General features: G+C 55.3%; 2 protein-coding genes and 1 long non-coding RNA gene across 3 annotated transcripts in view; 1 reads left to right on the top strand and 2 right to left on the bottom strand.

The window, feature by feature from the left end:
- The window catches only part of LOC150013821 (uncharacterized), a 2,217-nt gene extending 1,327 nt beyond the window's left edge, over positions 1-890 (bottom strand). Inside the window, exon 1 of the long non-coding RNA XR_016510590.1 lies at positions 746-890. This is a non-coding gene — a long non-coding RNA (uncharacterized LOC150013821). The remainder of the gene's footprint in view (positions 1-745) is intronic.
- Positions 1-11,080, top strand: part of PTGES (prostaglandin E synthase) — an 11,591-nt gene extending 511 nt beyond the window's left edge. Inside the window, exons 2-3 of the mRNA XM_090274877.1 lie at positions 2,510-2,592; positions 10,487-11,080. Coding sequence (XP_090131003.1) covers positions 2,510-2,592; positions 10,487-10,736 — 333 coding nt within the window. The 3' untranslated portion in view covers positions 10,737-11,080. The remainder of the gene's footprint in view (positions 1-2,509; positions 2,593-10,486) is intronic.
- A 9,983-nt stretch (positions 11,081-21,063) lies between these two features.
- PRRX2 (paired related homeobox 2) lies at positions 21,064-63,025 on the bottom strand. Its single transcript, XM_090276030.1, has 4 exons — positions 62,740-63,025; positions 23,085-23,272; positions 22,310-22,488; positions 21,064-21,261 (listed from the first exon to the last, which is right to left on the bottom strand). The coding sequence occupies exons 1-4, from the start codon at positions 62,993-62,995 to the stop codon at positions 21,126-21,128; spliced, it is 759 nt and encodes a 252-aa protein (XP_090132156.1). The 5' UTR covers positions 62,996-63,025; the 3' UTR covers positions 21,064-21,125.
- Between the last annotated feature and the right edge of the window lie 6,146 nt (positions 63,026-69,171).

Here is a 69,171-nt window from a genome sequence, read left to right as displayed (position 1 = left end):
GGAGGAGCGCGAGCCAGAAAGCGAGACGCTGCCCCGACCTGGCGGCCTCCCAGCACAGGAGATCAGAGGTTTGGGTGGAGTGGGAACCGGCGAAACAGGACCCGAGGGCTTCCAGTGGAAATTCCCACTTCGCTGGCCAGCTCACTTAGAAACTCGCTGCAGCCTCCGGAGGCCGGGTCGGCTCTCAGCTGAGCCCCAGTGGAACTTTTAGGCAGGAATTTCGCTCTCCAGTGCGGGTCCCCCAGCCGATACAACAGTAACGCGGCTGAGTTCGGAGCCAGGGCGAGCGGGCGGGCAGGACGCCGCTCACAGACGCCCAGAGTGGAGAAGCGGGGGGGCCGAGCTTGCTAGAAGCAGAGGGGTCCGGGGGAGCACCTGCCGGCTACCCTCCCTGGTATTTCAGTGGAGACGTCGTGCCTGGAAAGTGTGCCGCTTTGTCGAGTTCAAAGGCAACATGAGGCTGGCTCTGGCATCCCCGGGGTGGGGTGGGGCATTGACGTGGGCACTGGGGAGCTGGGCTTAGCCCCCGCCCCCCCCCTCAGGGCGGATGGAAGAGCAGCTCCCCAGGTGAGATTACTCCCGAGGCACAAGCGTACTGATCACCTGGCCTCCTCCTTGCCTTGGCCCAACCCAGGCTGCTGGATATAGCACCCAGCAGGGACAGCTGCTTCCACCCACTGGGTCCTTTCTAAGAGCTGAGCACTTAATAACCCCCACGTGGGCCCTGGGGGAGGCGTGCATTCACCTGTTTTCCAGGTAAGGAATCAGGGCTGGCGAGGAGATGTTCGTTACTGTGAAGGCCGCTCAGCTGGGCTTGAACCCACGTCTCCAGCCGCAGAGTTCACACCCTGCCACAGGGGATGGGGCTCTCGACAGTGAGGTGCAGGGCCCCAGAGTTCTTCCCTCAAACGTGAATTCGGGGAAGGGAGGAGACACACCTGTCTGAGTGCCTGTCGGCCTGGTCAGAGGGGAGTGGCAGAAGGAAATCTCTCCCATTTCTGCTTGGGGAGGTGACAGGCGCCGGAGGCGGCTTCTCTACCGACCGGCCTTACCCAAGGCCAGTCTGGGAGCTCGGTTTCCTCCAGTGCCTACTGGGGATGGTGGCCGCAGTGCCAGGGGAACTCAGCGCCTGCTGCAGAGGAAATGCTCCAGAGGTGTTAGTGCTCTTCACTTGTAACTGGATCCCTTCTCTGGGGTACCTCCAGGGCCTGAGGTCAGGCCTCTCCCATCCGCCCTCCCCGTCCCTGCCCCCGCTGGCCCCTGTTCGGGTGACTTGTATTCCAGTTGTCTTAAGGGTGACCAATGCCATGGACAATGAACTGAAAGGCAGCTGCCCGCTGAATGCCCAGCCCCCTCACAGGGTGTCATGAGTCCGCAGGCCCTGTGCAGAGCCATAGGAATTGGTGATTCTATGCCTTAGGGAACAGTGGAGAGAAGAATTCTGGGTGTGGGGGCTCCAGTCCTGAGACAGGCCTCAAGCATGGGCTACATTTACCTCTGGGGGGAGGGCAGAGAGACAGGCCCACCAGGCAGGGCAAACCAGTTTGGGGACAGATATCACAAGGGCTCTTGAGTCAGAAGCAGCAGGATTTGCTGTTGGGTGGACCATTCAGAAAACCTGGTGCTGAGCGTGCGTTTGCTGTGAGTTGGTGGGGCTGGCTTACCTGGAGGCCAGCAGGGAACAGCGGAGCAGGAGTGATGGACATGGGCCTTTGATGACCTGAGTGTGACCTTAAATCTTTGCTTTCCACTGACAATTCATTGAGTGCCCATCTTTTCTGACCCCAGGGCCTTTGCACATGCTGTTCCTATGTCTTGATTGCTGTTGCTCTAGCCCTCTCTTCATCTGGTTAATGTTGATGCATCCTTCAAGCCTCAGCTTTAATATCACTGGCTCAGAGAAGCCTCCAGTCAGGCCTTTTGTGGATGTTCTAAAGGCCAACCCCGTCTTCTCTTTCTGTATACTCAGTGCCTGGTCTTTCCTGGCCTATTAGACTGTGAGTTTCACAAGAGCAGAAGAGCCCTTGCCTTAGTGCATTCAGCCAGCTCTAACAAAATACCACAGATGGGCAGTTTACAAACAACAGAAATTTATTTCTGACAGTTCTGGAGGCTGGAGGTCCAAGGTCAAGGCTCTGGCAGATTCTGTATCTGGTAAGGTCCTGTCTTCTGGCTCTTAGATGACCTTCTTCTCACTGTGTTCTCACATGGCAGGAGGGGCTAGGGAGCTGTCTGAGGTCTTGTTTATAGGAGCGCCAGTCCCTTTCAGAAGGACTCCACCCTCAGGACCGGGTTCCCTTCCAAAGGCCCTGCCTCCAAACACCATCATGCTGGAGGCAAGGTTTCAACATCTGAATCTGCTGCAGGGACACAGATGTTCATCCATAGCAGCCTTGTTCACTGGGAGTCCCTAGCACTGAGCACGCAGTGGGAGGTCATGGGTGCTGGTAAATGGATGTGACCGGGCTGCCCATCATGTGTGCAGTAATTCCCAGCTGATGTGTTTCAGGCTTTTGCCAACCCCGAGGACGCCCTGAGACACGGAGGCCTCCAGTACTGCCGGAGCGACCCGGACGTGGACCGCTGCCTCAGGCAAGTACAGCTGGGCCCGAGCCTGGCGTCTTCTGAACACTGGGTCGTGGACGGTTCTCGGGGCCCAGGTCTTCTGCCTTCCTGAGCGCCTCAGACTGCTCTACCTTACTCATTGATCTGACTTCTAATCCTGGAAAAGGAATACATGCCGATGGCTCAGGATTACTGTTAGAAAGCGATATTCGGTGAACGGTCTCCCTGCCCGCTCCGACCTCCACGTTCGAACCCGTTCTGCTCGCCGGGGCAGGTGCTGTTATCCGTGTTTTCTGCACTTGCGAGCATATGTGCCATGCTTTGTCCTGCAGACTCTCAAAGGATGAGCCTCTGCTCGCTGGTCTGCCCTGTGTGGTTTTCTCACAACAACAGGGATTGTTTCACGTCGGCTCCTAGAGGGGCCTCCTGCATCGGATGGGGCCGTAGTTTTTCTGCCATTGCTCCGCTGAGGGGCTGATCCGTAACTTACCCGGTTCCCCTCTGGTGGGCACTTAGGCTGGTCTTAGTTTCTGCCGTGGACAGAGTGCATCAGAACCTCTCATTTGCCTCTGTACGCGGGAGCGGAACTGCGGGATGCCATCAAGTGGCAGAAAACACTGCCAAACGGGGCCCACGCCCACACCCAGCACCGGGGCGCGCTGCTTCTCTGTGGCCCGGCCGCCTCCGCGCATCCCCTAGTCAATCAAAAACAATTTTTCTTATATAAAGAACTACTCATTGCGGACAAAGTGGGTGATGTTGACAAAACAGAGGCGGAAAAAGGGAAAGCACTCAGGATTCTAATCCCTGTTAACATTTTCTTCTGTCTCGTCTTTGTCTTCTTGCTCTAAATAGTTGTAATATTTTTTATAAACGTAGGCATGCGTTGTATACCCAGTTTGGGGGGGGGGGGTTCCAATTCTTTTCAGTTAACATTATTTCTTTTTTTTCAATGTGTTTTTTAAAGAGTTTATTTATTTATTTTTAGAGACAGGGGAAGGGAGAGGGAATGAGAGGGAGAGGAACAGTGATGTGTGGGTGCCTGTCTCGTGCCCCCAGCTGGGGACCTGGCCCGCCACCCAGCATTTCCCATATCAGTAAATATTACTCAAAAATGAGTCTTTATATAAGGCCGTGTGAAACCTCCATCAGAGACTAAGGGTTAATTTCATGTCCCCAGTCTCAGTGCTGGACTTCTGGGTAGTTTCCTCTCTGCTCTTTTATGGCAGGGGCTGGAGAGGAGGGGGGTGGCGCCCCAGGGGACGGGGGCTGTCCGCGGGGTCCGCGAAGAGGTGGAGAGGATGGGCAGCTGGACAGGAGTGAGACAGGAGACAAACCCTCACCTGGGGTTCCTGCATCACAGGCAGAAGCGGCCGAGACACTGTAGTCTACGTAATAGTGTTTTCTTAAAAGGAAGTCTGTTTTTTTGTTGTTTATTTTCTTGGCCACTGGAAATAACATATGTACTTGTGGCTTTTACCTATTACAGAAACATTAATGTAAGAAGTAAAATTCTTTGCTATTTCACCTTTACTAATATAGTATGTGGTCCTTCATATGAGGCCCATCCATCTATCCGTCATCCAGCCAGCATTTAATGATCATCTACTATGTGCAAGACACTTTGATAAGACCTAATTGTGCTTCAGTGAACAAAAGCCTTACCCACACTCGAATCCATACCTGGGACCCTTCTCCCACCCTCCCCCTGAGTCGGCTTGCCTCCCTGGGCAGTGGTAGACATTAGTAATTGAAGTGGCAGGCTGCGCAGACCAGACGGCCCAAGCTGGCCCACAGCAGCTGCCCAGAGGGCATCTGGCTTCTCCCAGGGCCCAGGGGTTCTATGTAGCCCAAGCTTGCTTGTGAAGACAGGAAGGATTACATGGGCCTGCGCACACTTGGTTTATTTTTACTGGTTGTAACCATGCCAGTGAGAGACATTTTTATCCACCCAAATTCAGTTGTTTTTAATTGATATGAGAGAGATCATTTTTTGTTTGTTTGTTCTGTTTAGTCATGCATTCACTGATTGTTGTATGTGCCCTGACCGGGGGTCAAACCCACAACCTTGGTATATCGGGACAACGCTCTAACCAACGGAGCCACCCAGCCAGGGTCAGTTTTTGCTTCTCATCAAAATTACCCACCATCTGTAACAGCAGCGATGCTAAACTGGTGGAGATTCATCCCAGCACTTTCTGACCACCTTGTATCTCGTCGTCGTCTGCAGCCGTCTGTCTCGAGAGACGATGGTGTAGCTTCTTAAGAGTCTATCTGCACCGCCAAGAATGGTTGTGCAGTCCGACTCGGGAGTGACACGGTATCTGTCTCCTCCCGTGTTGAATCGACATCTTGCGATGACGCTGGAGTGTCCTCTCCAGTGAAGCTGAAGCTACAGAGCCTGGGCAGGGTGATATGGAGGGTCTGCTGTTGCCCATGCAGCAGACCCCCCCTCTCTTCGCAGCTGAAGGATCCAAGGGAAAGACGGAGTCAATACAGCTTGGCTTCAGGTGCGCCGCAGGAGTTGCCGGTGTTGACTACAACGTCAAACCACCTTAGGGACTCCGGCTCCGGATTTTCTGTCGGGGTTTACTCCCTTAGCCTTTCCCCTGAAGAGGTATGCCGCAAGGCAGCGGAGGTTTTTTGGAGTCAGAGTTTTCCTTCTCTGATGTGCCCTGACTGGAAGATCGAACCAGCGACACTTAGCTCGCAGGCCGACGCTCAATCCACTGAGCCAAACCAGCCAGGTAAACCTTGTATCTACTAATGTCTTATATCTATCTGGTGAGCATTTATTGGGGACCTACCACGCCAGACCTGTGGTTCCTGGTCCCCTGGGCTGCTCCTCCTCTTGGCTTCACATAACATCATAAACCTTGAGGGTGCAGAGTTCAGAATCACACATCCCGGGGTCCGTTCCTCAAGAACTGGCTGGAACTCGGTTCTGGAGGGAAAGAGGCCCTGGAAGCACAGGCTAGTTAAACATTAGACCAGTGTTTATGGTGCAGGCTGGTCCCCCTTCTGCACAAACAGGAAAGCCCTCAGGTCTTGGTCCTCCGAGGGCAAATCTGCCTTGCAGATGAGCACAGGCCAGACTCCCCATGTGAGTGCAGCTCTGGAAGTCAGGAGCCGGCTCTCAAGGAAAACGATGAAATCCACCTTCCTTTTAGGCTGCCCACCCAAGTCGCTGGCATTGCACATTTTGGCCACATCTGAGTCTGTGTGTGTGAACCTGCAGTGAGAGTGAAACCGGAAAAGCCGGTGTCCATGCCGCCTGTCACGACCAGAACCAATAAGCAGAGACAGGGATTAGATCTGTACGGGCGCTTTATTCAGATGGTCGGCGATCTGAGGAGATGGCAGGTTTGTGCCCTCACAGGCCGTCTGAGATTCCATTATAAACCCTTTGTATAAGGAGAAGAGAAGTATAGGTAAGGGGGTTGGAATTCAGGAAAGGGGCTAATCAGAGAAAAGCTACAGTCCGGCTCTTTCCCTGACATCCTTTTGTCCGCCGAGCGGTGACTTTCTATCTGCGTCCTGTGTCCTGTGTCCTGTGTCCTGGGTGGAGGCGGGTCTCTCCCCGGAACACATTGGCTCAGATACCATCCTGATTGCTTACATGGAGTCTCTTCTGGAACACAAAGATCGGGTTGCTTGTGGTCTCCCAGAGTCAGGGCAGGCGAACCTTCAGTTCCTGAAACAATAGCTTTTTACCTGCACCCACTGCTTAGGCTCATTAACTATTCCCTAAAACTGAAGTTCTCCTGCTCTTGAGCTCCTCCCTCAAGGTGGGTATCTGCGTGGTCCCAAAGAAGGAAGACAAACGCCTGACCAGGCTTCGCACTGATTCTGACTGAGTGTACGGACTTAATCTGAGTGACCGGGGATTGCGTCCCCAGATCTCAGCCCTTAGACATCACCCACGGTATTGCTTTTGGGGACAGCGAATGGAGGCCCAGGGGGCGGGGAGTGGTGTCTGAGGCCAGGGAGCTAATTAGCACCTGGGCAGAACTGCAGGCCCCTCGCCTGGTGGCATCCAAGACAGGGCTGTGGGGGTTGGTGGTGACAGTGATGACAAAGAAGGCAGCTAACTTAGAGCGCACCTGCGTGGCAACAGTGGTGTTCTAAGCAGTTATACATTTTTATTTTATTTTATTTTATTTCCAAGCCTGCCCCTCCCCCCTTCCATAATCCGTCCCCACACCTTTGTCCATGCCCATGGGTCCTTCAGGTATGTTCTTTGACTAATTCCTTCCCCTTCTTTCAGCCAGAATCCCCACCCCCTCCCCTCTGGTCGCTGTCGGTCTGTTCCATGATTCCATGCCTCTGGTTCTATTTTGCTCATTAGTTTATTTTGTTCATTAGATTCCTCTCCTAAGTGAGATCATATGATACTTGTCTTTCACTGCCAGCAGCGTTCCAAGCAGGGAACTCCTGTCTGTAAAGGAAGAACTAGGGTTGCCAAGGCCAGGAGGCCACGCAGCTTATGACGGCCATGACCGAGCCCACCCTCTGCATGAAGGCGATTTTACTCTCTTTTCTATCTGCCTTTAAACTAAGAGGCCTTTCTGTTGCTCAAACCGAACTCGAGGAAATCACCAGCCAGTATGGAGAGCAGGGAAGAAGGGAGACCTGCCATGGCCTCCAGCTTTGCCTCTGGGGTACGTAGGTCTCCCTCTCCCCCCCTCATCTGATGCTGTAAAATGCAGCTGGGGTTGCACCGTTTGCAGCAGCAGCTGAGGGGCGGGGGACGGGGCAGGAAGCCTGCAAGTTCAGTCTCGTGGGGATTGCTCTGGATGACTTCTACCTTAAAAAAGTGGTGGTTTTTGGAATGACACGTTTTGCCCGAGCGTCTCTCTGGTACGTGACTCTGCCCTGTCTGTTCAGATCCTGGGGTGGGGAGAAAGGGAATGTGCCCTCTTGCATCACCCCTGATTTCCCCATGTCTCCCTGTCTGGGGCACCGCTGTGGTTTGACACAGCTGAGGGTGGAGGGAGGGGCCTGGGCAGCCCTGGGCGTGGAGCGTCAGAGCGCCAGGCATTTCTCAGCCCCCAGCCATATCTCTCCCTCCTTGCTGGTGGCCTGTGGGTCTTCTAGTCCCACTGGGGCTCAGGTACCCTGCAAGGTCCCTCCCACCTCAGGCCTGCCTGCAGGGCACCTGAGCCTGCTCGACTGTCCCCTCCCTTCTCGCCCTCACCTGCTCTTTGGGGTTTGGCCAACTAGCCTCTTAACTGCCTTCTAAAAAAAGACTCATTTGTAAAATACAAATAGATACTTTAAGGAAAAGTGAATTCATGGGTTTCATAGGCTCATTAAGCTTTTCCTGAAGCTTTTAGAGAAAAGCATGTAACTATGACAAAAATGATGTGTTTACGTAAAAGTTTCAGGAAAAGCGTAACAAGCCTATGAAACCCACTCATTCACTCATTCATTCATTCATTCACTTTTCCTTAAAGAATGTGGGCCCCAGCACTAATGATGCCTGAAGCATCCCTGGAGGCAAACATGGCAAACCTGACGCTGTCTTGTCTCGGGCACATCCTGAAAATGCAGGGTCTTTGGAAAAGACAGTTGTGCAGGAAAACTAATCGGCAGCAGGAAGCGAGGAAACTAACCAGGAGCCTGAGTGACTCTGTGAAGGAAGCGCTAGGCAGCGTCCGCCGGCATGAGCAGGGCTGTCAAGGACAGAGCGCTGGTCCTCACTCATTCATAGGGTTGCGGGAGGCATCTGATTCAAGAACCCGTAACACGCCCATGACAGAAAAATACTCCTCCAGGTGGCTTCCCCTCGTGGGAGGACACACCACATTCTGGGACACACTGACTTCACCTAAAATAGGTTTTAGATTGGGGGGTGTTGGTAGCACAGCACTACTCCCATAGCGGGGAGCAACTGCCCAGGCAGACCTGCGGCCTGCTCCCCGGAACCCACAGGAAGGGAAGGGACTTGCTTGATTGGAGAACTGGAGCGGCCAGTCCTCAGTTTGCTTCCCTCCTCTTTCCTGTGGCCAGGATCTGGCCAGGGCCTCCTCTCTCTGGTATGGGAGGGAGCAGCCCCCCACACCCCCACCTCAGCTGGAGACTTTCGTTCCATGTGGCTGGGTCTCAAGGTCAAGATTCCGGAGAAAAGGAGAAGAAAGGCTCATGTGGGCTCCAAGTTACAGGGACAGAGATGCCAACGGCTCTGTCCTGTGGTTGACCTAAGAAAGATCCAGGCCCTGCTGGGTTTACGGGAGGTTTAGGGGTTGAATCCAGGCTCCTCACCTTGCTTCTCAGGCCTCCCCACTCTTATCCTGCCCTGCTTTCTCTCATGAACCACAACCCAGCCCCACGGGTCACCTTTCTGGGCCTTGATTACACTGTGCTCCTTCCCACCCCAGAGCCTTTGCACTGCCAACCCTCCTCCCTGGGAAAATCCTTCCCCTGCATGGGCAGCCCCTCATCTTTCAGGCTTCAGTGCAGACCTCTCCTTCCCCGACCACACCCACCCTGCAGAGACCCTTACAGCACTGGATTGCCTGGAATTCCAGGTCCGCTTCCTGCCCTGCCCAGCCCAGCCCAGCCCAGCCCAATTCCTTTCTTTTCTTTTTTAAAGATTTTATTTATTTACTTTTAGAGAGAGGGGAAGGAAGGGAGAAAGAGAGGGAGAGAAACATCACTGTGTGAGAGATACATTGATTGCTTGCTTCTCACACGCCCCAAACTGGGGACCTGGCCCACAATCCAAGCATGTGCTCTGCCTGGGAATCGAACTGGTGACCTTTTGGTTTGCAGGCCGGTGCTCAATTCACTGAGCCCCACCAGCCAGGGCCCAATTCCTTTCTATTAGGCTCTTCTTGCAGTGGAAGGAAAGACAGGACTCCGCAGCAGGTCGCCACCCATGGGTGCTGGGCTGGGTTAGGGTGACATGCGTTCCAGCTGGGAGGCCTGGAGAAGGGCTTCTGCTCCAGCCGTGTCCCCGTCCCTCACACATGTGGCCTCTCCTGAGGGGAGGTCATGGCCCAGGCACTGGGTTCCTGTTTATGTGAGCGTCCAACATGCCATCTATGGCTTCAGTCACTTGCTGAGTCTCTAACTTATGGGACTCGACCTCCCCACCCTCCATAAAGAAACCTTGCCCATTAGCAGGAATCCTGGAAAATGTGAACCAGCTCTTAGCTGAAGTGGGTGAGTTTTCTTTCCTGGTCATTTATTTACGTCTGGCTTATACACGGGCCTCCCTGCGCCCCTCCCTCCTGCCCCATCCTCACGCGCTTGATTATTTTAAACAAAAAAAGCAAGATAGCATGAAGGAATCGAAGAGATTCGCCAGGGTCCAGCAGTTGGTTGGCTCCAGTGAGGGGAAGCTGTTTTGCTATTATTATCCCTGAGAGCGGAGGGGATTTGCTTATATTTAGGGGCAGAATAAGAGGCAGGCGTGGATTTCAGATGCTGGCTCTTAGGTTCTAGCCCATCCCACCCAGGAGGGCCCAGGAACCTGCATTTGGAAAGATGGCAGCCTCAGAGAAGCCAGGCCTTGCTGGTAAAGAGCGTGAACTTGATTCAGACCTAGGTCCACCCCACTCTCACTCAACCCCTTGGAGCCCCACTTTTCCTATGTGGGGTTCAAGGCCAGAGGACAAGGTTGGGGAGACTAGCAGGGACCGGGTCCTGGTGAGCCCCAGGGCTTGGTAAGACAGCCCCAAGCAGCTGCCCATGGTTCCTGGCCTGGGACCCAGGCTGTTTCCTCCGCTGCTGGCAAGACCAGCTTGGGAGCTGCCGCCCCTCCCACCTCCGGGTACCTCTTGTTCTGGCCACCACTAGAGTGTGGCGCCCTTGGGACAGCCCCCGGTGGAGCAGGGCGTTTCAGGGCAGAGGGCCCCAACTTCTGTGCCATCCTCAAAGCTGACACCTGGCTGACCGCACCCGCTTGCCTTCCCAGAGCCCACCGGAACGACATGGAGAACATCTACCCCTTCCTGTTCCTGGGCTTCGTCTACTCCTTCCTGGAGCCCAACCCGTTCGTGGCCCGAATGCACTTCCTCCTCGTCTTCCTGGGCCGCATGGTGCACACCGTGGCCTACCTGGGGAAGCTGCGGGCGCCCACCCGCTCCCTGGCCTACACGGTGGCCCAGCTCCCCTGCGCCTCCATGGCCCTGCAGATCGTCTGGGAAGCGGCCCGCCACCTGTGAGGACCAGCTGACGCCTCGGCCACCAGACCGCCGGCCATGCTTGGAGGGCTGTGCTTGGAGAACTGGGCATCCTTTTGAGATTGGGACAGGCCGCAGCCGGCCTTCATGCGTGCACATGTATGCATGCGTGCCCCTTGGATTCCTGCGTGAAGTGGCCGATGGGAACCGTTTAGAGACGGGCTGTCAAGATCGATAGACAATCCCTCCACTCAAATGACAACATTAAAACTGTCACTCGGTCTCTCCTCCTCCCTAAGAACAGGAAGAGTGCGCAGACACTCCATCGAGGCTCTCACACCTAACGGCCGTCGGGGTCCAGAGCTATAATAAACATAGACTTCTCAGACCCGCCCCAGAGGTTCTGGTTTGGCTAGTCTGGCGGGGCACCTGGGCACCTGCATTTCTGGAAAGCTGCCCCGTGAGTCCCAGCCTCGGTCAGGCCTGGGAGCCACTGCCAGGTCCCTCCAGAGGCCCAGGAGCAGCCAGGGCGTGGTTTTGCGGTTTCTCTTCAGGTGGGAGTTTAGTGAGTTGGGGGTGCGGTTTCGCTCCTTTGTGCCCGGTGACACCTCCCCGTGCTCCCCACATTTTCAGCTGGATCCTCCTCTCTTTGGAGCAGGTGCCAGCGGGAGGGGCTGTGGTAGGATTGGCCTTCTCATCCTGAGGCTTTAGTCACTTATAAGGGCTCTCAGTCGAGGGCCATGGGCTTGGAACGACCAACCACTTAAACTGGCTCTTTCCGTCTCTGCAAGGTTTGAAAGTCGCCAGTGTGCACCCCTGTGGGGAGTTGTGGGTCTCTCCTAGACGCTCGTCCTGGGACATGTGTGGTGGCCCTGTTCTAACCACTGAGCTCTACTGCCTCACATTCCCTAAAGCCCCTCCCAGCCCTGCCCTTCACTCCAGGATCTGGGAAGCTTCCTCTTCCACCACTTCGCAGCCTCTGAACTTGGTCCCCGTGGGTGGACCGATGGAGGGGAGCGGGCTCACTGGAGATCAAGGTCAGCCCCTACCCTGCCCGCCCGGCTCGGGAGCGGAGCGCAGCGGAGAGCACTGCCCCCTGGTGGTGAGACGAGCCTCCAGTCTGGCGCCGCCGCTGCGCTCGTGCAAGGAGGCGCGCGGTCCTGCGTCTGGCGCCTGCTGGTGGCGGAACACTGGCTGGCGCAGGACTTAGCATTTTTTCACTTACTCCTTAAACCGGTCCCGGGAGGGAGGGGATGTGGGCATGGAAGTAAGGCTCAGAGAAGCAGACCTCGCGTTGTTTTTGTATTTCTATAGTTTCCCCCTGGGGAAAGGGGCTGAGAGGGCAACGTGCCCAGCTTGGACCCAGGTAAGGAGGGCATCCGATGCCCTGGGGACCATGTGGGCCTGGGACCTGGGTGAAGGGGGCCGAGCCACAGGGATGCTGAGCCCCTGGGCAGCACCCCATCATTCATTCACCCGTGTGGGTACCTCCTCAAATGCTATGCCCTGAGGGCAGGGACAGTCGGGGGACAGTGGGACAACAGACAACTCCAAGTGTTCAGCACCCTAATGGGGGAGATGGTGCAGTGGGGGTACAGGGAGGGCCCTCAATCCCTGCCAGGGGGGAGCTTCTCAGGTGAAGTGGAAACTCACCTTAGAGGCAGAGGTAAGTCACACTGGTTTGGGGGGACTCCAAAGATGAGCAGAGTTCGGCCCCCTGGGGTCTTGCTGATAAGTGAGGGGAGGTGTGGGGGCGCGGAGGGGAGGTGTGGGGGTGTGAAGGGTTTGGGGGTAAGTGTGGGGGGTGATGAGGCCAAAGGGGCTGCAGCAGGGCTCACTTGGGGCTGCGGCTTGTTGGGAGTTCAGAGCCTGGGTGAAGGGTCGAGAAGTGAGATTGGGACAGTGGGTCTGTGTCCCCACAGGACGTCTGAGACTTCAGTGAGGGTAGCAGCAATGTGGGGACAACAGTGGACAGGGAACACGGGGACTGTGGCACGGCCCTTGCTCCCAAGTGGCACGGACGGCGCTGTGGCTGCCAGCCCAGGAGCTGGAAGAGGAGCAGCAGGTGCCAGCCAAGGGTGGGGAGGGGCTGGCCCAGGTGCTGTCGAGGGACAGTGGGCAGGAGCTGAGTGGTGTTTCCAGGGGAGAGCTTCTGCGGGACCTGGTCTCCTTGTCACGTCTGGGGCACCCCAACCCTCCAGCATGGGGAAGGGCTGGGAGCAGCTGTCTCTATGTCTGGACACCAGACCCAGGAGAGGCAGCGCCTGACTCCCAGGCAGCAGCAGCAGAGTCAGCCCAGCAAGTGACACGGCTCGGGTAGGGGACCTTGAGGTCAGGGCTGCTGACCCAGCCAGAGGCAGCCTACTCAGCCACCCTCTGAGGTCATCTCAGGCACCTGAGTTCTGACCTCATCACTTCCTCTGTATCACATGCTCCACCCAGATGTGCACCAGCCCTCTGGGGCACTTCCTGCCGCCTGACCTGGGGTTAGGGGTTGGTGTGATGTAGGCAGAGGATGCTGGGCCGCAGCCCGAGGGCCTTGGGGCCGCAGCCCAGGGCGGCAGGCAAGGACTTTCAGGCTGAGTCCGGTCCTGAGAGGCTGGAGCTGCCCCCGGTGGGAGGAGACTGATGTCTGGGGAGCCCAGAGCTGGGCTGGGGTATCACACAGACTCCAGGATCAGGGCACTGGGCTGTGAGTGGGGCTCCACTCCTTGACATGTTGCCAGTTTGGCCTAATGCTGTGGAAACTTTTGCACATACCTAAGGAGGAAGCCCCAGACAGATGCTGCCTGATGTGCCCTGCCCACCCGGGCTCCCCAGCCTCCCGTAAGAGCCCCTCCATGGAACCCCTGGGGCTCCCTCCTTTCATGCATTTCTTGGCTTAAGGCTTTTTAGAGCTTTCCTTGTATGTGAGGGACTTGGAAGCACAGACGTAAGGGGAAAAGGGGCCTGGTTTGCACAGTCCTGGAGGCAGGGACAGAACCGGAGGACTCCCAGGGGAGGTAGAGCCCTTCGCCCACATAAAATCCAGGGACTCTGGGGCCACTCCTCTTGGGAATGGCCTTCCAGACCAGCCAGGGCAGTCACAGAAGAGGGAGTGTCTGTCAGGGCTGGTGGGACTCCAGGCAGGCTTCTTAGGAGAGGCAGGTTGGAGTTGGAACCGGAAAGGTGGATGGCTTTTCCAGATTTGTTAATTACATGCACTCACATGTCATGATCAATGTCAAAGGTTTAGAAACCACAGAAAAGCTCAAAGAAGAAAATGAGCCCCCACTCCATACTCTCACCCCACAGAGGATGTCCTATGTCACACTCTGGAGCTCTGGGACACTTGTTTGCGTACGGTGCCACAAGGGCCTGCATCATTGCAACAGCCCCCCAATCAGAGCCCCATGTCCATCCTGCCAACAACCCCCTACTCCCTCTTCCCGCTACCCCCTGAGCCAGAGGCTTCACCAACAGCCAGTGGCTTCTCTGGCTCAGAGGGAGGCCCTGGACTTTCTTCTTCATCCAGTTCACTCTTGGTCTCCCTCTAGCATGTGTGCTCCTAGGGGACAGGGATGTGGGTCTGTGTTGTTCCCATGGTGCCTCTGTCCCCAGGTCTGGGAACAGCTCCTGACTCCTAGGGCGTTTCAATTCAGTGACTGGGTGGCGTGTAATGTGAACGTGTGTGCATAGTACAGAGACAGGGATTCAGGACTTTTTTTTATTAGGATGGAATTTCACAGCAGAAAATATTGATTGAGCTCTGGCTGGTGTGGCTCAGTGGATTGAGCACTGGCCTGTGAACCAAGGGGTTGCCGGTTCAATTCCCAGTCACAGCACATGCCTGGGTTGTGGGCCAGGTCCCAATTTGGGGGCGCATGAGAGGCAACAACACATTGATGTTACTCTCCTTTTCTTTCTCCCTCTCTTCCCCTCTCTCTAAAAATAAAATGTTTAAAAAATATATTGATTGAGTGTTTCTTGGGAGACACTGGCATGTCACAGGTATGGGTGGCACCTGTCCTGGAGGGCTCAGTCTCGCCTTTTGTCATCTGTTGAGACTTTCCTTAATAGTTATATGTCTGCCTTTTCTCCCAGGGCTTCCCATGGTCAATGTCATGAATTCGAATGGGTCCCTGGTGTTCGGTCATCCTGGATACCCTCCTCATTTATTTGCTCTGCCCTTGGGTAATTGATTTTCCAGGCTGCGTCAGCATAGGCAGGGCTTTCTCAGGTGTCTTCAAACATAAATCTCCATGTGCACCCCGTTCTTGGAGGTATGTTTCTAGAAGTAAACTCGCCGGGCCAAAAGGTATGCCGGTCTTTTAAGGCTTGTGGTATGTATCATCCTCCAAAAAAGATGGTCCCAATTTGGATAAGATTTTTAAAACAATACAGGGTGGGGCAAAAGTAGGTTTACAGTTGTGAGTACATCAGAGTTTATTCTTGTATTATTAGTTATTAATTACTATATTATTTTTCATATGAACAACTGTAAACCTACTTTTGCCCCACTGTTGTGTCCATTTTTAGCCCGAGCAGGGACATTTACAAGGGTATATAGCAAGAATAGAGACTACCCAGAATCCCACATTCCTGAGGAAATCACTCTTCACATTAGGGTTTGTGACTTTCCACTATGCATAGTAAATATGTATGCATGTTATATGTAGTGTGCATGTGCATATTAAATATATTATACTAACAGGTATGTATACATGCACAGTTTCTGAGGTAGGTCACATTGCTGCACCTCTGCTCCCAGGAGGTCCTGCCACGTGGCCGCCAGCATGACAATGGTTGCTCCTCTTGGCATCTGCACCAACTGAGACTTGGAGTAGCTTCACTTTTTAAAGTTCGAATGAGAAAAATAATACTTTTTCTTTCCGTTTCCCAAATATAAAATGATAACATTGACGGCATCTCGTTCACCCGCACACGTCTCCCCGGGCGCGCTGCTGTGTCTGCCGGCGGCCCAGAAGGTAACTTGGTTACTTCACAAGGTCACACTGTCCTATCCCTCGTTGGAATGGATTCTCACTAGCAGAGGGGGCAGGGTGGGAGGATATGGCTGCGGGGGGGGCTGTGGAAGGAGGGGATGTGATGGGGAGAGGGGGCCAATGTTGGGCTTGTCTGAAGAATCCTGGGTGTGGGGTTGGGGGTTTAAGGTCAGGAAGGGAGAGCAGGGCTGGGTGGTGGAGCCTCAGACACCTGGCCTGGGTGATGGACCTTTACTGGGAGGGCCCTGGGGAGCCACAGGAGGTCCTCCGTGGGGGAGGGACATGACCGAGGCCGTGTTTAGGGCAATTAATCTGTCGGCTTGTGCGGAATGGCCTGGAAGGAGCTAAGACAGGAGGCTGTAGCTATGTTCTGCCACATCGTCTGAACAGAGGCTTCACAGCCCCTCTGTAGTGGGTCTGGGGTTTTAGGGGTACCATGGCAGAGTGAGGCCAAGCTCAAGGTGGGGTTTCCAAGCCCATGTCCGCCTGTGTTAGTTTTCTATGCTGTATAATAAATGGCCACAGACATGGCTTAAAACAACACCATTTATGATTTCATGGTCAGGAGTCTGGGCACAGCTTAACTGGGTCCTTGGCTCAGGGTCTCACAAGGCTGCTGTCAAGGGGTCCCCCAGGCGGAGGGGTCCCTGGAGCTCAGTGTCTCCTTCCACGCTCAGTCAGACTGCGGGCAGAATTCGGTTCCTTGTGATGTAAAACCGAGGCCCTCCACGACCACAGGCAGGTCACAACACGGTGGTTTGCTCTTCACGGCCAGCAGGACAGCATCCCTCTGCTTTGAAACCTCTTCTTTCAGGAAATACGTGGACCCTCTTTTAAGAGCTCACCTGGTTAGGTCAGGCCCATCCAGGATAATCTCCCTTGTGATTAAGTCAAAATCAACTGATCAGGGACCTTAATTACATCTGCTCAGTCCCTTCATCTTGACCATATTCTCTTGGTGAGAAGCAAGTCAGGGGTTCCACCTGCCGTCAAGGAGAGGGGATGACAGAGAGGCGCGGCTGCCTGGGTTGGGGGCCAGGGGGCTGCAGCAGCATCAGGCCAGCGCATCACCTCTCCTTTCAGTTCTTCCAATTGCCAGGTGCCCCCTTGCTGGCCCCTCGTATCCCACACTCAGTCCCTTCCCACTTCTCCTAAGATGTGAACGGAGAGGTAAGAAGCTCTCGAGCCCATTCTTTCCAGCACTTGCAATATCAAAAGGGGCCATTGGCCACGACGCTTCAGGACCAGGGGACTGATGGCTGAGCTTGGGGTGGAAAAGACATGTCCAGCTCTGACTGAGACACCAAGTGGGACAGAAGAGGGGAGAAAGCACATCTTTTTCGTCTTCAAAGGGCTCCTTATGTAGTTGACACTATTGCACGCATCTGCTTGTGTTGTTTCTCCATCAGGCTATTAGTCAGATTACAGAAAATACGGAGACAAGTGGGCTGGGAACCCCTCTCCGCCTGAAACTTTGATTTACGTTTTGGTTTGTGTCTTCCCAGATTTTTGACTTTGCATGTGTGAAATGTGTGATAAACATCTTGGTACACATGGCCCCCCACCCCCGCCCCGTTTTGGATTATTTCTCCGGGTGGTCTTAGAGATGAAACCGCTGAGCGAGAGAGTGCGCGCGTTGTCACGGCTGCTGGAGCGTTTTCCGGAAGGCTGGCGCTGATTTGCACGCCGTGACCCCTGCTGGTGGTTGGGGATTTGCTGGTTTCTTTGTCTTCCCGGAGAAGAAGGAAGGCTGGGCCGGGAGCTCAGCTCGCTGCAGGCCCAGGGATCTGCGTGGGGACAGGGCGGTGTTCCCCCAGCTCTGTGCCTGACAGTGAACCCACAGCGCCCTCCAGGGGCGCGCGGCGGAGGTGCAGGAGCTGGGGACACCGTTTCGCTCTGGTCCCCCACTGGCGCTCCCAGCGTCGCAGAGGCTCCAGCAGGGCACCCTGGGCGGGGAGAGTGCCAGTTCCCCCCAGGATGGGGAGGATTTCAGCGTCCTCAGATGCCACCCCTCAAGGTGCTCCTTCACCATAAACATCCAAGCACCCACGTATGGGGGCGTGATACGCCACCCACCCTGGGAAGTGGCTTCCGCAATTATCCTCATTTACAGAGGAGGAAGCTGAGGTCCAGAGAAGTGCCTGGCCCAACATAAAAGTCTGCTCTTCATTTCTCAAGTTTGAGGGTTCCCAAGAGCCAGACTGCAAGTTCTTTTATTTCACACGCACACACACAAAAGCAAAACAAAACAAACAAACAAAAAAAAAACAGATACAAATGGAGACAGGGAGGCATGGAGTCCTCCCAGCCTGGGATGGAGCCTTGGGTACCTTCCCCTCATGGAAAATTATATCCTGGGACTGGTGCCCAGGAAGCTCCCACACCGCCCTGTAATTAGGGCTGCAATAGGACAGCAATGCTTGAATATATTTTCTTTTACAGGGAGGGCCCCTGCGCCCCCTCCCTCAGCGCCCCGGAGCAACATGTGTAAACAATTAAACCGGTTTGTTTTTTCTAGAGCGCTTGGGAGGAAGTGACATTGACATCCCCGCGCCCCACCGCAGGGCCAGCGCCTCTGTGGGAACCCGCCTCGGCTTTTTCTGAAGCTGGCACTCTCGGGACCTGCCTTCCAGGCCCTCAGCTAGGGCAACCCCCCTCCCTCCATGTGACCCCATCTCTGCTGCAGGCTGCCCCAACCTGGCCACGCTTCAGGGCGCCTTCCCTTTGGATTGCACATAGCAAGACCAGTGGGCCTGCATCTGAGCGAGCACTGGGGTGCTGGCGATCCTGGGTGCTGAGCGCCCATCCACTCGCTCGCTCCCAGTTCAGTGCTTCTGGGGGGAGGGGAAAGAGATACCCTTTGGCTGCCTAGGAGCTCATGGCTCTGGGACCCACGTGCCAGCCCTTGGCTGGTCCATATCCCCTGCCCATGGGGGGAGGGGTCAGCTCCTTGTGAGGGAGGACTCTGCTCAGACCAGGATGGCCTCAGCTCTTGTCTGGGTGGAAGGGCATCTTCTAGAGACTTCTAGCAGGCAGGTCTCCATTCCAGGGTTTCTTCCTCCCGGGGAACTTCCGTGTGCCTAGGCCAGATCCTGGCCCCCTGGCCTCCGCCTTCTCCCCAATCCATCATCTAGTCATCAACCCCTGCCCCTGCTGTGTCCAGGACACCTCCCTGATCTGCCCATTCTGTCCCCAGCTGGTCCAGGATGCTGTCGCTGCTTCCTGGACACCTGCCCCGGCCTCCACAGGGAGGGGTCTCTCTCCCTCTGCACAGGGAGGGCCCAGGGCGCAGATTCCTCCCCCAAGTAAATCCCCTGCATGGCCCCCCAATGCCAGAATGACATCCAAACTCTTAGATCTGGCCACACAAGTCCCACATGAGCTGGCTCCTGCTTCTCTTCATTCCACACCAGGAGATCCAGCTCTGGAACTGCCCCAAAGAGACAGTTTCTGGCTTTCCCCAGGACCTTCAGATTTGCCATTTTCTTAGCCAGAAACACTGTTCTCTCTCTCTTCTCTGGTCATCCTTCAAGGACACCTCCTCCAGGAAGTCTGCCTGGGTGCCTTAGACTAAGTTTGGGGCCTCATATGCTAGATGTGGCCTCTGCAGTCAGGGACCCTATGTCAGCTCTCTGCTCTCTCACGAGGGCCTGCCACACAGTTAGTGTTTTGTCATATTTGTTCAGTGATAAATGGCAAATGAAGACTCAGGAGGCACTTGCCTGAGGCAGAGGACAAACTGAGTGAGAAAACACAGCTCTGGCTGCATCCACCACCCCTGTTCAGGTGCAGGTCTCTCCCTTGCTCCAACCAGGCCCTCGTAGTCAGGTGGGCCTGAGCCACCTCAAGACATCAGCAGCATGTCCCCTCCCACGGCTGCAGCCCGAGCCTGTGCCTCCCTGACCCCCATCACTGCCCCACGCTCTCCTGCTGACCAGAGACCCAACCATCCAGCCCCTGGGAAGTCCTGCGATGACCACCCCCACACACGTCTACACATCTGAAGAGAGCCAAGCTCCACCCACAAGGACCACATTTTCATGGTGGAGTCCTAGGTGGAATACAGGGAAGGCCATCAAGGGGTGAATTGGGGGACACTGGGGAGGGGTCCTCACCTCGCTCATGGGTATCATCACCATACCTTCTAAAACAAAACTGGGGACCCTCCCTCAAGCAAGGCTCTGTCCTGTGGCTTTGACCTGTTTGCGGTTATCTAGATGTAGCCTGTGTGGGGGAACACTGGCACTTTGGGGGCACTCTGAGGCCGTGTGGGCTGGCAGGTTATAGAATATCGGCCCCATCAGGGTGTGACCACCACGTCACTGTGAGGGCCACCATACAAAGGGGCTGATCGTCTTTGCGCCCTCAGGGGTCAGGGAGTGCTGCCCTACTTGCTGGGGGCTGGTTGAGGTTACAGAAGTGACCTTTAAATTCCCTGGAGGGTGTGCCCCTCACAAGGGGTGGCAGAGGGCCAGTGGAGGGGGCTGGCTTCAGACCACTGCCCTCACTCCAGTTTTCTGAAGCTCCTCATCACTGGTGTCATTGGCTGCTGGCATGTGTCCTCTGTCACCCCCAGTTACCACCTGCAAATGGGTGGCTTGGGGGACTGGGGAGAAGGCCTTCTGGTGGCCTTGGCCATTGGGACCACTCCTCTGGGAGCCTGTCTGGGACCTCCACTCTGCACCCCCACTTAGTGGGTCATTTGCCCAGGTCCCTGCACAGTCAAATGTTCAGAGGGGGTCCCACACTTTTCGTATGCACAAAAGCAAGGAATTTAGTTTCAGTGTCTGCCCTATACACCCTCTGGCCAGTCCACGGTCACCCACCCGGCTCCCTGCCATAGGGCTGAGGGGTCACTCTCTGACCAGATAGGGGAGGGGTCCTCCCGCTCAGTCACTTAGACACCTGGGTGTCCATGAAGTCTGGGGCAGGTCTGTCCTCCTGTCCCATTCCCCACCCTGGGACCCTGTTGGGTGGTGGAGGACTTCATCCAGAAGCAGACAGACATGAGCGCAGCTGGCCCTGCTGGCTGCTGGTCTGAGCTGGGCCCATGCCATCTCCGTGGGCCCCAGAAGGCTGGACCCCAATTGGTTTGCTGCCCATATCTGCCCTCCCACAGCCTTTTTGGGCTTAAACAATTTTTTATTTCTTAAAGACAAAAGCTATTTGGTTTTAATACACAAAGTAAATGAGGTCCTTCGTTAGCTCCTGCTCCACCTTCCAGCCCAACCCCTCCAAGGGTCGGGGGGCGGAAGTCTCCAGCTGGGCTTCGGGCGTCTTAGCAGCCTCTGGGGCCCAGGAGTCTGGGCTGGAGAGAAGGGCCAGGGGAGCCCCACCCCCCCAGCCCCTCCTGGGAACAGGGGCAGGAGACGGTCACTTTCCTGCGTGTCTGCCCTCTCCTCTGTGGTAGACCAGAGAGGCGGCGGGGTCCCGATGGGGCGGGCTGTCAGTTCACGGTGGGCACCTGGCTGTGGTGCAGACTGAACTCCTTGGCCTTGAGACGGAGGCTGGCGATGCTGTTGGCCATGTTCACCCCTGGGGTTGCAGGGCTCGAGCCTCCAGGGCTGTAGGGCGGCACCGTACTGGAGGCGACATAAGACACAAGGGTGTATTCAGTGTGGCTGTCAGTCCCGGACCCCAGGCTCCGGCCCTCCCGCCTCCCACTTCAGCTCGCTCTCCTGGGAAGCCTGCCCCTGGGGCTGGGGGTGACAGAGGGCTGCAGGGTTTGGGGAGGAGTCAGAAGCACCCGCAGCCAGCATGGGGACACGGTGCCACCGCTGTGCGTTTGTCGGCATTCCTCACTGGACCAGGAGCTCCCTGAGAGCAGGGCCTGGCTCCTGTTGACCCCAGCACCTGCGTGGCGCAGGGGAACGAACACACACCTGCATTTAAGGGTGCCTCTGGGTGACTCTCCTGCCCCAGGTAAGGACGGGGCAGGGGGGAACTGGGAGAGAACTCGGGCACCACTAGGTATCCGATCCCGCACGATGACTGCTGGATCTCACCTTCAACGAGACCAGGGCTTTGGCAGAGCCGCGCACAGACTAGGGGGCAGATGGCACCCCTTGGTGTTGTGGGGAACAGAAACCCAGCTCCCTAGCACCCGGCCACCTCAGAGCCTCTTCCATCTCACCCGGCCACCTCGGAGCCTTGCTTCCAGCTTTGACCAGCGGGAAACTGCCCCGGAACTTGGCTCTGGATGCCAGCCAGGCCCCCAGGACAGGGGAGCTATTCTTGCAGCCCTTCCAGCCTCTGTTTCCGGCCGGGAGGGTGCACACAGGTGCTGGGGCTCACGCCAGCCATCCTACGGGGTTGCAGCTGCCGGAGAGGGGTGCGGGTTCTTCCCTCCCCTGCAGGCAGGCCCTGTCTTCTCACCCTTCCGCCCATTCACACGCATGTTCATGTGCACATGCATGTGTGCGCACGCACTCCTGCAACGCCCACATGTGCACACCCATGAGCACACACTCACGCACTTGCCCACGTACCCCCTGGTGGGACCCAGGTCGCGGGGGCTTTGGGCGCCGTTCACAGATCTCTTCAGATGCTCAAAGGAGCCTGGGCCCTAACATGTCCCCTGGGATCCCCCGGCTGGGGCCCCTCCTGACCCAAAAGGGCTCTGGCTCTCACCTGTAGGGGGACGAGGCTGTCCAGGAGAGATAATCTGGGCTCAGGGCGGTGGGCCGGGGAGCCACCGGCTGCTCGATGGCGGCCTCCTGGCTGTAGGACTTGAGCAGCGAGGCGGAGCGGCTGGCCAGCATGGCCCGCTCGTTTCGGCGGAACTTGGCCCGACGGTTCTGAAACCAGACCTGGGGGTGGGAGGCAGAGTGAGCAGGATGCGGGGGCTGCACCCAGTGTGTGCCTGCTCTGCTCCCAGCCCTGGACTGGCAGCTTCGCCTCTCGGAGCCCTGTCTTCCCCTTCTGGAAAATGGGGGTGAGAGAGTGTGCTGGAGAATGGGGTGTATGTGTGTGAATGGATGAACCAGCGAATAAACGACACTTCGCTGTTGTGAGGTCATCACGGGAAAGCTGCATGCTGCGCACTCAGCTCAGAGCTGGCGCAGAGTGAAAGTGACAATTTCCAGCGACATAGTTATCAAAACCCTTTGCGGCAGGCACTGCTCTAGGCACTTTACGAATACATTAACTCCTGTAATTATCCGAAGAATCCTATAAAATAGACCCACATGATCCTTGTTTTACAGGGAGGCACCTAAGGTACAGAGAGGTTAAGTGACTTGCTCCAGGTCACACAGCTCATAAGTGGCAAGGCTTGGATTTGAACCTCAGTCCTCCTCGCTTCAGATGTTCCTGCTCTTAAACACCTCACCTGGGCAACTCCCCAACCGGGAGCGAATAGTGGCTGCACGGCCCCGCGGGGGACCCATGGATGGTTAGCGCTCACCTGGACGCGCGCCTCGCTGAGGTTGACGCGCCGGGCCAGCTCCTCGCGCACGAAGGCGTCGGGGTAGTGCGTGCGCTCGAACACGCGCTCCAGCGCCTGCAGTTGGCTGCTGTTGAACGTCGTGCGGTTCCGCCGCTGCTTCTTCTTCCGCTTGGTGGCGCCGCCGCGCCCCGGACTGGGACACTCACCTGCAGGGGAGGAGCCCGAGGGTCAGCGGGGCGGAGGACAGTGTGCAGCGGGTGCCCGCAGGGCCTCCAAGTCACTCAAGCATCTACCTGCTCAGCAGTTTGCACTGAGCTCTTCACTTGGGTCTCCCTCCACAGATGGAAGGTCCAGCCCCCAGAGCAGGAGAGCCTCCCTTTAATCCTCTCCTTCCTTTATTAGTCCATTGAATCATTCTTCAAGACACATTCACTGAGCACCTACTACGTGGCAGGCTCGTGCTAGGCCCCAGAGATATAATGGAGAACAAAAGCAACCAGGCTCCTATCCTGCGCAGCCAGGGGATAGGCACCTGCTGCCGTGAGGAACAACTGACCTGCCCAGGGAGGGCCCAGGAGACACGTGGGTGTCCTTAGCTCCTGGCCCAGGCTGTAGAGTGTGGTAATCCCTCCATCAATTTTTTTAAAAGTACATTTTATTGGTTATGTTGTTACAGTAGTCCCATTTTTTCCCCCTTTTCTCCCCTTTGCCCCGTACCGCCCTTCCCTCCAGCAATCCCACCCCCCTTAGTTCATGTCTATGGGTCATGCATGTAAGTTCTTTGGCTTCACCATTTCCTATAGTATTCTTAACTTCCCCCTATTTTGTACCTACCAATTATGCTTCTTAGTCCCTGCACCGTTTCCCCCATTTCTCCCCATTCCCCCTCCCAGCTGATAACCCTCCCAATGATCCCCATACCTATGATTCTGTTCCTATTCTGGTTTGCTTGGCTGGATTTTTGTTTTTATTTTTCAGATTCAGTTGTTGATAGCTGTGAGTTTGTTGTCATTTTAGTGTTCATAGATTTGATCTTCTTTTTCTTAAATAAGCCCCTTTAACAGTTAATATAATAATAGCTTGGTGATGGTGAACTCTTTTAGCTTTACCTTGTTTGGGAAGTACTTCATCTGCCCTTCCATTCCAAATGATAGCTTTGCTGGATAGAGTAATCTTGGTTGTAGGGCTTTGCTTTTCATCACATTGAATACTTCTTGCCAGTCCCTTCTTGCCTGCAAAGTCTCTTTTGAGATATCAGCTCATAGTCTTATAGGCGCCCCTTTGTAGGTAACTCTCTGCTTTTCTCTTGCTGCTTTTAAGATTCCCTCTTTATCTTGAACCTTTGGCATTTTAATTATGATGTGTCTTGGTGTGGTCCTCTTTGGGTCTAGCTTGTTTGGGACTCTCTGTGCTTCTTGGACTTGGATGTCTATTTCCTTTGCCAAATTTGGGAAGTTTTCCTTCATTATTTTTTCACATAAGCTTTCAATTTCTTTTTATTTTATTTTTTTCTTTTTATTTATTTTTTTTATTTTATTTTTTGGTTATTCAATTACAGTTGTCCCATTTTTCCCCCATTGCTCTCCTCTCCCAGCCCATCCCTTCTCCCACAATTATATCCCTCCCCGTTGTCCATGTCCATGAGTCATTCATATACGTTCCTTGACTAGACCCTTCCCTTACTTATTCCCCTTCCCTCCCTCCCCCCTCCTCCCTAGCTTTCAATTTCTTGCTCTTCCTCTTCTCCTTCTGGCACCCCTATGATTCAGATGTTGGGATGCTTAAAGTTGTCCCAGAGGTTCCTAAGCCTCTCCTCATTTTTTTCAATTATCGTTTCTTCATTCTGTAGTGGTTGACTTTTTTTCTTCCTTATGCTTCAAATCACTGATGTGAACCCCAGTTTCCTTCCGTCACCATTGGTTTTGTGTCTATTTCCCTTCATTTCACTTAGCATAGCCTTCACTTCTTCCCTTATGCGTTTGCCATACTCAAGCATATCTGTCAAGCCTGTGAGCATCTTTATCACCAGTGTTTTGAATTCTGCACCTATTAGGTTGGCTATCTCCTCGTCTATTAGGTTGGCTGTCTCCTCATCGCTTAGTTCTCCCACTGGAACCTTGATCCATTCCCTCTTTTGGGCCATACTTCTCTGTCTCCTCATCTTGACAGGCTCCTGTATTTGTTTGCCTCCACGTCTTAGGTAGAGCTGTTGCTCCTGTTACATTGTAAGGGGCAGGGCCTTAGGGATTCATCAGTACAGGACGACCCATTTCACCACGGTGTGGTGCTGTATGTGGGGGAGGGATCTGAGAGGGAACAATGCCACTTGCTCAGCACTTGCCCCTTTTCCAGGCACTTTTCCCACTTCCATATGGGACTGGCACCTCTCTAGCTGTTGCCCTGGCATCGTCCCCAGAGTGGGTGGGTCTGCGGACATTCTAGGACCGTGAGGGCCCTTTAAACAAGCGGACTCTGCTGAGAGACCAGCAGTTTCTGCCTCCGCCCCAACCCCCACTGGTCTGCACAGTCAGAAGCAATGAGGCTTGATTTTCCCCGGTGCTGGGACCGTGAGTTGCGCAGTCTGGTCATGAGCTGGGAACGCTCTGCAGGCGTCCCTCCTGACTTTTTAAAACGTGTGACTGCACTTTCCACTGGCCTGTCACTGCCACTGCCACCACAGTGCGTCCTCTCCGCCCCGCTCCGCCCCTCCTACTTGTCTGGGTGAGTACTTTTTCTTTACGTCTTTGTTTGTTGGACTTCCATGCAGCTCGATTTTCTGGAACTTCTGGTTGTCTCTAGTTTTGAGGTAGTTGTATTCCTTCTTAGTTGTGGAGGGAGACCCAGCGTGTCTTTTAGGCCTCCATCTTGGCTGGAAGTCTCTCCATCAATTTTCGTTTAATTATAATAACACACAATAAAGAGCAGTGAGAGTCACAGTTCAAAGGGCCCACTGGACCCAGGCTCTTTAGCACCCACAGATCACTAGGTGCTCATAGGAACCCTATAGACAGGTGCTATTGTCCCCATCACTCCCGATGTGCAATGGGGAAGGAAGGAGGGCGTTCAGCTACTATTTCCACATTTAAGTTTCACAGGGACAGATACGCTGACCCTTCATCCCACAAGGCCCGGCTCACTGTCCCCTCCTGCAGGGAGTACTCCCTGACCACCTGAGTACACCTGAAACTCCCTCCCCTTCACTGCGCTCACCTGGCTCTTAGAACCAACACTGCCCCGTTCAGCACTTCCTTGTGTATCTGATTTTCTTACTAACAAAATATTTTTTAATTTTTAATTTATTTTTAAAGAGAGGGAAAGGAAGAGAGAAAGAGAGGGAGAGAAACATTGATGTGCTAGAGATACATCAATCGGTTGCCTCTCACATGCTCCCAACTGGGGACCTGGCCTGCAACCCAGGCGTGTACCCTGACTGGGAATCAAACCGGTGACCTTTCGGTTCGCAGGCTGGTGCTCAATCCATTGAGTCACACCGGCCAGGGCTCAAAGTATATATTTTAATAACAAGTAATGTCACTGCTTGTCACAGTAACAGCTTCAAACAACACAGAAAGGTATAAAGTAAAACCAATACTCTCCCCAGCTCCTCTCCCTACACTTTATAAGACTACAAATTGTGCATTTAAAAAATGTACAAGCAACCCAGACCCACGTGGCTTAGTGGGTTGGGCGTTACCCCACAAATAAAGGTCCCCGGTTTGAGTCCTGGTCAGGGCACATGCCTGGATGGTAGGTCAGGTCTGCGGTTGCGGATATGGGAGAGGGGGAGAGAGAGGCAACCAATCAATGTCTCTCCCACACATCACATAGATGTTTCACTTCCTCTCTTTCTCCCTCCCTTCCTGTCTCTCTAAAAATAAATAAATAAAAATTTTTAAAAATTATTTTCAAAAAAATTCACAAGCATGAGATCAGGCTGAACACATTGGTGCTTCACCTGGCTTATTTTTATTTAATAACACTCCAGGTACCATTTCATTCAGGACAACAAACCTCATCCTTTTCTTTTCTTTTTAAAAAATCACATCTTTAATTATATTTAACTGACTATGCTATTACAATTGCCTCAGTTTTTCCTCCTTTGCCCTCCTCCACCCAGCACCCCCTACTCCCTCAAGCCATCCCCACACCATTGTTCATGTCCATGGGTCATGCGTGTAAGTTCTTTGGCTGCTCCATATCCTATACTGTCCTTTACACCCCCATGGCTATTCTGTGACTACTTATTTGTACTTCTTAATCCCCTCCCCTTTTCAGCCATTCCCTCACACCCCCCTCCCATCTGACAACCAGCAAATCGCTCTCCGTATCCATGATTCTGTCTCTGTTCTTCTTGTTTGCTTAGTTTGTTTTTAAGATTCAATTGTTGATAGATACGTATTTATTGCCATTTTATTGTTCATAGTTTTAATCTTCTTCTTCGTAAATAAATACCCTTAACAGTTCATATAGTAATGGTTTGATGATAATAAACTCCCTTAGTTTTTCCTTGTCTGGGAAACTCTTTATCTGCCCTTTGATTCTAAGTGATAGCTTTGCTGGGTAGAACAATCTTGGCTGTAAGTCCCTGCTTTTCATGACTTTGAATATTTCTTGCCAATACCTTCTGGCCTGCAAAGTTTCTTCTGATAAATCAGTTGACAGTCTTATGGGAACTGCCCATGGGTAACTGCTTTTCTCTTGCTGCTTTTAAGATTCTCTCTTTATCTTTAACCTTTGGCATTTTAATTATGATGTGTCTTGGAGTGAGCCTCTTTGCAACCATCTTGTTTGGGACTTTCTGTGCTTCCTGGACTTACATGTCTATTTCCTTCACCAAATTAGGGAAGTTTTCTTTCATTATTTTTTTCAAATAGATTTTTAGTTTCTTACTCTTTTTCTTCTTCTTCTGACACCCCATGATGGAAACGTTGAAACACCTGAAGTTGTCCCAGAGGCTGCTTACACTATCCTTCCTCATTTTTTTTTTTTTTTTGGATTCTTTTTTCCTCTTGTTGTTCTGATTGGTTGTTTTTTGCTTCCTTACATTCCAAATCATTGATTTATCGGGTTCATCCACTCTACTGTTGTTTCCCTGTAAATGGTTCTTTATTTCAGTTAGTGTATCTTTTGTTTCTGGCTGAATCTTTTTTATGTTGTTGAGCCCTCATTAAGTTCCTTGAGCATCCTTATAACCAGTGTTTTGAACTTGGCATCTGAAAGGTTGGCTATCGCCATTTCATTTAGTTCTTTCTCTGAAATTTTGATCTTTTCTTTCATTTGGGCCGTGTTTCTTTGTCTCCTTGTTTTGGCAGCCTCCCTGTGTTTGTTTCTATGTATCAGGCAGAGCTGCTATGACTCCCTGCCTTGATAGCGTGGCCTAATGTAGTAGGTGTCCTGCAGGGTCCAGTGGCACAGCCTCCCCTATCTCCCAAGCTGTCACCCTTCCCTTTGGATTGTTTTCATTACTCACTGTTCCCTTTTGTTCTCTCCCTCCACGTGTAGGGACCCAGTTTTTAAATCAGCGTGGCCTTATGTTCCCAGCGTTGCTTTTTGCAAATATAATAAACTATGAATGCTACTTTCTCCCTGTCTTCTAGCAAAAGGCAGCGTTCCATGTACTGTTCTGCACTCACGTTTTCCTCCTTAACAATATGTCCCAGGGATCCCTCCCTCCAGTGCACAGAAATCTTTCTGGTTCCTTTTCACAGCCCCAAGCAGTCAGCTGTGTGACTCCCTGCGGGTTATTCACCAGAGCCCTGGGGACAGGCACTCAGCGTGTTTCTAATCTTTTGCAACCAAAAGAATGCCACAGGGCATCTCTGTGCAAACATCATTTTCTATTTTTGCCCTGCGTATTTGGGACAGAGTTCTAGAGACTGTTGGGCCGGTGAGTGAGATGCTAGATGTGGCCAAATTCCCCCCTGAGGCCCCCCGCCGGCCGGGTAGGAGGGCCTATTTTGCCCAGTTTGGCCAACAGAGCATGCTGTCAACCTTGGATTTTAGTCCATCCTTGTATTTTTGCTTCTCCAGGGACATATTCCCTTTGTGTGTCCTATGTACTTCGCACAGTACTGTCCATTTGTTCAGCTGAGCATCTAGAACATTCCAGGTCCTGGAATGGACACCGCTCAATCTCTGCTTTTAAACAAGCTCCCAGGTTAGCCAGGCTTACCAACTATTGAGCAATGGGCTGATTCAATCTGAGGCTAACTTGTTCCATGAGACTGGTTAGTGACTGTGGGTGGGGGTGGGGTGGGGGAGGGGAGTGGGGCTGCTGTCAGGCAGGAATCGGGGAGGGTGCCGGGGAAAAGATGACCTTACAGCTGGGTCTGGACCAGAGGTTCTCAACTGAGGGCAATTTTGCCTTCAGGAGCCATTTGGCAATGTTTGGAGATATTTTTTAAACTTTTTTTTTTTCAAGATTTTGTTTATTTATTTTTAGAGAGAGGGGAAGGGAAGGGAGAAAGAAAGGGACATAAACATCATTGTGAGAGAGAAACATCCATCCATTGCCTCTCGTACGGGGACCAAACCCGCACCCCAGGCACGTGCCCTGACTGGGATTGACCCGGCGGCCTTTCACCTTGCAGAACGGTGCCCAGCCCACTGAGCCACACTGGTCGGGGCGGGGGGGGTGACATTTTTGACTGTCAGGATTAGGATGGAATGGGTACAGGCTGGGATGCTGCTGCATACCCTTCAATACACAGGACAGGCCCCCACATCAAAGACTTAGCTGGTTCCCAACGTCCACAGTGCCGAGCGTGAGAAACCCTGCGTTCAGAGCTTTTTCCCCTGCGGGAAGCACGTACTTGCAAACACATGGACACACGCGGGGGTGGGTAGGCAGTGGCAGGGAGCACGGAGTGCCCCCCATGTGAGCCAGCCTCCCCCTTCCTGGCCTGTCTCAGCCTTCACTCCTCACCCCTTTCCTCCAAGAAAAGGCGAAGATGGATGAGAATGTCTGGTGCCTGTGAATGCCTCTCCGCCCTCTACCCCCCACCCCTGTGAGCGGGAAGAAACCTTAAACCAAAACAACAAAGGCCCATGTGCTGAAAACTGGGTGGTGATCAATAGCCCGGCCGGACAGAAGCTTCTGGAACACCAGCCATTGCCGAGTCAAGGTCTGCCCTGCTTCAGGCAATGCTGCTTGGGCACACACCCAACGCAGGAGGCATTTCAGCCAAAAAAGGAGACTTTTTCGGGACGTTTCCAAGCAATTCAAAACGGAGGGTGTTGAAATGAAAACCATTTTGCAGCGCTCGCCCCGCCAAGCGGCGCTGGAAGGAACAACTGCGCTCTTTTGCCAAACTGTGCGGTGACTTGGAGCCGAAACCTTCACACAGACGCATTTACTGACCCCACCCCCACCCCCACCCAGAGCTCCCACCCTTGACACCAGCGGGCCCCACAGCGGTGGACTCGGCCCTCCCGGGGTTCCCACCAGGTGGCGAGGATGGGATGCGCTCAGCAAAAGCCGGTTTGGGCAGGAATGAGGCCCAGCGCTGCACTGTCCACTCAGTCCCCGCACCAGCCTGCTGCACACACGGGGAAACTGAGGCTCTGAGTGGCGCACCCAAAGCCCTGCAGCTGGGATCCAAAGCCACGTCTGCGGGAAGGCTCGGCTGGCCAGATTGTGCGCCTGTTCCCGTGGGGGTCTCCTCCCTCATCCACCTTGCTCCTAGGGAACCTGTCATCGGGGTCTGTCACACTCTAGGGAGGCGCCATGGGGAGGGGCCTCACTGGTGCGGAAATGCCCCAGCGTCTCCATCCTAGCCCCTGGGAAGGGCGCACTGGGTACCTCTTTGTTCTAAGGAAAATGTCACCTCTGGGAGCTGTGAGGGACAGTGGCTTGTCCCAGGTCACATGAAGTCCCATGAGGAACTGAGTTAAGCTCAGCGTCAGAATAGTAATGGCCGGATAAATGCCCGACGCCCTTAGCATTATGGCTTGTGTGCAAGCCACTCATTGCGTGAAAACAAGGCTCTTGCTCCGCCACCCCAGCCCACAGTAGAAAGAGGGTGTTGGTCCCTGCGGTGGGGCAGCCAAGGGTGAGGAAGAGACAGGAAGCGTCTCCGAGGTGACCCAGGGCTCGAACCCGGGGCTCTGGATCAGCAAGGGCTCCTGGGCAGCCTCCGCTTCCCAGCGGATGTGCTATTATGGTAAGTTCCTGAATCACCTCCTGAGAACCGTATGCTGGTGGGCGTGTGTGTCCCTCTGGGGCTGGAAAATAAACAGATATTCTCTAAGCCTCGGGCCAGGGAGCCCTGGGGTCGGCTCAGTCCCATTCGGGTTGTGCCGAGTTTCCTTTCGTCGTTCAGTAAAAGTTCTGCTTTTCTCTAGGTTTAAAAATAAAGCCGAAACCGCCTCCATTTACCCTGGCTGTTTAGATACTGTTCCGAGGGGCTGGAGCAGGGAAGGGCGGGTCGTATTCAGACGGGGGAGGCCTGCCATGCTCTCTCTGCCTTAAAACCAAAATTGCTTCGTCCCCGATTATATTACAATGGAAAAAAAATGACTGGTGCGCCGTTCTCTGCCATTAAATTATTTCACACATACCATTTATTTGGCTGACTGTGGGCCAAAGACATTTAAAAACTCCGCTCTCAGCCAAATGATCAAGTGTTCCTGGCTCCTCTCCCCGGCACCCATGGTTTTTCTTATTCCGTGTAATTTAAGGGCCTAAATAGTCTGGAGGGAATTAACTGCAAATTCTTCCCAAGACAAATAAACCCAGCCTCTTCGTTTCTGCCTTTCTCAAGCTGTCGGGAGACACCCTCTATTTGTTTTTGCTTCAAATAGTCAGTTTGCGCCTGACCCCAGGGCCACGGCGCGCTCCAACCCAAATAAATAACTTTTATTAATTAGCATTTATTCTGACCAAATCAGCAGCCTCCCCACCCCCATGTGATCTCTGCCAACACGTTCACAAAAATAAACAACAGGTCCCCAGGACCTTGATGTGGATTTAACAAATTAACACTGGGCCTTGGTCAGAGGACCTTCGGAGCTGCAGAGTATTTACAGACAGGGAAGTCTTAGGAAGGAAGTGGGGGTGGGGGGTGCAGAGAGGCCAGCAAAGGCTTCGCCTCCTCCCACACCCCCACATCTCTTGAGAGAGATTTGAGTTCCTTTGAAGGACCCTTGGGAGAGAAGCTCACCCAGGAATTCTGGGAACTGCCTGAGAACCTCTGAGGAGCCAGGTGCTCCTGGGGGAGACGGGAGGGGGAATCTCTCACCTCCACACCCGGGAAATGAGAGGCAGAGCAGCCTAGTGGTTAAGGGTGCGGGAGGGCCTGGTTTAGGCAGATGTCAGGGCAGGGGGTGGGGGACCCTTTAACCTTACCCAGCCTCTGGGATCTCACTGAAAAAATGGGAATAACATGACCTACCTCATTTAACCCTCTTAGCAACCCTGTATGGGGGCGCCGAGTCGGGTTTTACAGGTGAGGGATCTGTGACACAGGGGTTAAGTAACGCACCAAGGTCACATGGCTAGTGGGGGCTGGAGCTGGGCTTTGACTCAGCAGATCAGCATGGTGCCCAGGCCCTGAACCACCCCACCCTGTTCCTTGTGTACGAACTTCTGAGCGTCTCTCCAGGGACCCAGGGTGTGTGGAACAACCACAAGGAGGGCTGCTAAAGGCAACTGAAGCATTTCTGGAGCTGGGGTCTGTGTTAGAGTTTCCAGGCACACAGGCCAGGGGGGCTTCCAGGAGGAGGAGGCATGAGGGCCACCCAGCCTGTGAGACCAAAGTCAGGCCTGCAACTGAGTCAGGTCAGCAATGTTTAAAGAAAGAAAGGAAGGGCAAGACAGAAAGGAGGGGGAAGGAAAAGAATCATGGCTCCTAGGGGCCTCTAGAGAAGGGAGCCTGGGCTTCCGGGGGCTTCCCCAGGAGGCCAGCCCCACCCCAGTCTGATTCCCAGGCAAGGGGCTCAAGAGCTGGTTTCATCTCCAGCCAAACTGGCCTCAGTCCCGGACACTCAGTGACCAGGGACAGGGCCCAGAGGAGGGGCTCGCTTCCTCTGGTGAGAGCACACAGGCCAGCTTCCCAGCTGTGCCTCCCAGGAGGCCCCCCGACCATCTCCAGAGGCGCAGGCAGGGCTGTCTCTGCCGCAGAGAGGTCCATAGAGGGGCCAGGACCCACCCAGGGTCACACAGTGAGAGCCCTTCTGCCTGCAAACCCCGGGCCCGTTCTTTTCTTGCCACACCCCTGGTAGCCACCTTGCCAGGCACAATAGAGGGAGGAGGTAGCCCTGGCCCCCAGCCTAGCCCTGAGCAAATCCTCAGGGAACACAACAGAAATATGGAGCCCTTCTCCTGAGGGTTTTTCTGGCTCTAGTCACGGGATGCAGCCCCTCAAGTCACCCAGGTGACCCCAGGGGCAGAGCCAGGACTGGGGTCCTTGAGCCATCTCAGGTCTGCCGTTTGGGTCCACGGCCTCCCTAAAATCAGTGCTCACACTGAACATGCCCACCCTCTCCCTTATGGACCCCTGCTCAAACTGTTGCTGGGCTTGCAATTTCTCTCCCTCCCTGGCTCACTTTCAGTTCTCAGCAGATACACCACCTCCTCCAGGAAGCCTTCCCAGACCCCCTATCATAGCTCTGTCTCTGTAGGATACGTGTGGGGTCATTTGTCAAGCAGGAACTGGAACTTACTGTTTTCTGTCTCTCTGGGACCCATCACAGGGCCTGGCCCAAGGTAAACTCTTCACGAATATATCTCAAGTGTTAAGTGAATGAATGAACTAATGAACAAATGTATGAATGAACAAGGAGGCATTGGAAGGGTATGGAGAGACTGCAGAGCCTGCCCTCTGTCCTGGGCTGTCTTCAGGGTCCAGAGCCCTCCTTCCAGAGCCATAAAGGCCTGGCCAGTGCTGAGTCACTGAGATCCCCTCCGCAGGGCAGGGAATGGGGTCAGCCACTGCCAGCCACTGCCCCTCCTCCTCCCAAGGATGTTTCACCTCATTAATTTTGAACAAAACCCAAGGTGCTGACACGTTTTTATAGCTACCAGTCGGGAGAAGGAGCAAACATTTCAGGAAGGAAGGTGAGGAGGGACAACGCAGCGGAGCCCGAGGAGTCATAGAGCCCCCCCCTGGGGCCCCCCACCCATGCCCCATAGCCTCACAGGCCTCAGTGAAGCCTACGAGAAGCTGGGCTCATGGCCACCACAGCCTGGGACTGCCGCACCCCCACGGCCTCTCAGTCCCGAGGCCAGTGACCACTGTGGCTACAGGAAGGTCTCAGCAGGCTTGAGCTGACCCTGGAATCTGGAGGAGGCTGCCAAGGCTCCTTCGTGGTCCCTAGAAACATCAGCAGCACCCTGGAAGCAACAGCAATGCATCTGGGTCTCCCTTACAAAGGACAGGGCATGCTGCCCACGCTTCCATGGGGCCACTGCACCCTGCAGCGGAATGATCAGAGGGCCAAGGGGATCTGCCTTACCAGACAGCACGAGCTCCTACCCACCTCAGGGCCTTTGCATATGACGTTTCCGCTGCCTGGAGCACTGCACCACTTTTGCCTGGCGAAGGCTTACCCTGCCTTTAGTCTGAGCCTGACTGTTCAGTCCTGAGAGGCCTTTCCAGCCCCCAGACCAGGATGGGTCTCCTTGTTATAGGCTCCTGGGCCCTGTCCCTGTCCTGCACATTTGTAATTAAGTCGTCCTTCTGTTGCGGCTACCTGCTTCAGCCTGTCTCTTCCATTCAAGTCTAAACTCTAGGATGGTGGGGACTGGGTTTGCCTTGCCACTGCTGTGTCCCCCGGACTAAACAAGAAGTTTGGTTTCAAAAATATTTCTGAATAAATAAATATAAATGAAGGAATGCCTCATTCCAGAAAAATATTTGAAGTCTCCACTTTACCCTCCAAAGAGCCAGACATTGGTTTTTCAGATGTGACATTCAGGGCACAAGCCACTGAAGAAAAAAAGACAAGTCTGACATCATCAAAGTTAAAAACTTTTGTGAACACCACCAAGAAAGTGAAAAGACAACCCACAGAATGGGAAAAACATTTACAAATCATATATTTGATCATTGTATACAGAAAGCAAAGAACTCTTAGGACCCTACAATAAAAAGTCAAATGATGTAATTTTACAACAAGCAAAGGATCGGAATAGATGTTTCCCCAAAGAAAGTACACAAGTGACCAATAAGGCCATGAGAAGATTCTCAGTGTCATTAGCCATCAGGGAAACAGAAATCAAAACCGCAGTGAGATTCCACTTCACACCCACTAGGGTGGCTGGAATCAAAAGTCAGACAGTAACAAGTGTTGGCAAGAATGTGAGACATCGGAACCCTGATACACGGCTGGTGGGGACGTAAAGTGGTGAAGCCACTTTGGAAAAGTCTGGCAGTTCCTCAAACGTTAAACATAGGGCTACCCTGTGGTCCAGCCGTTCCACTCCTAGGCATCTACCCAAGAGAAATGAAAACATACACGTCCACACGAGAACCTGTACACCAATGTTCATAGCAGCATTGTTCACGGGAGCCAAAAAGTGGAAGCGACCCGTGTGCCCGTCCGCTGATGAACAGATAAACCAAGTGTAGCGTATCCATACGATGGAATATTACCCGACCCTACGGAGGGAGAGAGCACTGGCCCACGGCACAGCATGAATGGGCCTTGTGGACGTGCTGGGTGGAAGAAGTCAGGGCCACTCACAAAGGCTGTGGACTCGGTGATTCCACGTGGAGTACATGAAGTGTCCGGAACAGGCAAATCTATAGAAACGGACAGCAGAGTAGTGGTTGCCAGGGGCTGGGGAGGGCAGGAGGGGCGGGAGGGTGACCACCAAAGGGTGCAGGGTTTCTTTTCGGGGTGATGGAAATGTTCTAGAATTCATTGTGGCGATGGTGGTACAACCAAAAGTACTAAAAATCACTGACTTGCACACTTCAAGTGGGTGAATTGTATGGTATGTGGATGTAGCTCAATAAAGTTGTTATTAAAAAATACGCAGAAAAGCGGGAGAGGTCAGAGAGAGAGACGGGGATTGGCAGAGACTGGCAAGAAAAGGGGATCCCCTGAATGCTTGACGGGCCACCTGGAGGGGAGTGACAGGGGGCAGGAGATAACGGGCTACGGCCCAGACGGTGATGGTTCAGCACTGCCGGGGACCCTGAAGCTGCTCTGGGTGGGGGCGCTGGGGAAACCTTCCATGGGAGAGGTGGGGGGACAGCCCCAGCAGGCGCACTCAGGAAAACCAGGGGGTGGCAAGGATGAGACTAAAGCTTCTGAGACTAAGCAGGGAGCCTGGGAGAAGCGACTGAGCAGAGAACATGTGTGTCCTATTCTCAGGCACAGGAAAGGGCCAGGGAGGCAAAGGCCAGAGACAAGGGACCAACCAGCTCAAAGTCTTGGAGGTGGTGGTGGGGGTGTCTCTGGAAGGTTCCAGCCTCCAGGGCTTGATTGCTTTCTCCCTCAGAGCTCCACCAGCCAGGGGTACCAACCTCCCGGCGCCCCCTGGTCACATCAGTCGTGGTCAGCCCAGCAGTCCCTCCTCCTGAGACCCCAGAACCAAGCTCCGGAGAGGAGGGTCACCTGGAGGAGTGGGGGTACAGGGCGAGGGGGTTGGGGGCCACTGAGGAAGATGACAGCAGCTCTCTGCTCAGAATTTGGTCTAGGAAGGGGGTCAGCGTCTGGTTTTAATCTAAGGTTGGTGGCCAAATGCCAAATTTATTGTAAAACCTACATTTTAATAAGGGGCTGGTATCTGGAGGAAAGCTGCCCTCATTAACCATTTCCAGACCAGGGGGAGGTCGCGGCTCAGGGACTCAGGGTGCGGTTTCCTCTCCCAGTTAAGAGCTGCTCTGCCCCTCAAAGCCCACAGAAGCCAGCACCTGCAAGCCAGGGAGAGGCCTAGTGGCCGGGGACAGAGATGTTCCAGTCTCTTGTGGCTCCGTTCTTTCTTCTTTTTTTTTTAAAGATTTTATTTATTTATTTTTAGAGAGGGGGAAGGGAGGGAGAAAGAGAGGGAGAGAAACATCCATGTGTGGTTGCCTTTTATGTGCCCCCAACTGGGGACCTGGCCCGCAACCCAGGCCTGTGCCCTGACTGGGAATTGAACCAGCGACACTTGGTTCGCAGGCCGGTGCTCAGTCCACTGAGCCACACCAACCAGGGCGTGGCTTGGTTCTGACACAAACCTGCAAACAGCACTGGGATTTCAAGCCCATTGTTATCTTCTCAAGGACTCAGACCAGAAAGGACCTTACAGGTCATCTGTCAAAGCCCCTCATTTTTGCTGGTGGGGAAACCGAGGCACGGTGAGGGGCAGCGAGTTGGCCACGGGCTCCCCTCAAGGCAACGGGGCCCCCAGTTCCATCCACTGAAATTTGATGCCTGAGAAGACACATTTTCCTCCTTCCCACTCCCCCCGGCCCCCGTTCTTGGGTTCCGTGGTGGGGGGGGGAAGCATGTCCCTGATGCAACAGTCAGACCTGGTTGCGGGGGACAACCGGCTGCCCACCCTGGAAATAAGTGACTGCCCCCCCCCAAGCCTCTGAGAATGAGAAAAGCATCCCCCCCTCCCACCACGTGACCTTAGTCAGGAGAGTCCCCTCCTGGCCCGAAATTTCACCCTCTGCGCACTGGGGTGAGAGCAGAATCCACGGCCACCTCCCAGGGAGGCGCAGGGAGGGGCCGCCCAGGGCTGTCCTCACGGCAGCCCCCGTACTGTTGCTCTGCAGTAAAACCTAGGCCCTGGCTCATTGGTTCTGCCCCTTTTTTGATCATGAACCCCTTAAGTAGTCTAACAGATTCTATGGACACTTCCCCAGAAAAACACAGGTGCACACAAACACTGGCATGTAACCTCAGACGGGGGGATTATGTGCCCTGAATCCTGCCCGCAGACCCCACCCTAAAAAGTCAGCCTGCTGGAAAGCCAGGCTTTTTTGCCCCAGAAAAATCTGCCCATCTGTCCTGTTCCACTTTGGGGGACCCCCAGGAAGCAGCCAAGACAAAGGCGGTGCCCACTGGCCCCTCTTCTGAGGTCGGCAGGACCTCCCGGCCCCTGGTTCTGCACCCCCAGAGCGTCTGACCTTCAGGGCATCGCTGGGGGTTTTCATGGCCCATTTGTGTGCTCCGGGAGGGCTGGAAAATGTGAGCTGCAGGTTTGGCTCAGCGAGGCTCCGGGGGCTGTCTCGAGTGTCCCTGCCACTGTCTTGACCGCAGCTCGGGCCTGTGGTCAGGAGAGAAGGGCTCCTCCTTCCCCACCTTTTTTTTTTTTGGCTTCAATTTCCTACAACCCAGTGCCTGGCCCTGGGTTATAAAGCCCTGCCTTCTAAAATGTGAAAGGCACTACTATTAAGCTTTGTTCTCAGCTGGGGATGGGGAGGTTCAGAGAGGGGAAGTAGCTGACCCAGGTCACACAGCTTGGCAGTGATGACACAGGGATTTGTGTCCCCAAAGTGGCTGGTATCTGGAGGAAAGTGGCCTTTGTTACCCATTTCCAGACTAAGGTGAAGCTGCCGTTCCGGACCCAGAGTGGGGTCTCCTCTCCCACGGAAGAGCGTCCGGGCCCGGGGGAGCCTGTGGCCGACACCTGCTGGGGTCTGGGGGAGTGCTGGCTCCCGTTCTGTGCGGCTTAGCTGACCACTCCTCTCTCCTTACACAAATCTGAGAGCTCAGCCCACACCCACATACCGGGCTCACGGGTCCTGGTGCCCTCAAGTCTGCCAGTCCCCTGCTGTGTCCCAGCCACACCAGCGAGAGGCTCACTCAGAGCCTGGGCACCGAGCCACCGACACCCTCCCTAACAGCTTCCCAGTCATGCCCTCCAGCAACAACCCTGACTAAAAGATTCTCCACTACAGAGAGCCATAATCCCTCTCCCTGTGGGTGTCCCCACTTGTCCTGGATTTATATTTTGAGGGACAGCACACAGGGACTCTTCCCAGGACCACCTTACTAACATTTTTAAAAAAGATTTTACTTACTTATTTTTAGAGAGAGAGGGAAAGGAAGGGAGAAAGAGAGGGAGAGAAACATCCATGGGAAAGAGAAACATAGATCGGTTGCCTCTCACACGCCCCCAACTGGGGACCTGGCCCACAACCCAGGCATGAGCCCTGACTGGGAATTGAACCAGTGACCCTTTGGTTCGCAGGCCTGGACTCAATCCACTGAGTCAATTAGCCAGGGCTCTTTATTGTTTTTTTTAATTGGGGGGCCACGCATGAGCCAGAGAAGTCTCTCCCAAAGGAGCAGGCTTTGCTCAAGGCCAGAGGAACAGGGACATGTTCTTCCTGGCGGGGCAGGGGAAGCGGGGCAGGAGTAGGCCCTGGGGTGGGTCTGCTGAGCCTGCCCTGCAGGGCAGGGATGGCCGGACTGGCTGGGGGTCAGGCGGTTGGCTGTCCGATGCCCTCTCAGCTGGACCCTCCGCCTACCTCCTAAAGGTTTGGAACAAACTGCCTCGTTTTTTGAGCCTCTAAACGCAAAGGGGATTTGATCTCAAGCCCCAGGCTGGGTCTCTGGCAGCTGGGCTGGAACCCCAGTCCTCCAGGCTGTGACCTCGAGCCTGTCGCCGCCGCTCTCGGGCCCTCCGTTTTCTCATGAAGTGGGCGTGCAGTGGTTCCAACAGGATGACAGTGGTGCCACAGGGAGCAGCCACCACAGTTTTGGCCACTGGGTCCCTGCCTTCCCCACCCCGCCTGAGCCCTGGGGACGGTGCAGCACCCCCACCCTCGGCCCAGGCACCTAAGAGAGGACTCATCTCTCATTGTTGATGCTTACAGACCTGACACTCCCTGCCTCCCGCTCAGCATCCCAGCCCCCCATTTCCAGAGCAGGGAAGGCTGCAAGGCCAGGAAAATCCACTCTTTCCACATCTTCAAAGGTTTTCTGCGAAACTCTCTTTTGGAGAGCATGGCCGAAGGGCCCAAACCAAGGGACCGCCCCAATCCCAAGGGCCTCGGTGAGGCCAGCCTCAGCGCCGCCCTGTCCCATGTCCTTCCCCTCTCCGCTCTTCATGCCGCCTCCGGTTAGGTGGGACCTAAGTGTCTCCTTCCCACTCCGCCCTCCAACTTCCTAACCTCCCCAGTTGGAAGTGGTCCTGCTAAAGCTCCAAGGTCCAGGCGGTGAGATCTGGGAGCTTCGGGGACCCAGCTCCCCCAGCCCCCACTTTACAGGACCCCCGAGGAGGTCCAGAGAGAGAAGCAGCTGGTCCTGAAGAGCGCAGTACCCCAAGGCAGCCCTAGGGGTGGGGCAAGCTGCTGACCCGCAGCTGGCGCTGGGGACCATCCTGTGGTTAAAACAGATTTGGTGCCAAGCTGGGACAGTCCTCAATGCAATCCTTGTTACTTCCCCGGTGGGTGAGAAGTCCCCTTCCGAATCCGTGCGTTTCAAAGCCGTCAAACTGCTACATTTCCTTCGCCCAATTTCCGGCTCCCCTCCCCCGTTTTTGGCATTTCTCAGTATGGCTCAAACTCTTCATCTTAGGGGAAGCTCTGACTCAGAACTTTAAAAAACTTAAGAAAACAAACCTGGGGGTGGGGGGTTGCGGGAACAGCCCGTAGCCCTTTAAGGGGGTGTTAGGGAGGATAGGCTTTCGGAAAGGCCTTCCTTTTCTCCCCGGGGACAGGGCCCCAGCGGGCGGGGCAGACACCACCGGGGATCCCAGCTTGCCTGGGGTTACTTTTCCATCTGGACGGGACTCTGTGTCGGCGCACGGCTGGTGGGTGGGGGTAGTGGTATCTTTAACGCACACGCGGGTCCGGGGTCGACCCCGAAACCCAGGGGGGTGCCCGGCTCGGCGCGCCAGCCGCCGCCCACCCCGCCCGGCCATGTGCGCGCCAGCCCGTGCGTGCGAGCGCGCCGCGCCGGTGGCGGCCAGAGCGGCGCCGCGGCACATCTGGTTCCAGGCGAGCCCCTGGCGCCTGCCTCGCCGCAGACCCGCGGCCCAGACACACAGACGTTAATAGATCGGCGCGCCCAGCCCCGCGCGGCCCGCGCCCGCCGCCGCCCAGCCGCCCAGTGTGAGTGAGTGCGGCGTGGGAGAGGCGCGCGGGGCTGGGCGCGCGCGGAGGAGGGGCGCAAGGCTCTGCGCGGTCCTCCCCCTCGTCCTGTCGCCTGCTTGGACACCTCTTTCCCCTCCCCTGGTCCCCACTCTTCGCTGGGTCTGGGGTTGTAGCTAGGACTGCCCCTTCTCATCCCGGGAAACCAAGTTCACGGAAATCCAACCGCAGTTAGTAACAGGATGTTTCCACGTGCCCGGCGCGTCCCACGGGCTGAGGACTGGGCTGGGCGCGTCATGCTCGCTTCTCCGCCCAGAATCACCCTAGGAGTCAGGTGCGCCGCTACCCTCGCCCATCCTCATCTCTTAGTCAGGGAAACTGAGTCTGCAGGGGCCACTGGCCCAAGTTCACACAGAGAGAAGGCCACAGAACCGGGTTGCCGCACTCCAGCCCCCAGGCAGATGTGCCCCCTCCTCAACTCCCAACGCTTGCCTCTGGAACCCCAGGTCACCTAAAGTTGGCCCTAATGCGTACCTTCACCTGGGACCGTCCTCCCCTCCCCTTTTCAGAGACCCTCTCCTCAGCCACCCCCTAACTCCCTAGCTGAGGTCCTCCTACCCAAGCGCCTGGGGGCAGTGAGGCTCCCTGGGGACGCTGTGGAGGAATCCTTGCCCTTGGCAAGGTTCCAACACGGCTGCTTATACAGAACTGCTCCCCGTATCAGACCTTGAACCTGGAGAGTGTGTGCTGGGCCCACTCCTGCTCTGAGAGAAATGTTCTGCTTTAGAAACTCCTTTTTATTATTCAAGGGTGTATGACGCGTTTTGCTTTGGAAAGGTGACTGTGAACTTCAGGTAGAGTCCCCATTCTAGAATTAAGGATCATCCGTCGGAGTGGGCCAAAGTGGGTCAGTTTTGACATTCTCCCTCCTACCTTCTGTCCCTCCGGCCCTTCCCGTGTCTCTCACTCCCTGTCTGCCCCGACCTTATGTATGTATGTGTGTGTGTATGTGTATGCATGTATATATGTATATATTCATTTATTTCTATTCCGGCCTTTAGCCCCTATGGGCAGAGTACATGTGCTTACAAATTATAAGAAATTTGTTGGCTGCAGGTTAAGTTTTCGCTTCCCCCCGCCTCCGCGAGAGGACTTTATAAGGAAACGGGCCCACATCAAAGTGCCACACTCACCCTTAAACTGGGGGAAGAGCGTTTTTTCTGAGCTGCTTACATGATGGGGAAGGAATTCTGTTTAGAACTTTCCCATTAATACCCTCTGAATTCACTTGGGGGGCTTATTAACTCTGGCTGTCAGAAATTCTGGGTTTTAGAACAAAACCACACTTTTAAACAGCTCCCAGCCCAAAGGTAATAAGCCCCGTAACGGCCTCGGTGAACGTGCCCATGCCCTGGAAACCGACAGGCAGAGCCTCTTTTCCTTTCCAGCCAAGTCCCACATGAAAGGGTCCGGCTGGCGGGGCCCCTGTCCCCTACTCCCACCACCCAAGCATGTGGGGTCTAGGGAAGAGCAGAATGGGGCAGGAAGGGGAGGCCCCAGCAAACAGGGGGCTTCTGACCTGGCTCTCGCCCCCCCCACCCCCAGGGTAAGACTGGCCCCTTCCCCAGTGGGCTTGGGAGGAGTGAAGGCCAGGCCACTGACCAGCACTAACCAGTGCCGGCTTGGAGTGCAATAACCAAACCAAGCAAGCAAGCTGGTCAAGGGCAACCTGGAGCAAGTCACAGCGCATTTGGAGGGAGGCAGGTCCTACAGGCATCTGCCACTTCTGCCTCCAGTCTCTCCACAAAGGGAGTTTCTCCTGGTACTAGAGAAAGCTTGGGAAAGTTTCTGGTCCCCTTGCCTTTCCTTCTACCTGATGGCCTCCCCTCACTCCCCAGGTGGCAGCCTGCATGGACAGTCAGAGTTGCAGGGGGTTTTGGGGAGCTCAGACCAGGGCTGGCTCACGCTGTCACCCCTCCAGCGCTTCTCATCACCTGGTGGCAGCTGCTTGGGACACTGTGTTAAGGAAGATGCTGGGGAGCCCTGGTTGACTCGTTCTGAGTACCACGGGTTCAGAAGGGCGTTCTGACCAGGAAGCAAATATTTTCCAACCCTGAACCTGCTTCTGAGGATGCCGTGAGGGGGATGACGTGCGCAAGGGCACAGGGACAGGTCTGGACAAAGCCAGACAGCGCACACAGGCGTCACTCCCTGCTCTTTCCACCTCACTACACCTCGGCCCGGGACATGTCCATGGGGGAGTTCCACAAAGGTCCTGCAAGTGCATCTGAAGGAGCACACTTGGAGAAAGCCATGTTCAGTTCTGGCTCCTTGGAGCAAATAAATGAGCAGCAATCTGGTGTCGCCAGGGCGCAAACCCTTGTCCAGAGCCTCGGTGTCGTAGGAGAAGGGATCCAACCTCTATTTAAAACAGGGACAATACTCCACCTCCTGCACAGATATATCTCATGGCTAGGTAACGTTGGCAAGGCAAGTCTGGCCCCAAGAGAACAATTGTTTTTAAGACTCCCTACCGTGAGAAAACATTTTTACAAAATTGAGTTATAAACAACCTGATTTTAAAAATGGGCCTAAGACCTTAACAGACACCTCACCAGAGAAGACACCCAGATGGTAAGCAAGCATGAGAAAAGGCACTCCACGCCATACGTTATAAGGGAAATGCGGACCAGAACAGTGGGGTACCGCCGCGCACCTGCTGGAACGGCCAGGACCCAGAATGCTGGCAGTACCCCATACCGGCAAGGATGTGGGGCCGGGGGAACCCTTTCCCACTCACTGCTCATGGGAATGCAAAATGGTGCCGCCACTTTGAAAGACAGTTTGGGGATCTCTTACAAAACCAAACCAGCTCTTACCAGGAATCACATTTCTTGGCATTTGCCCACGGGAGCTGAAAACTTACGTCCCCCGAAAAGCCACACATGGATGTTTATGACCGTTTCCTTCATAACTGCTAAACCCTGGAAGCAGCCAACCTGTCCTTCAGTAGGTAAATGATAAATAAACTGTGGTCCATCCAGACAATGGAATATTATTCAACAATAAGAAATAAACTATAAAGCCGTGAAAAGACACAGAGGAACTTGAAGTGAAAGGGGCCAGTCTGAAAAGGCTATACTCTGTATGATCCAACAATGTCAACTATGTGACATTCTGGAGCAGGCAAAACTATGCAGACAGCGAAGAGATCCGTGGAGGCCAGGGGTGGGGGCGGGGGAGGGACAAGGAGGCAGGGCACTGAGGATTCTACGGGCAGTGAATCTACTCTGTGTGATAGTGTCATGGTGGATACCTGTCATTAAGCATTTGTCCAAACCCTGTGGACTTTGGGGGACTTTGAGGGACATTGCAGTGTCCATTTAGGTTCATGGGCTGTAACGTATGTACAGCTCTGGGCAAGGGGCCGATAGCAGGGGAGGCCGTGTGAGTACGAGGCGGGGAGGATATGTGCTGCTGGGAACCTGAGACTTGCCTGAAAAGATAACATCTATTTGAGAGAGAAAAAATATTAACTCACCGCCTGTGGTGTGCTGGTAACTGCTGGCCTGCTAGTTCTCTGGAAGGAGGGACCCTCAATTTATAAGGCTTGCAAATTTCTGGGGTGTAAATATTTCCACCAAGGCCAATTTCTAGCTACTGTGTGGCATCAGCAAAGGCAAAATTGGGAAGAGATGGGAAGCACACCAGGACACAGCATCCCCTGCCTTACATGCCAGCCCGGGAACAGGAATATTAATGGGAGCAGTAAAATGTTGTCAGGTGCCTAGAAAGCAGTGAGTTTTGAGAATATATCGCCCTTCTTTTAAATGTGATTTTAAATGTAATTACAATTACAATTTACACACAATGGTAAGTTTGTATTATATTTTAACTTTTGATAGCACCTGTGTTTGACAACCAGCTTTCAAAATTCCGACACTTGAACGGCCAGCCATTTGGAACCGCAGGAGCTGGCGCTCGGACGCCGCTACAATTTCTGGCCCACCGAAGGGAGGCGGGCTTAGTGTTGCCCGTTTTCTCTCGTCCTTTTTCACGGGCAGGTATATCTTGTCAGAGCTGGCATCCTAGTGTGAGGCCCCTTCTGGATTTGGAACCCCAGTACTGTCAGGACGGTGGCCTGACGAGCCGCTCCCTGCCCTTGGGAGGGCTTGCCGGGTCCCCAGATCCTGCTCACCTTGCCATCAGGGTTCAGGTCCTTCCCAGCAACTTGATGCAAACTGTGTGTCTAAAAGCATCACCTGCGCTGAGCACTGGAGGCCTTTCTAAAGGGAGGTGTTTCCTGAAAAGTTTCACTCGAGAAAACAGGTCTGCAGGTTTCACGTCAGCTATGAAGAAAAGGTGATGCGCCACCCCCCCCAAACCAGAGGCCAAGATCAGGAGAGGACGGGCTGAGTAAGGGGGGAGGGATGGAGGCAGCAAGGTGGAACTGGGGTCCTCAGCTCTAACTGCTCAATGCAATCACTCAGTGGGGGATAGGGGTTGGGGGAGCTTTCAAAAATAAGATGCCAGGGACTTCCGGCCAAGATGGAGGCGCAGACAGACACGCTGTGTCTCCCTCCACAACTAAGAAGGAATACAACTACCGCAAAACTAGAGACAACCAGAAGTTCAGAAAATCGAGCTGCATGGAAGTCCAATAAACAAAGATATAAAGAAGAAATACTCACCCAGACAGGATGTTTTCTGAGAGAAAAATCCTGATCAAAAGGAATAAATGAGGAATGGAGTGAAGAAATAAAATGGAGTCACTGTAGTCAAGCTGCTAAATTCCCAAAATCAAGTAGGTTGAGATCACTGAAGAACCAAGAAAAGAATGTTCAGTACCCAGTATCCAGACCACCGGTCATCCGGAGGGTCACCATCTCGGACCAATCCAGACACGAAGAATGCAGGGCTCATTCTTCTCAAGAAAGTGGTTTCCACTAGACCCCTCAGCTTCTCTTTCTTCCTGAAACACTAGGTATTACCTAGTTGTGTTGTTTCCAATTTGCAAACCCTAAGGCCTTTGAATAAATGTTTACTATTTATTTCTAAAAAAATAAAAAATAAAAAGTAAGCTGCCACGCCCCAGCCCCCCTCCACTCTCAGAGTCTGACTCAAAAGGTCTGGGGTGGGGCCTGGCCATCAGGATTCAATGGCTCTTCTCCGGGTGGTTGCTGCGGTGTAGCCGGGGTGGAGAACCACTCATCGACAAGGCCAAGTGCCTGGCCTTTGGGATCAGACCGGCCCAGAGCCATGAGCACAGGCCACGCACCCCAAACGAGCCTGTTTTTCCCTCTGCAACATGGGCGACTCCCTCTGGGGTGGTCATTGGTGATAGGTAATGCAGGTGAGTGAGCCCGGCGCTGGTGCGAGGCGGGGGAACAGGAGGTGATGGACATGAGGGGCGATTCCTGCGTGCGGGGCCCCGAGCGAAGTGTGCCACCGGCAGACCAACACTGTCACTCATTCCCGTTTGGCAGATGAGGAAGCCAGGGCTCAGAGAGACTGAGGACTTCCCTGGTCACCCCGCTGGCCGGGGGCAGTGCCAGGGAGCAGCTTATTACTGAAGACGTGGGAGCTTCGGGAGCTCAGAGAAGAGCTTGGGGTGAACAAGACAGGGAAGCTTGAAAGGGGGAGACTGGAGAGGAGATGTGAGTGTGCTGAGGGGTGCAGGAGGGTCTCCCCATGCCATGGGACCAGCATCTCTAAGCCGTGGGCCTCTTGGAAACCCCTGGCCTTGTGTGTGCTTCATCTTCTTCCTGTGAGACCCTCGGTGCTCATAACTTCTGGGGTGTCAGCAGAGCAGGCCTTTCCCATCCCACCCAGTGAATGAGAAGGGGGCGGGGTGAGTATACGTGCCCAGAGCCACACAGGCAGAGGCTGGTACAGCATGAACTGGTGAGTGGTGGGCTCCTACTCATATTACAAGACCCCACTTAAAAAGCCCCTCCCATGCCCAGAACTCCTTGGGCACACGTCTGCTTCAGCCTTATCACACTGGCTTCTAGGCTTGGTCCCCGTCTCAAGCCTACTAGGCTGTGAGCTCCCAGGGACCTCTTTGGACTCAGTGTAACTGAACGGCTGTACACAGACCAACAGAAATGTGCACCCAGGGAGCCCCTCCTGGTCTCTCTCCACAGTCAGCTAGACCTTGTCCTGCCATTGATGGTGCTTCTTGGGAAACCATGAGATTGATGTGCCCTTGCACGTGTTTAGGGCGGGGGCACAGAGAGAGGGGAGAGCCCATAGTCAGTGCCCACAGCATGGAGCCGGGGTCCAGTCTGGCTCTTCAAACAGCCCCTCTGCACAGCATCAGGCGGCCCTCCCCAGTCCTCAAAGCCCTCTCATCTGCCCTCAGTAGGGGTGCCGGCGGGGTACTGTCACTTTTCTAAAAAAGGGGAGGCAGGCTCAGAGCATGGCTGGGGTCTGCCCTGGCGTGCCCCGCTGTGATGTGAGCTAGTCAGTCCACCTGCCCTCACCTCCTGGGCGGTGCTACCCCAAGCGGCCAGGTGTATGGAGTACCCACCCCCAGGGGGGCTGTTGTAATGATTCCCTGGACTCAGGTACAGTGACCACGAGGGGCCGTGAGCCGGGCTGCTCGTTCTGTGACCTTGGCGAGTCATTTGGCCGCTCTGTGCCTCAGTTTCCCTGTCTGCACCAGCACATCACTTGTGGATTGCTATGAGAATTCCACAGGGTGAGGTCTAGAAGGAGGTCAAGACACGGGGCCCACAGGTGTCACTGTGGCTGGCAAGCATGAGTGTGGCCCCTTGTACACCTCCCCGGAGAGGGTGACCCGGGCAGGCCAAGCTCCCTGCCAAGCCGCAGGCTCCGTCTTCGCCCCTTCCCTCCCGCGAAGCGTCCCTGAAGGCCCAGTGCAGCCTTATCTCACAGGCTCCAGGGAATGAAGAAGCAACCTGTCCCCCATCACCCTCTCCGCTCTCTGCAGGAGGCTGCCCCCCTCAATCAGCACCAATCAAATAGGAAAAAGATGGAGTGACTTTGCTTGCTCCCCCCCAACAGGTGTCTGCCCCGCCCCCCAGCACTTGCACGGCCCCGACAGTGGGCGCCTCCTGACGTGACGCATCCCCGGTGCCCTACTGCCCTCACCCCAGTCCCGACCCTCGTCCTGAGCAAGACCCAAAGAAGAGCCAACACACCAGACCAGAGCCTAGATCCCAGCCGTGGGGGCTCCTACCCCCCTCCAGCCTCATCTGGTCCCCCTGCTCCCCCTGCCCCAAGCCTCCCACCAGACTCACGGGGGCTTCCCACCTTCCCACACGCTACTGCTATTCCTTCCGGCTGGAATGCTTTTCCCTCCTCACCAGGAAGCCCAACCCAGCAACCCAGTCTTTACCTCCTACCGCTTCCCGTAGGAACCCTCCCCTCATCGCCCCAGCAAGGCTTGGGGCCCCATCTGCCCCGCCCCCCCCGCCACTTCACTGCCACCAATGAAACTCGCTTGGTCTTTCCTCTGTCCCTCTCCAGGGTCGTCTGTGCTGGAAGTGGAGCCTGGCACAATATAGGTGCTCAGTAAACACTGCAGGATGGAGAGATGGATGGATGGATGGATGACTCACAGCCATTTTGTTTAGCCGTGAGGCCCAGGAACTTCATCAAAGACCCAGGAAAATGGGAGCCCTAAAGTAGTTTTTTATTGGTTCCAAAATACCGTGCAGAAGGGTGATTAGCAGATGGTTGGTGACATGTTGATTTCACATGCCGCCTGTCTCCTGTTAGCCAAAAGCTCCTAAGGGCTGACGGGTGGATGTCTGCCCACTGTCTGCGGGTAGCAGGGGATCAAGAAATATATGTTGCGTGGAGGGGCCTCGGCTTCTCACCTGTAAAGTGGGAATGTTGATATAGCCTGTGGAGATGGGGGGGCAGCATACAGCTTCAGCCGTAGCGGGGGCCACTGATTACCGTTATGAAGGGGGTCTCAGCAGGGGCTCCCTGTGGACAGTGACTTCACCCAAACAAGTGCCTTTAATAAGGGCATGGCAGGCACTGGCACCTCGGGGACGAGGGCAAAATGGGGACAATAGTCTGAAGTCTCCACGGTGGAGCTGGAAGCCTGAGCCCCTCCCTGGGAGGTGCTGACCCTGCTCTGGTGACCCCAGTTTTTGTTTGTCTGCTGTGGCCAAGGCTGTGTAGCACTGAAGACACCCAGGAAGTCCCTGGGGATGGACATGGCCCTGCTGAGAGAGGCGTGGGGACACTGCCTGCACCCCCTGCCCCCATCCTCACCCAGATGTGCCAACAGTGGAAGCAAACAGCCCTACTCACACTGGCCCGCGGCAGGGTGGGAGAGGCGCCGGGGTTGGGATGTTCCCCATCCCCGTGCCGGGGAGAGGAGGGACCTGGGGCCCAGCAGCTGCCAGGGGCGTGGCTGGGTCTTCGCCCGCCGGCCCTCTCAGGGACCTGCCTGTGAGTTCCCACCAGAACAGCGACAGCAGTAATAATGCCGACAGCAGCAGGACTCTGCGAAGGGCTTCCTGCCTCTGCTGGCCCAGCTCTGGGCCTCCTCTCCCTGGGGTCTCCCTGGCACATGAGGGGGCTCCAGCCCTTAGCCGCTGCTGCTGCCCTTCTGACCAGGACATGCCTCCTCCTCAGGGACCGGCCTCTGCCATCGATCCCACGTTGAAGAAAGTGGCAAATATATGCCAAGATGTCCCCCGAGCCCAAGAAGCCGGGCTGCAAGCTGGCCCCTGGGTGCTGGAGGGGGCACACCACACCTCTGGCCTCCCTGGACGGGGCGATGGCTCGCCTCCCTCCTCCTGACCGGGCTTCATCCCACATGGTCCACGGACTGACATTTCCCGCTGGTTCTGGGCCGAGGGGAGGAGGAGGGGTTTTGGGGAGAAGCTGAGAGCTGGCACCAGTGGAGGTAAACCCAACAGGCTCACTTGTTTCTGTGGCACCCCAAGCTCTGTGCACCTCCCGGCCACCTGCCTCCACACACCCTGGGCTGCCTGATCATCACAGAACCGGCTTCTGGGGGCCACTTGGACACAGGGGTCCTGGGCAGAGAAAGCAGTGAGCATCCTGGGGGCAAAAAAGCCAGCGTCCAGATCAGCTTTCCCACGAGTGCAAATGCCACGCTGAACCGGCTTCAGGGATCTGCTGAGTTTCAGTGCATGTGCCTGCAAATGTGTACGCATGTGTGTACATGCACCTGCATCTGTGTACTGGTGCATTGCCTGTGTGAGTGAGCATGTACATGTGTGCCTGTGTGTGCACACAGATGCATGCTGTAGACGGGGGGCGGGGGGGAACCCATCTGTAATCCCTGAGGGAGTCTTATCAGACCATCTCAGCCTTCCTCACCAAGCACTCAGCCACAGACCTTCTAGAAGTCGCAATTAACCACCAATTTGAATTTTTAACCTCAAGTACCACATCATGAAAATAATTGTGTTGTGTTTTATAGGCGGCATTTGTCATGAAATCGTGCATGGTTCTCTTTCTGCTACGGAACATAAAGCAAAATGCTCCTTCTGCCTGGGAGGAGCAGTCCCTTCCCACCAGGCTGGGCTGCAGGTAGCAATGCTGTCCTCCCAGAGAGGGGCCCCAGGTCTCTAGGCAGGGCTGGGCGGGGGCACTGCGCTGGGTCCTGTGTATGCGTTGGGGGCGCCCGGGGCTGGAGAACCTGTCTTCTTTCTGGAACACACATGTATCAGCAAAGGCCACTGGGGCCAGCAGCCAGAACCAGCAACTGGTCCCGATCTCAACTCCACCACCCATGGGGCCTCGGGAGACTCTCCGGCCTCGGTTTCCCCATCTGCGAAGGGGGCCTGACCATCCTAGCCTGTGCATCTGCCTCCCCCTCCCAAGTGTCAAGGAGAAGGAGAGAGAGAACAGACTGGTGTTGACTGAGCAGTAGTGGGGCCAGGTGGGCAGAGCTGAGCCCCCACCTGCATGATGCCCGCAGCTGCTCTGAACAACCCGAGCCCAGGTGCTCTCCTGCCCGTTCTGCAGATGAGGCATGTGAGGCTCAGAGAAGTGAGACACTTTCCCAAGATCATCCATTCAGCGGGGGTGAGGCTGGGACCGCGACCCCACAGACAAGCCAGGCTCCTACCAGCCACAGGACCTGCCCCTGAGAAGGCCAGGGACCCCCTGGAGCTCTCTGGGGCTGACTCTCCGCTCCCACGCCTGTGTCACCATTGAGCTGCATGGGGGACGTGGGGGCCGTCCCTGCCCCAGGATCCTGGCCTGCCTACCTGGGTCAAGGAGCCGCTCTGGCTTCTGCCCAGCCCTCTGCTCCGGCACTAACAATTCTCTCACCCGTCCCTTCCTAAACCAGCCTGGAGGGTCTGGGTGAGGTCGGAGGGAGCACACTGGGGGCTCCGGGCCAGCGGTGTGAGGAACACCCTAAAGACGAGGCCCTAAAGTCTGCCTTCAATACTCAGACCATCTCTCTGGGCCTCAGCTTCCTCATCTGGAACAGGGGGCGACTGAGAGCACCCGGGAAGAAGCCCTGAGATGATCCCTGCAGAGGGCTTAGCACCAGCAGGTGCGCAGTGAGTGGCTCTGACGGCTGGGGTCTCGGTGACCACGACAGTGATGAAGATGAGGACACTCAAAAGCCACTCCCACCCCAGGCTTCCAGCGCCAACGGCCCCAGCTCAGCCGCAGGCAGCCTGAGGCCCCCCCTTCCTCCAGGGAAGCGGGCTTGACAGTCAGCCGGAGCCGCCCTCCCTCAGGGTGCGATGGGTCTGCTAACGAGACTCCCATCTCGGAGCGATGGCGCACCCGGGGCATGGAGCCCTAGTGCTGGGGCCGTGACTCTGGCTCAGACGGCCTGCAAACGGGCTGCTGAGCCTGACGCGCACTGGGTACGGGACTGCCCTGCCTCTGTTCAGAGCGGTCCCTGGGAGCCTCCCCTCCCCGATGTGGATCTTAGACCTCAGGGCGGCCAGTCCAGGGGCAGCCCACTGGGGCTGGTGATCAGCTCCTTTGGAGAGGAAGGAGCCCCAGGAGGCTCTGGGCAGTCAGGACACAACTGCTGTCCCCAAGTTAGCCATTCCCTTCCCACATGACAGGGAACACTTGCTCACAAGAGAGCTACTGGGGAGGGCCTTGGTGCTCTGGGCGACACCCACGCGTGCACAGAAAGCATCCTGTTGCTCTCAGTACCGAAACTGCGAGTCCTGACCCAGCCCTTGGGCCTTGGGCCTTTCCCGCCGTGCGCCCTCCCAGTCCTCTGCTCCTGAACAGCTAAGCTCCTTCTCACCTCTGAGCCTCTGTAGCTACTGCTCCCCGCACCTGGAGCACCCTTCTCAGCTTCTTCCTCTGGCTAACTCCACTTTATCCTTCTGGTCTCTCCTGAAAGTCCACTTCCTCCAGGAAGCCTTCCCTGAAACCCAGACTAGGTAAGGGGGCCCATTATCCACTCTCATAGCAGCCAGGACATCTTCTTGGCAGAGACTACACCTCCCTTGTTCCCTGCTGGGGTCCCAGTATTCAGCCCTCAGCCTGGCACTGAGTAGATGCTCAACAAATATTTGTGGAAGGGCTTGCGGGATGCTGCCCCCATTTTTCCTGCCTTGAGAGAGAAACTAGTCCTTGAAAAGTCAGCCTCCCATCCCCAGCTCTGGCCTCAGATTTGAAGTCACTGCAGCGTCAACAGTTGTCTTGAAAGAACAACCCTGCTTTCGGTTGCATTAGATCTTCGCCTTTTCTTTTTTCCTTCCCAGTGAAACCAGAGCAGCCGTTTTTACTTCTTGTCTCCAGCAATTTCCCGCTTGGAGCCCTGACACTCTCCTCGCCGGGCGTGGTGGCCGGGCAGCGGGCTCTGCGGGAGAGGCTGGCCTTCCAATTAAAACACGATGTCTCTTGGAAACTCGAGATTCCCAAAGGCCCGGGTCCCTCCCTCCCTGGCCGCCAGCCCCTCCATCACAGCCCAGCCTCCTGCCCGACCGCTCCGGTCAGGCTTGGCACAGCATGTCCCCAGAAAAGCGGCACCTTCCTCCGCGGTTTCCAGGTGAGAACCGGGCAGTCAGGCGGCACAGTCCCTCACTAGCAGGACCCGCCGCATCCAGCAAGAGCACACCAGAGCTCCCTAACCATCTGGGACATTCTGCACATGGTGGCTGGTGCAGTACCTGGGCTCTGGGGATCATTGCTTATTTCCTGGGTGACCCTGGACGAGTCATTTTGCCCTTCTGAGCCTCAGTTTTCTCATCTGTAAGATGGGGGTAACACTCTTTCTGCTCTGCTCCCTGCCTGATTAGGGGCCAGGTCTCCCCTGTCCACACCTGGGCGCTGAACGGACAAATGAATGAATGAACGGGCGAATGACTGCACCCCATGCAGTTTTCTTGGAACCAAAAAGCAAGGCATATGCTGGAGGGAGAGGAGCAGGCATGGAGTTAACAAACTGTCTCTTTGGGGAGGCCAAAAAGGCCTGTTTTCTGTAGCTTTCTCTTGAGAGGGAAACAGGGGACAAAGTGCCAATTGCTCCTTTCCCCCACCTTTGGGGTGTTTTTCTAGACATTCCTCCCTAGTCTGGGATGCCCTTCCTTGTCTAGGCCAGACCCCCCTGAGCTGTAGGGATGGTGCTTCGGGCCCCTTGGGCTCCCAAGCCCAGGGGGTAGTGGGGGGTGGTTTGGGGGGCCTCCTGGCCTCAGTGAGGGGCAGGGGCAGCGCACTGTCTCTCAAGGGTGAGCTCACCCTCTGCCATCGGCTGAGGCTGGGGCTGCGTGGATCTGTGTTCCCTGCACCGAGCACAGCACTGCTCTTTGTTCAGTTCTTCACAGGATCAGGAAAGGGGGTTACCTCTGGGGCTTCTCCACCTGCTGTGTCACCTTGGGCAAGTCGCTTAACCTCTCTGAGCCTCAACTGCCCCAACCCTAAATCATAACAGCAGAGGCCTTTTCTGAGCACTTCTCCCGCGGTCAGCTATGCTGCTTCTGTCTCTTCTTAAATCCTTAAAACCGCCCTGCCAGCAGGCATGGAATCCTCTCAGATGACAAACAAGGCTCAGAGAGAAGAAACCTGTCACAGTCCCACAGCTGGTCAACTGGCGGCTGTGCTGCCACCGTGCAGGGCTCGGTCCCCTACAGACAGACTCCCCTCAGTGACTGGGTCTCATCAGTGGGAAGAGAGGCTGAGTGGCTGAGTCGGAGGAAGGGGACCCCCAGGCCCCACAGGGTGCAGGGGGAGGCTCAGGGGAGGAGCTGGGGTGCCAGGCTCTCCCGGGGACCCTGCACGTCCCTGGGGTGGGGGCAGGCAGAACCTGAGCCCCGCGCGGCCTGGCCCAGCTGCCCACGGCACCATCTTGAGAGCATTAGGGGCTGCTGTTAACAGCTGTTTTCTGTTACGTGTTATTTGTTAATCTAATGAAAGGGGGGTGCACTCGCTTTCAAGACCTCGGCGTTCTGCGGGCTTTTATATGGGAGGCCGGCGCGGAGCTCTGGCGGCCAGAGGAGGCCCGCGGCCCCTGCCAGGCGCGCCCGGCGGCTCGGCTTTGATTCCGAGGTTTGCAGCCATCCGCGTGGTAATTCCAGCTCTGGTTAAATGTCATTTTTAATAACGCCATCTCTGGCGTGTAAACGTCTGTGCCCACGGCAGGAGGGAAGGCCAGGAGGGGAGGCCGGCGGCGGGGGAGGCCAGGCGGGAGGCGGTGGGGGCTGTGGACGAGACCTGGGTGAGGCGACTGCCCTACCCCAGGGGACCGCTTCCAGGGGAGCCTGCAGGCCCGGGAGGGGCAGGGTGAACAGTGGAGGCAAAGAGGAGCAGGCGGGCAGGATGCTAGGCGGGGGCTTTCCAGCGACAGGGATGACAAGAGACCCTCAACTCAGTAGTGAGGCTCCTGCCCGCCCCCATCCCCACCCCCTGGCAGCTAGAGGGTGTCTGGATGCCTGGGAGGGACAGAGAGATCCTCCGCTAATGCAGCACCGCCTCACTGCAGCCCTCCGGGCTGCCTTGGTGTGGCTGGTGCTCAGTAGGGGCTCAGTGAACACTGGTGGACGGTCAGCAGAAACTGCCCTCCCCTAGACCCAGCAGTGCAGCCTCCTGCACAAAGGCAGGCCTCTGGGAACGCTGGTGGGACAGAGCAGTGACCCAGCAGGAAGGCAGGGCGCGTCCCGGTTTCCTGGCTCCTAGTCCGGGGCCCTCCTACTGCCTCCTGGGCAGCGATGTCACAGGAGATGACATACTCCCACCTTGTCAGTTTTCAAGTCCTCAAGGCTCTCTCGCTCAGCTCTGGGACAGAGGGGCCCTCTGTGGAAGCTTCCAGGTCTCCAACCCCGAGGCCTCCTGCCTTTTCACTGCCCCACACCCAGGACCTCGTCCAAAGACTGCAATCTGCCCAGCAGCCCCCGTCCACGTCCCGGGCCTCGGGGTCCCAGCTTCTTGGCTTCTCTTAACTCATCGCCCCCGCTCCCACCCAACCCCTTCCATGGCCCCCCAGACCGGAAGGTCCTGGCTGGCTGCCCATCCCACGCACAGAAAAGCAGACCGATCACAAAGAGGGACCAAAAATAATGTCTTCCAGAGCCTGTTTCATTTTTAGGAGGCAATAAAAGTTATCATTAGCCCTAAAAGGCCCCATGTGGACAGCGTCCTGTCATCATGGTGGCCCCTCGGAGCTTCCCAGATGTGGAAGGAACGCAGGGCAAAGGGGCAACAAGAGCCTTCGGGTCTTTTAACGACCTTCATTCCCAGGATATCTTGAGAACCCACTCCGGGTTCTGGCTGGGCAGGCTCTACCCGGAGCTCTGGGGAGGCCCTGCCTCTTCCTGGCAGGCGCGCTCTCCCCACTGCTCCCGGGCCGGGGAGCACCCTGCGACAGGCCCCGGCCCTGTGTCCCCTCGCCCAGCTTCTGGACGCTGCCTGGCACCCTGTCTCCCGGCCTGCACTCAGCATGGGAGCCGGCTGAGACCACTTTCCCCAGCTCCCTCTGTCTAAACAGGAAGCTCCCACGGTGCTCCGACTCAGCACCTCGCCAGGGGCACTTAACCCTTGGCCCCAGCCACCGTGACGTGGCCACGCATCCAGTCATTAGCTGCCTGCGGCCACCCTGGCCATTAAAAGCTTGGCCTTGATTTTGGGGCCAGGCAGGAGCCCTCATGATGCGGTGGGGGGGAGGGGGCGGGTGTCTGTGAGTCTGGGAGAGCCAGTCCCCTACGTGGTCCCCAAATGCCAGCCCATGACAAGCTTTCCCCGGCCTACCCCAACCCGGGAAAAGTTGGGCGGTGTGCAAGCTGCTTCGGGAAGATCAGTGAAGTCAGTTTTGAGCACCATTCTTGACTCTGAGATGAAGGGGCGGGAAGGGTCTTTCTTGGATAAACAGATGGGGCCATAAGATGGTAGCTGCTGTGAGTGAATGCTTTTCTTGGCAACTTTTATAACTGCCCACTCCCTGCCAGTTCCTCTCGCTGCCGGGAAATTTCACTGGGGCTTGAAATCTGAAAGTCTGAGTAGGTGCTGGAGCTCAAGACCTGACACAGACTGATCTTTGGATGGATGGGTGGATGGATGGATGAAGTGTGGGGGAGGGGCTGGGTGTGGGCTGGGAAAGGGGCCTGTCCTGACAACGCTCTTCAGAGTCCGGGACCGTCCACAGTCCTCCCATGTCAGCGTGCAGAGGGTGAGGGAGGCCATTCGGGTGTTTCTGGGTGGAAGGGGCTCAAAACCGCCTCACACTCCTACCTTCCAACACCCCCAAAGCCTGGTAGGCCTCACGTCTCCCACAGGCCTATGACCCAGGCCAGGAACTCAAGGAGACCCCTCCTCTGGCTGCCTCACGGAGCCTGATGCAGCCCACATTTGGGAGTGGGTGTCCCTGGCCAGGCCACCCAGCATGGGGCGGGGCTTGCGGGGTGGCCTCGGGCAGGGCTGGAGAACAGGGGCTTCAGGCCTGGGAACGTGTGACCTTGGCAAGTGGCTCAACTCGGAGCCTCAGTTTCCCTCTCCACAAAGTGGTGTTACTAAAAAGGACCGGCTCCCATGGTCAGTGGGGGGACCACGAGGGACCAGGCAGGGGGAGCCCAGGCCACACCCTTGCTGCCTTTCGTTCTCCAAACAAACCTCAGCTCAAGTCAAGTCTCCCAACGAACTGGCGAGGCTTCCCCTCCCCAACTCCTCCAGCCTAAAGCTGGAGCTGTGCAGGAGGAAGAGCCAGGCCTTGGGATCCGCCCCTCCTTCCCAGCTGGTGGGACCTTGGGCAAGTTGCTTTGCTTCTCTGGGCCTCAAAAAAATCGGGGTGCTAATCACTAACCCTGCCTGATTCACAGGGCTGCTCTGAGTATCTGTCTCCGTGAGCTGTCATGGAGACCTTTATGAGCACCTACTACGCGCTAGGCATGGCATCCCCCACCCCGTCGAGGCTCACCACGCCTATAAGAGACTTCACCGCCCAGCAGTCCCACTTCACAGATGGCAACACTGAGCCTCGGGCTGTTCTTCTGGTCTCGGGGGTCGTGTGCAAGCAGGTATGATCAACACTACTCCACGGTTACTTTTCCAGAGCCTTCCGGGAGGGACAGTGATAGCTCCAGCCCTGTTGGGCTTCGGCCCACAGGGAAGGGTCCTTGCAGGGGTGCTAGGTGGTGCCAGGCTAGAGGAGCAAGAACGCCCTGGAACCATGAACACAGCAGAGAGATGCAGATCAGTGACCCCTCTCCCGCCAGCACCCTGGAAGACCCAGCCCTTCTCCCGCTGAATCCCCCTGGGTTCTCGGCTCCTAGGCCTGCTTCCTCGGCCTCTTGCTCACTCTTCCTCTCTCCTCACTCCTGCACATGTGCCGGGGGACATCCAGCCACCTGTCTGAGGGTCCACATTCCCGGGGACCCATCACGGGGCATTTTCTGAACCTGGATCAGATTACGATATGGGACATCTGTGCACTGTCTGGCATTGTTCAGGTGGGAAGCGGAGAAGCGATGTGACATGCTCAAGGTCACACATGGAGATGACAGCAAACCCCAGGACCTGAACCTGCGTGTTCTGATCCCCAGAAGCGGATTTAACGGTGGGCGCACCAGGCGCGCGCCTTGGGTCCTGACTTCTGAAGGGCCCCGCAAAACCCCAACTTCACACTTTTTTCTAATGACACCAAGTTTGGTTTCATGACTACGCTGCATAAAATATGATTAACATGTATTTTTATTTTCCCTTTCTCTTTTTTTTAAGGGGCCCAATATTTTCTTTTGCGCCCGGGGCCTCAGCCAACCTAAATCTGCCTCTGCGATCCCCCATCCAGGGCTCCTTCCCTGCAGATGCCTCTGCCCACCCCCCCGCCCCTGCCCCCTGGGAATGGATGAAGGGGAAGGACGAAGCTGGAGGGAAGGAAAGCAGGCGTGTCATTAAAAGGCTCGGTTCTGGCGAGACCCTTTTGTCTTTCCCCCACCAGACCTGCTCCTATCTGGCCTGCCAGGCCCCTCCCGTCTCCCTCCTCAACAGCCCTGGAGGCTGCAGACACCGCCCCCATGGCCAGTTAGAGGGAAGCCCGTTAAATCTGAAGTCCGCTGTGGAAAACATTATGGAGGGTCCTTAAGAACTTAAGTGACAGAATTACCATATAATCTGGCATTTCCACTTTCGGGTACGTACATCCCCAAGAGCACCAGAAGCAGGGATCGAACAGATACGTCTGTACCCCCATGTTCCCAGCAACATCATTCACAGCAGTCAACGGTGGAAACGACCCAGATGTCCATCGACAGGTGATGGAGGGACAGAATGTGGTCTGCCCACGCAACGGAATATCACTCAGCCTTAAAAAGGAAGGGAATCCCGACACCGGCTACCGCATGGGTGCCCCTGAAGACACGATGATGGGAAATACGTCAGGAGAACAACTGCTGTGTGAGTCCATGTATATGAGGTCCCTGGAATGTCACATCCATAGAGGCAGAATGGAGAATGGCGGGTGCCAGGGGCTGGGGGAGGGGAATTCGTGTTTAAAGGGGGCAGAGTTCAACTCGGGAAAAGAAACATTTTCTGGAGTTGGACGGTGGCGATGGTAGCACAGTAATATGCATGGACTTAAATGTCACGGAACTGTATGCTTAAAAATGATAGCTCTTAATTTAACTCTGTTTTATCACGGTAAAAGATTTTAAACTTGAAAGCCCTTCTCCTAGTCTCTGGAACTCAGTGGCCCCTTCAGGTCCACCACTCAGACATGGCCCTGCCCACCCATCCCCTTGGAAAGCAGGGGAGCAGGTCTCCACCCCAAAGCGACTCAGCCTTGGCTTCCTGTCATCAGGTGGCTCAGGGAGCAGGTCCTCCAAGGGATCCCCACCAGCCTCCCCCTCCTGGGGTCCGGCCCACAGCCTGCTCAGCCCATGCCCTCAGGCCTCAGGCAGGGAAGTGGCCCCGCCAGGTCCTGAGGTTTTCTGAAACAGGTACCAGCCCTGCTCTCGGGGGGGCCTCCTCCTCCTGGGCTGGGGGCCTCTCCCCGCTGGCTCCCAGCTTTGTTTATTTTCTCAGTGTCTGCATCTCTGTTTCCGCCCTGCCCACAGGAGGGAATGCTTTCAAGAAAATCTCAGTTATTAATGTGGTTTCTTTTGTTGTAAGTCATCGCAAAGGCAGCGAACGAGGGTTTATTTTCCTAACGTGCTTGGCATAGCTCAGCGCCCCAGCGCAGACCTCAGTGCTTGACTGGGGAGGAACCTGAGACCTTGGGTCGCTCTGAGTCACTGGCGAAGCCGCAGCCTTCCCGGCCAGTTCTGGGGGAGCCTGGTCTGGGAAAATCATTGGTAAGGATACGCTACATCTATTGTGGGCTTTGTGAAAAACAAGAGTAAAAAATATGTGTAAAAACTGTTGGCGCCTGCTAACCTGGTGGGTTGAAAATATATCAGGTTTCTAACTCGTTAGCTTCCTTATTGATTCCCGTTTTTCTAATAGGGGACACCCCATCTCTTTGGTGGCATGGCAGTCCCTTTCTTGGGACCGGAAACATCCCCAGAAGCCACAAGAAAATCTAGTTGCAAGCTTGTCCCAATCCTCAGTGAGGTGTCAGGCCCCCTGAGGGCCCAGGGCTGGGGGACAAAGTCACAGACCCGGAATCCGGGTCCTGGCAGGTGTCCGGAGGGCTGGTTGCCTGCTTTGGGTCCAGTGATGCAGGCTGGGCTCATCTGGATGAGGTCCCTTCTCCCCAGCCTTTGGAGACATCTGGACTTGGGAATTCATAGCCAATGGCAGAGGAGGGGATGGGGGACGCCTGAGAGAAGGAAGGACGGCAGGAAGGTGGCCTCTCCCAGTCCACTTTCTGTCTGCCGACCCAGACCCAAAGAGCCAGCCAGGGACTGTCCCAGGCACACAGGCAGCCACAGGACGCCCTGCCCCTGTACCACAGTCTCTCTCCTGGCAGTGGGCACCCCTGGAATGTGCCCAGCTGGCCTCGGGGGGTGCTTGACTCTACATTAAACATTTGGATTTCATGGGCTAGTGATTTGTTTTCAATCTGATGCATGAGTATAGAATTACCTCCTTTTAATTTTGCCAAGTAAAGACATTAACATAAAATGATCTCCAGTTATTGTCCCATTTCATAAGAAAGTGTGTTTTAATACCAAAAATGAGTAGGAAAGATGTAATCCCAAATACAAGAGAAGCCCTTAAACGGGAATTTTTAGCTTCCTGAACAAGTCCTCATATTGTCCAGGTTTGTTTCAATTTGCAGAGGCCTTGACAAAACCCCTGTGGTCCAGGGGTCCCCAACGGGACCCCATGCCCCCTGGGCAGAGCTGGGCAGGGCTTACAAAGCCCAAAGGCAGACGTGAGCATCCTGCTGAGCCTGACCCAATTCTGCCTGTGGCCCCCTGTCCCTCAACTCTGGGGAAGACTGATCGCTGCCCTCGGGCCTGTCCCACCTGGCCCCACACCCAGTGTGTCCTCTGTCCCCAGCACCTGGGCATTCCCAGTGTGCCAAAGCCCTTCCTTAGCAAAAGGCCAGAAAGCTCCCCAGGCTCTCACTGACGGTGGCCTGGCCCCAGGGGACTGTTGAGGGGCCCACGACCTAACCTGATACCTAGGGGCTGCCGTGGCCCTGTCCACACACCTGTGTCCCCAGTTAACATCAGCTCTTCTCCCCGGAAAAGCCCTTCATCAGAGACCTCCTATGACGCGTCCAGGAGAAGCAAAGCCTTCCACTGTCTGTCCCCACAGCCAGAGCCAGGCGGACATGGGCACCCACCCCCCGGCCAGGCCCCCTTCCTTCTCTCTAATCGCGCGTGCACCCCTTTCTACTCTCCTCCTCGCCCTTTTCTCCCTTCCTTCTTGGCTTTACCTTCAATTTGTTCCTCCTCTTCACTCCCCTGGGGTCCCCCATTCATGAGGGTGAAATCAGAGACCAGTTGCTCCTCCCATGAGACCTGAGATCCTGGAACACACTGAGGATGGCAGGGCTCCCCCTTCCAGACAGAGAGTACCTCACTTTACCCCTGGTCCAAACCAGACACCTCCCTTCCACCTTCCCATCAGGGACTCCCCAGCTCCCAAGGGTGGGTCTGCCAGTTTCATGTCTACTCTAGAGGGTGAGGAGAGGTGTCAGCCCACCGTGGCTGATGGGAGGGGAGTGCCACCGAGAGGAAGCCAGCGGCCGCCAGACACAGGTGTGCCCCTCAGACACACAGGCTCCCGACAAGGTTTCAGAGAAGGCTGCAGGCCCCTAGCGTTCCCTGCGTCCCCTGTCATCTGAGAAGCAGGGCATGACGCCAGCAGGGCTCCCCTGAGACCTGGAAGCTGGTGCAGGAAGTCGGGGTCCCCAGGGGCAGGTGGGAAGGCTGCTGGAGTCTGGTGGTGGGTGACTCTTAAGGGGCCCAGAGCGTCCGGCAGGCCAGCCTGTGCTCCAGAGCTAGGGGACAGGACAGTGGTGGCAGGCCACCCCACCTCCTCTTCAGGGTGTGGGTGAGTGGTGGGGACTTGGGTCCCCCCCTTGCCTGAAACTGCCTAGGGTTGGACCTTTTCTGCCCCTTCTGTCCCCTCCCACTTCTTACCAAGGGCTCAGGACCCTTCCAGCCAGTGTGACTTTCTTGAAAAAAGCCACTTGGGTGGGTTGTTTGTTTTTTAAAGCCCCTTCCTGATGACCTTTAACCTTATCAGGAAAAGAGAGGCCTAGCTAGCTCTTTAGGGCCGGGCATGCCACCTAGGAAACTGCTTGTGGGCTAGACTGGGGGCGGGGGCAGGCCCGGGGGCCCCAGCCAAGGAACCCAAGTCTGAAGAAGACCTAGTAGTAGCTGGGCTGGCATCACGGAGGGAGAGGGGCAGCGTTTGAGGGCCAGCTCTGTGCCTTGTCTCTTCGCTCCTGGGAAGCCTCAGTTTTCCCGGCTATATAACCACATCCACTTCTCCGGGCCGCTTGGGGCCGAGGGCTGCTCCCGGGCTGGGCCCCAAAGCAGCCAAATCCCTACCCAACCCCCGCCCCACCACGACTTCAGATGGCTGTGGCCAAAGGGCAGCCCCTCCCGGTGGAGAGCTCTGGACACCGCAGCCCACCCCGTCACGGGAGACAACCTCAAGCGCGGCACGCGGGGCGCCCGCACCCCCGGGAGGTCCTGCCACGCGCGGCGTCTCCGCCAGCCAGCGCCCCGCTGCTTCGCAGTCTGGGACCCGGCAGCCCCAGCGGCCCGCGTCTTTGCCGGCCGCGTGCGCGCTCCTCGGCCCCCCGCGAGCCCGGGACCCCGCGCTCCGCTCCCACGCCCCGCGGCCGCGCCCGCCGCGCCCGCACTCACCGTCCTGCGGCGCCGCCTCGCTGCCGCTGCTGCCCCCGGACGGCTCCCGCGCCGCGCCCTCCCGCGCCTCGGCCCCCGCGGGACGCGCCGCCAGCCGCCCGGCCGCCGCCACCTCCTCCAGGTCCAGGAGGTGGCTCACCGTGAAGTTCTTGCGCGCCTGGGCGCAGTCGCCGGGCCCCAGCGCCGAGGGCGGCGGCGGCGGCCCCGGGCCCAGCGCCGGCTTGTCCACGGCGAAGGCGGCGGCCGCGCTGTCCATGCCCGCGAGCCGCCCCGGGGTCGCCGGCGGGGTCGCAGCCAGCGCGCCCCGCCGCCCCGCGCTCTGCCCGGCTCAGGCCGCCGCCTGGCTCCGCGGCCGCCCGGCCCGCCCGGCGCTGACGTCGGGGGAACCAACTTTCCGCCCTCCCTGCGCGGCCTCCGCGCTCTCTCCCGAGTTGCTACAAGGCGAGCCGCTCCGGCCACACGCCCCTTCTTGAAGCAAAGCTCGCCCGGCCTCTCCTCCTGCCCCTCCTCCCCGCCCCTCGGGCCGCGGGCAGGGAGGGGGGTCCTGGGCTGAGTCCGGCTGGCGGCGGGGGGCGGGGGGAGGGGGCAGAAGAAAGGGTGTCGCCCTTCCCACCCACATTTTAAGGAGCGGGAAACTTCGGTGTATTGTTGCTAACTCCCAACAAGTGCCTGGGGAGGCGAGAGCGGAGGGGCGAGCAGCCGCCCCCTCCATTTACAAATTCCTCCGCAGGGGGGTGGGGGGAGCGACTCGGAGGCCGTTGAGTGGGAAGATCTGGACCCCCAGCTCCACCCTCACTCCCCTCTGCGCCCCAGCACGGTCCCTGGCTGGACGGAAAGACTCAGAGGTCCCACCTTGCCTGCTTCACCTGGCCCGAGGTTCTCTTCCCCAGATAGCCCCACATTCTCGAGCTTCTGGGGTACATGCACACACACCCCAACACACACCCCTGGGAGTCCACCTCCAGGCTGCTCCAGGCCCTCCCCAAGGAATACCAAGCTGGAAGGAAAGAGTGTCCCTCCAGAATTCCTAGAGGATAGACAGCCAGACGACAGCCAGACTGACAGATGGGTGACAGGGAAAGAGAGAGGCAGGCTCGGGTCTCTGCTCCTGTTTTTGTTTTTAAAGGGAAACACAGAAAAGAGGCCCCTGGTGGCGGAGCTGACTCTAAGCCCTCCAGATGCCACGGGTCTTTCCCCGGAGTCCTCTCTGCCATCACCACAGAGCCCTAATGTCATAGCAACAAAAGCAACGACACTAGGACTTCAGAATGTCCGTTCTGGGCTCCCGCACAGAAAACCCACACCCTGAGACCAGCAGCATAGGTTCTGCGCAAGCTGGTTTTTCCCACAAAGGAATCACCCGCAAAGTGAGGCCGAGTGTCCCTCCACAAGTAACTTTGGCCACAGCAGTCCATGGGGGGCACACAGGTGAGTAGGTTGAAGGTATGGAGGTGATACGGTCTGCAGTGGAAAGCTGCCCCAAACAGCCCAGCCTGGGCACCAGGGGGTCCCCGGAGCTGCCTAAAGTGTGTATGAGCAGCCTTCTGAGGGGCTGAGCAGGGTGGGCCCAACACAGCCCCGCAGGCTGTCTGGGGGGGCCTCACCCCTGGCAGAGCACCCAACCACCCCAGAGTATGGGCTTTTCCAGGGAAAGGGCAGCCCAGTGCTCAGGACAGCTTTGGTGCCGGAGACAAGGCTGCAGGCCCAGCTCTGTCATGCACTGCTGGGGGGCCTCAAACATGTCACCTTCTGTTTCTGGCCCCAGCTTCTCCCTTATAGAACAGGCCAGTCCAGGGCTATCTCCTGGGCACGTGGGGATTCTGTCGCTAGGGAAACCCTGGGCCTGTGGCCGAGAACACAGAGAGGCCCTGTCACACAGGCCTGCGGAACTGGAAGGGGCCTGAGGGATCATGTGCGTCCCCTTCCCTTAGACAAAGGCTGGAGAGACTGAGGCCAAAAGGCAGAGAGGCTCCTTCTAGAGCTGGGAGAACCACCGCCATTGTTTGGTCCAAGATAAAATCATTAACCATTGACCTAAGAATAGGTTTCAAGTCAACAAAATAAAATAAAGCTATTATATTTACAGAACTGGAAGAAAGAAAGAAAAAGAAATTGCTTGGTCCAAGTGCTTTTATTGTACAGGTTGGTCAAGCGAGGCCCAGAGCTGAAAAGTGAGGTGCCCAGGTCTCTTGCTGAATGTAGTGGTCACAGGGGCTTCCTTCACCCCCTCATATGTCCCTTCACCTATGTGTGTGAAGAGGGAATAGCCTACTTCTCTGTGGGGTGATGGGGTTCTGGCTCCAGCCTCCTGGGTTCAAATCCAGGCCTTGCCCTTCCTAGCTGTGGGCCTGAGCAATCCACTCAGCTGCTGCTTCTGTTGGTCCCTGGCTGTAAAATGGGCCGTTAGGAGGGTTAAGGAAACTGATGTATGTGGGCACTTGGTACTTAGCACTCAATACATGTTCATTATGATTTTTTTAAATGTCTGTTTCCAAGGAACAGTGCAGGGCAGTGATGGCAAACCTGGACTTGAGAGCTGATGAGATGGACTGGAATGAGTTCACTGCCATTTATTAGCTGCGTGGCCTTGCAGGGGTCACTCACTGGTCCCCTCTGAATCTGATCCATCATCTGTGCAAAGGGTGACAAAGAGACCAACCTGAAAGAATTCTTGTGAATTTGGCGCTATTATTATTGTTGTTCTTATTGAGTTGCTATTACCCTTGCCGGTCCCGGGCTGGGGGCTGAGGGCTGGGGGCGTTCAAAGATGGCGGATAGGGACAAGAGGCTGGGACTGCTGTACCAAAACTCAGCCCTTGAGGAAGAGCTAGGCATGTCACAGCCTGGAAACACACCCAGGGCAACTCCAGTTAACCCGAGGATGAGAGGACTCACTACCCCATAGGGAGACGGCCAAAAACAAAATAACTTTCTCTGTGATTTAGATAAACCCTACGATGCTAACCCCATGTGGAGGCGAAGGGAAAATAGGATCCCAGTTTGGAACCTCTCAGTTCAATAAATGTTTATGGAACCAAGTCCTGCTCTAGGCGGGGTGGTGGGGGGTGAGAGGAGAAACAGAGTGGACAGAGAGGCCCCTGTTCTCCAGGGAGGAATCCATGGATTGGTGGCTCCATAGGAGATTGGGCCCGGGGTCTGACCGTGAGTGAAAATGCATATTTGCCCCAGTCTCCAAAGATCGCATGTTAAACAACAAAACAAATAAAGTAAAATAAACAGTGAAGTTTTCTTATTACAGAAGCAGTATGCTTGCTGTGGAGATTTTAGAAAACATAGTAAAATTATGAAAATAAAACTCACATCTCCCCCTTCCGGAGATCTCTGACCCACAATAGGCATTCCATACATTTATTAAACCTGGTTTAACAACAGAGATCAGAGATAATCATCTACTTATTCAATACGGAATTAAAGACCTAGGAAAAGCCATGACACAAGAAAGGGTGCTTTTAGAATATATCTTTCAGTTTTAGAGTAGATCTTCCTAGCTTCTATCTATATTCTAGATGGATGAAGAGAAAAAGCCACAAATATTATGAAAACTGAACCCGGTTGTGCCAACTTTTTAATAATTGTCTTGTTTTTAATGAAAGCCTAGTGATACACCATTCACTATTGCTATAAATTCATAGCTTTTTTTGTTTTGTTTTTTTATAAATACCTAGAAATGGGATACCTGGATGCAGTAGGCAGATGAAAACCTCCCAGAGATGCCCCAGGACCAGTGAACATGGCAAAGCAGAAGTTAGGTAGCAGATGGAATTAAGGCTGCCTATCAGGTGACCTTAAGAATGGGAGATCATGCCCTGGCTGGTGTGGCTCAGTGGGTTGAGAGTCATTCTGCGAACCAAAGGGTCGCCGGTTTGATTCCCAGTCAGGGCACATGCCTGGATTGCAGGCTAGGTCCCTGGTTGGGGGCATGTGAGAGGCAGCTCATTGATGCTTCTCTCCTTGCTTTCCTTCCTTCCTCCCTTCCCTTTCTCTAAAAGTGAAATAAAGCAGAAATAGAGGACCAGTGGGTCTGACCAATAAGTAGCTTAGAAAGTTAAAAAAAAAAAAAAAAAGAAGAAGAAGAAGAAGAAGGAGAGATCATTTTTAGATGACCTGGGGTGGGGTGGGGCAGTGTAATCACAAGGGTCCTTAAAAGTGGAAGAGAGAGGTAGTGACTTCAACGTGAGAAAGACTGGCCATTGCTGGCTTTGAAGGGGAAGGAGGGCAGCCACCAACCTAGACACGTGGGGCAGCCTCTGGAAACTGGAAGAGGCAAGGAAACAGATTCTTCCCTAGAGTCTCAGACAGCAATGCAGGCTGCCCGACACCTTGATTGTAGCCAGGGGCTTCTGATCTCCAGGCCCTTGAGATAATACATTTGTATTGTTTTGAAACACTAGCGTTGGGATAATTTGTTACAGCAGCAGAAAGACAACAAACACCCTGGGTCAAAAAGATTTAAGACTTTTGATGCTATTGCCATTGAGTCTCCAGACGTGTATCCATTTCTACCTCTGGCAGGGTCTCGGCAGGCTTGCTAGCAGGAGCTCTTTTGTTTATGTGTTTATTTATATCTGACAGCATTTTTATGGTTTTATTTAGCGCAAATAAAAGAGCACTTGAAAGTGCTCACAAGCTGTCTGTTCGCTTTCGTCATCAGCCTGGCGCTGGGACTCGCGTGGGGGGCTCTTCCCAGACAGCTTTGCAGTTCTTAGAGGAATCGTTGGGAGCGACCTCAGGGTAGCGTTTGCTGCACGTCAGCGACATTGTTACTTCCTGCTCCTTGACGCTGTGGACCAGGAACTCCCGGAAGTCAACGGGCAGTGTGTTTCATTTTCTTATTGCTCCCATCACCACCCTCAGGCGTGGGGAAGAGGCCCTTGAATCTCCTCTGCATCCTGATGTTGATGCCTCTGGGTTTCTGCCAGTTACGCTTCCGTTTGATCTTGGTTCTCTCTGACCGGCTCGGGCTTTGCCAGGGGTCTGAGCTGGCGTGACATCGCGTGGGAGAACGCTGCCGTGGAAGAGAGGGAATGATGGTTGATTTTTAATTTCAGAAGGCGTTTCCTTGTTTTAATCTGCATACCTTGAATTATTTCTGAAGCTGATTGGGGGCAGCGGTATTGAATAGTCACTTGCATTTCTTATTTGTAAAAATCTATATACATTCACTACCCATTTTTGTACTAGAATGGTCCTCTCCTCTCTATTTCTTATGGAGTTATATTCGTGTCATTCTTTTTCTTTTTTAGACAGAGGGGAAGGGAGAGAGAAAGAGAGAGAGAGAAGCATTGATTGGTTGTCTCTTGCACACACCCTGACCGGGAAACAAACCTGCAGCCCAGGCATGTGCTGTGACTGGGAATTGAACCAGCAACGTTCCGCTTTGCAGGGTGATGCTCAACCCACTGAGCCACATCTGTCAGGGATAGATCAGTGTTATTCTTTAGCCATAACAACCTCTGCCAGACACTTGACTGTCAATCACTGAAGGACCAGGCCCATTTTACAGATGCAGAAGCGGAGACCAAGCGCACCATGGAACCCTGAAGCTCCTCTGGTTCACCTGCTCAGCCATTTGGTCACATACCCAAGAGTCTCTTTGGAAGGAGACGGTTTAGCAGGGGCAGCACACGGAGGCCCACAGGCCAGATCGTGTTCACTAATGCAGGTCTGGGGAATTATAAACACCGAGGCCGAGGTGACTCAGACGTGACCAGGCATGACCGTGACAGATCACAGGGTTCTGTAAATATTGTGTCAGGCTGCGATCACAGCGGGGTTCCCTGCTCATCCCAGACCCCAGTCCACCCTGTGGGAAGCAGAGATAAGCTTGACGGGGCAGGACATCTGGCTCTCTCCCTCAGCTCATTGCCCAAATATTTCCCAGCCTCAGTTTCCTTCCTGAGCTCTTGACAAGGGGTGAAATAGCATATCCCTTTGAAAAATCTTTAGTAGCAGGGGCTCATCTTTAATGAGACTTACTGTAAACCAGGCGATGTACTGAGCCCCCTTGTCTCGCAGCTTCCTCACAATTACCATGCAAGTTGGGGGGTGGGGGCTGAGACTCAGAGGGCTCAAGCTCTGTGTCCCGGGAAGTTTGCCAGGCTCCTAACCATCACACCTCATTGTTCCATGAGAATTTAGGGCTGGGAAGTCATTTGTTTCTCTTGAAGAATTATGGGCTCTCCCCAAAAATAAAATAAAGAATGAAATATTGAAACTTGGGCAGCCCATTGCATTTCCCTTTTTGCCTTGGCTACCAGGAAACCAATAGCTAATGTTAAGACGTAATCATAGTAACTCTATCCGTCCGGGTGGCAAGTCTGTGTATGAGCATCTCTTATCTTCTCCTATCACGTGACTTTTTGTTTTCCTGGGTTGGGTTTTCAATCTTTTTGATGCAGTGGCTCTGCGTTT

Source organism: Furipterus horrens, unplaced genomic scaffold (assembly GCF_987537825.1).
Source record: "Furipterus horrens unplaced genomic scaffold, mFurHor1.1.pri manual_scaffold_4, whole genome shotgun sequence".
In the NCBI taxonomy this organism is placed as follows: domain Eukaryota; kingdom Metazoa; phylum Chordata; class Mammalia; order Chiroptera; family Furipteridae; genus Furipterus; species Furipterus horrens.
The sequence above is the reverse complement of the archived record's forward strand: the minus strand, read 5'-3'. Positions and strand labels throughout refer to the sequence as shown.

Coding starts and splice junctions, on each gene's coding strand:
- PRRX2 (XM_090276030.1), bottom strand. CDS start 62,995: ATGGACAGCGCGGCCGCCGCCTTCGCCGTGGACAAGCCGGCGCTGGGC. Junction 23,273..62,739: donor CGAGGCGGCGCCGCAGGACG/GTGAGTGCGGGC, acceptor CCTCCCCTGCAG/GTGAGTGTCCCAGTCCGGGG. Junction 22,489..23,084: donor TCAGCGAGGCGCGCGTCCAG/GTGAGCGCTAAC, acceptor TCCCACCCCCAG/GTCTGGTTTCAGAACCGTCG.